This window comes from Convolutriloba macropyga, chromosome 7 (assembly GCF_964194025.1).
Source record: "Convolutriloba macropyga chromosome 7, txConMacr16.3, whole genome shotgun sequence".
NCBI lineage: Eukaryota > Metazoa > Xenacoelomorpha > Acoela > Convolutidae > Convolutriloba > Convolutriloba macropyga.
The window spans coordinates 48547652-48619740 of record NC_134474.1 but is presented as its reverse complement, the minus strand read 5'-3'; the positions used below and the strand labels follow the sequence as shown (position 1 = coordinate 48619740).

The following is a 72089-nucleotide window of genomic DNA, read 5'->3' as shown; positions in this document are numbered from 1 at the left end:
TCCACAAAGGAACGCAATGATTAAAAGAACAAAAAAGGAACATAGAAGAATGTCTCTCCATAAACATAGGCCAATATCAACTAGTGGACTAAATTTCTACCTTTAGGGATGATGGCACATCGATCATCAATTCATAGTGTAACAAATTACAGCCCAACGTATGTGATACTAGGTTTTCCAATGTCACTACCTATAGACTGCATCAATAGCAGACCACAGACCGCAATATATGCAACACCAAGCGACATGTTTTCACAATGAAACAGAAACTACAGGAAACGCATCTGTTGATGCTAGAATATATGGATGACAAACAAGAACGCCAGAAGACCTATTATGACCGCAGTAAGTATGAACCGAACTCTAAAGTTGGCGAAAAAGTGTTAGTTTTCAACCCAACGTTTAAAAAAGGAGAAACAAGAAAAATTACTTCTTTCTATAGAGGACCATACATAATTGTTGAATTTATAAACGATTTGAATTTCAAGGTAGAAGATAAAAAAGACGAGGAAAGCTATTAAGATCCATTATGACCGACTGAAGAAATATAAAACACGAGAAAAGCCATTCACGCCTGAGCTCCAGGCGAAACGAAAAACAACCATTAACAAGCACAAAAATCCCGATTTGAACAGTTCAGGCAAGGGAGATATAAATGAAATAGAGTCTTTAACAGACACTGAAAGCAATCTAAACACAGAAAATCAATCCGAAGCTGAGGATGCTATTGATTCACTAAAATGTTACAAATGACACGTCTGAGAATGAAGCTAAAGAACCAGAGCAAGAAACCTCTAAAGGGCATGAGAAGGCACAAATTGTTGCAGAGGGAGGAGGTGCTATTTCATCAAAACCTACAGAGTACACTGAAAAAAATCAGCAGAAACAAAAATTCCAAAACCAGAAAAAAAGCAACAGGAATCTAGTAGTAAAACAAAAAGTAATGAAGAAAAGATTAATAGTGATCCCAAGGCACCAAAAATGGCTAAAAGGTCTAGCAACCGATTACAATCTGTGCCTGAGAAATTAACGAATTACTTTACTGAGCAAGATGAAGAGTACTTTAGTAGCCAGGAAACTTATGATGTTTTTGTTTCAGGAAAATCCAGAAAGAAATAATGGAACGGAAAAGAAAGACGAGTTCGTCCGGAGCATCGTGTGATGGAGTATCACTATGTTTGTATCTGACATTGCTAGCCATTTTTGCTTCTCCATCACCTTGTATCAGGTTATACGGTTGTGATTCTGACAATATCGTATCAGCAAAGATTTATTCTCTAGATTTATTCGATTCAGGATCAGCCTGAGATAAAACTAAAATTTTGCATGTATGAAGCGGTATATACGTTGTCGGCTTTTTAAAAAAAGCAACGTATATGACGATGTCCTTTTTCTCACAGAAAATTCGAGACTACTAAAATCAATATACCCTTTAAATGAGGGAGTTTATAGGAATATTTGGCAGAACAAAAACTTTGCCATACCAGGTTTTGGAGATAGGACATTTAAAGTCAACAGGTCGTTAACTGAAAAACTTTTACGACAGACCAGTGAAACCACTAGAGCATAGTCAAAGCTTCATGACAAAGAATGAGCGCAAAGGCGCAATGTATGCAGAGCCTGTAGAGTGTACTTCACCTACAGGACAAAATTTTAATGGCAATGTGGTAATTATTGCAAACATTTACATCGGAACAATTTGGGGAAAGTTGCTACAAAAAAATTTATTAAATTTTAAGGGTTGCCTAGGTTGCTCGAAAACTGTTTTTATCAAAACCACATATTTTGAAGACGACTTAGTAAACTATTTTTTGAAAATCAAGGTGAGCAAACATGTCAAACGATCAAACACTTTAATAAAGAGGACCCTGCAAAATTTTTTGGTAACAACAAGACCACTTTTATCAGCGGAAAAATTTTACACAAAAACAAATATGACGATTTTGTATTAGAAATCTTAGAGGAAAAAGCAATTAGTTTGTATGGACAGCAGGTGAAAACAATCGGAGTTCTAGGTGTTTTTTACTCCTAAGAAAGTTCAGAACTGAAAACTGATAAACTTAAATTATCCCTGGAAATGTTTCTTTCAAGCGTTGTTGACACCTTAAATTTCGAACTTCTGAAAGAGAGAGAATTTTTTTTTAGGAAAATTAGAACGCTCCAATGCGAGATTCAACGACTAAAAGTTCAAACTATGATTGAAATATCAAAAAACATTGTTTGTCCATAAGTAACGCTCTTCGGGAAAGGAACTCACATCGAAAGAGCAGGATCTGTGTTATATGTTCATAAATGTGCAAAGATGCTAGCAACAATAACTAAAACTCCTTTTTGCACAGAAGAAGTTCCTGTGTTAGTAGAGGGTCAGAATTTTTCTTCTATTAGATATATGGACCCTATTACAAAAATTTTGTATCATAATTATACAATCGCTGCATGCAACCCGCTGTACCCAAATGTTGTGAAATTAGAAGACGGCAGTTTTCAACAATATGGAGAAACGCTGAAGAAATTCAATCGTGAGATATATTAGTGGTCGATGACTAGTAACTTAAATGTAAGTGATGAAAACAGGCATCGCAGCTTTTTCTCCATATCAGACGTAAAACAGAGTCAAATTGCTCAAACAATTCGCCATAATAGTAAAGGAATTATCAGTCGGGAAGCATTCCGAGATTCGGATGGAAAATAGAGTCATGAAAATTTTATTCACTGGAACGATCAGTTCCTACAACAATTTTGTCTAGCAAATGAATAACAATTTTTCGGAATTTAAAAACCGAAAGATTATGCATTTGATTAAAAGCGAAGGACATTGCTGTGTCAGTCTTAACAGTCTACCTCATTTTTCAATTCGTAAAAAGTTTCATAAATTGTTCATATATTTAGGATTGGTTATTAATGGAGCGTCTTGGCGACAACTATTGCAAAATCTTGACCCCATAACGGGAACACTTATGTATAATCAATTACTCAAATTAATAAAAGAATGCCGGCTGAGAGAAAAGGAAAATGGTTGAAGAAAAAGAGTCCTTAAAAGAGTCAGTTATTTAAAAAAATAGCTTGTCATTTGTTCAAGACCAAAAAAAGAAGAAAGGGCAACATCTCGAGCTCAAGACCAAAAAATGTTTTCAGTGCAAGACCAAAAAAAGGGCAACGTCTCGAGTTCGAGACCAAACAAAGAAAAAATCTTGAGTTCAAGATTATAAATATCGAGAAACTTTAGAACCAAAATAGACTTTTTATCCAATATAGCGAGTAATGAGACTCCAAAGATTGTTGAGTATGTATACTACATGCCAGAATTGTGGAAAGTTATTCCCGAGATTTCCCCGGGAGTGTATCGAGTGGAAACTTGTCTGTCGAGGACTCGGAAAGTATCTACGCTAGAACATCTGGCACCAGCCAAATTACGGTCGCGTGCTCTGCCGACTGAAGTGTAACTGCAAAACCAGTGCTCACAGTTAGAGAAATTGAAGAGTACTAACATTTCACTTCAAGAAGACCTCGTCGAGCTTCGACAGGAACTGTATACTATCGCAACGAGACCAAAGAGGCAAGAAGAGAAGTTTTGGGTAAATGGAGCTGGGAGTGTGAAGCGTTACAAGATAACTTAAATTCAGCCGCAGCCAGAAATGCTGAACAGGAGCAATCCATTGAGGTATTGAGGCAAGCGTGGGCCGATTTGAAAGTCAAGGCTGCTAAGAAGGGCGAAGCCATCGAAAATATGGAGAAATTGAATGACGAATTGAGGTCAGAGCTTGAGCAGCTGGAACACTACAATCAGTATTTGGCCAAAAAATGCCGAAAAAAAAGATTCTCTCGGTGATCGACAAAAGAGTAGTCTTAGGAACGAAAAAGCCAAAACCAAGGCTACGCAAAAATATTTATTCGAGATTCGGAGCAAAAGCATTATGAACCGGCCTGAAACGCTATACCAGTTTTTGTTGGTAAAAAATTTTGCTTCAAAAGATCAGATCAAGAAACACTACCACAAAATGAGCCTGTTGACGCACCCTGATGCTGGTGGAGACGAAGATTTTTTCAAGACCATCAACCGGGCATATCAAATTTGGACCAATGATGCGGCGCGGGAAGCGTACAATGTATTTGTACTTGACGAGGCAGAAAAAACTACGAACAACCAAAACTGATAATTATACTGTCCATATGAATCTACAAATTTTTTGTTTAGTAAGAAGTTCACTAAACAAGATCTGTGAATGAAAATTTTGAGTGAGTGGTGCACTCTATTTCTGTTAAGAGGGGGTAGTGTGAGTGTCACACGTATTTAAAAAATGTACTGAAAACCTTGGTTTCAAGGTTAAAGATTTAGTTTAAAATTCGATTTATTACCTGATTTATGGCTGACACAAGGTTGATAGTTGTCAGAAAAAAAATAGACTTGTGACTAGACAAAGCTCCGGCTACGAAGGAAATCAACAAAACTGACATATATTTGTTGACTTAGTTAATTTACCACGATGATAGAACCGATATTGGGTACCCGCCAAAGCCAGGTATAAATTCATTCGTTGAACACCAAACTTCTATCAGAGCTAATCACTCTATTAAATCTAGTCTGATTAAACCAACTTTTCTTCACCATTATCTAGTTCACAATTTAACTTATAACTTTGCATTTTAACCAAGTACCACGCTCAATTAGCAAAGGACATAGAGTATTGCGCACGCGCGGCTACTATACTCGCAGATATTGGGATAGAAGGAAAGGGACTTCAACTAATCGCAGACCAATTCGAAGACCGGGGTAACAATGTGTCAAAATTAAGAATTGCAAATCACAACTCAGAACTGGTGTACCTCAAGCGTCTATCTTAGGTTCGCAACTTTTCCTTGTTTATATCATTGATATAGCAAACAACATTGACCACAGCCCAACTTTCCAACTTTTGGTTAAGCAGATGATTACAAATTCCTCCCAACAAACTCAACACAATTGCGAGTAGATTTAAATGATTTACACAGATGGTGTGTTGAAAATCGTACAAAATTGCATGATAACAAATAGCAAATAATCAGCACTAAGAAGAGCGCACAACTTAGCCCAAAATTGTTACATCTTGTGATCTAATTTTTTTTGCAATAAGTAAATTTAAATTATAACCATACGGTTAAATATACCCGAAACAAAAATTATTTGAAACCATTCAAACAAAATAATATATTAAACATCAACAATTTTCTTAAAGAATCTCATTATAAAATTTTCTTTCGATTGTTTTCTTCCTAAAAATAAAAATAACTTTTAAAAGCTCTTACGTTACTATTCAAAGGAATTTTTTCATGTTGTGAGAGCAAGAAATCATTTAACGTTTTCTTAAAAACGTTTCCATTTTTTGCCAACTGAAGCCAATGTGGTAACTTATTCCATTTTTGTGCGCATTGACAAACAATCGAATTCATTCCAAAGCTGGTTTTGGCATTTTGTCTAATTTGTACCCTTTAGCACACCTTTATACCCCAGTAAATCTGTCGGTTAAGGCGTTTTAGGTTTTTTGCAGATAAGTTTTGAAAAAAGATTGCCGAGAATGATAAGTTTGAAAGCACAAGTGATTTTAAAGAAATAAGCGCGCATTCAGGGGAACTTGATGTCTTATAAGGTAAATTGCTCTTATAGCATGAGCCATCTTTTTCAAGGTTTTATTCAGCTGCTCCTCGAAACTACGACTCCTGTCAATTTGAATACCAAGATATCTGCAAGTTTTTTGTGTTGTGAGAACTTCGTTTTTGCAAAAAATAGATCAGAAATCAGAATTATCGCGCGAAAAAAAAGATTAATTCGGTTTTGTTTGTATTCAAAGTTAGTTTGTTCATCTCTACATATTCTTCTGTTTTTTGTAAAATTTCCGTGACTTTTCCACGTAAGCTACCTTTCTGTCCTCAACAGACAATACTTGCGTCATCTGCGAATTGAATTACCTTTTCCGTCGGCTTATATTAGATGAGAAATCGTTCACCTATAAAAGAAAAATGAGTGGTCCTAAAACAGTTCCTTGTGGCATACCGTGATTCAAAATTTCACAATCAGAAAATACGCCATTAAGTTTTACCTCTAGTCTGCGGTTGGCAAGAAATGAAAACAGTAATTCTTTCGCTTCTTGGGAAAAACCATACATTTCGATTTTTTAAAGAAATTGTTATGCGAAATGGAAATAAACGCTTTTGCAAGGTCTAGAAAAATAGCTACAGTTTCTTTACTTTGATCTAAATTAGCCGAAACTGTTTCAACCAGTTCTAGAACTGCATCTGTTGCAGACTTTTTTTTCTGAAATCCGAATTGGTCTTTGTTTATAATTTTATGCTTATCAATGAACTCCAACATCTGAGTCAGAAGGAGGCGCTCAAAAGTTTTTGCAAAACTTGGAGTTCCAGAAATTGGTCGATAATTTGTGCTATCTAATTTTTCGCCTTTTTTGAAAATTGGTGTTACATAGGCTAGTTTCATTTTAGTTGGGAAAACTTTTTCCTTAATGCACTCATTTAAGGCGAATCTATGAGCCTTTTGTACGCCTATAGCTAATTTGCAAGATTTTCATGAGTCGAATGGAGATTTCACCAGGTCCTGCTGCTTTGTTATCGTCCAGCGAGTCAATTACTGAATAAAGTTCTTTCCTAGTCACAGTTCTGAATGTGAATTCAGGTATATTAATTTTATCAGGGTATTTACAAGCAATATCCGAACCTTTGAAAACACCTAGATTAGCAAATTCTCTATTTAGACAATTGACAATATTTTTTGGGTCTCTTGAAATTTCACCACTGTCTAATCTGATTTCATCAACCTTGACAATTCTTTCACTTGGACTGGTCTTTTGTTTATTGAAATTCCATTGTTCCTGACTTGTTGGTAGTTTTTGGAAGAAACTGATGCAAAAATTGTTGTGCGCTTCCCTTAGTCTCCTATTAACTAAGTTTCTTAAGCGCTTATATTCTCTGTACGTCTTGCTGTCAGGAATTTTTTTCCATTTATTGAACAAAAATTGTTTTTGGGCAATCAAATGTTTCAATTCTTGTGTTAACCAGGGCATAGAATTCTTATAAGTTTCTCCACCTTTTCTAACACTCTTAATTGGTGCGTGCTTCTCAGCAATATTCTCAGTAATATCGATGAATGAATCAAACATATCATCGCCTATCTCACATTGGCACATTCTAAATCATTCGGCGAGGACAACATCTCTCATAAATTTAGAGCATGAGAAAAGTCGAAAATTTTTCATCGTTATTATTTGGATATGATTCGAAGATAACAAGAAAATGGTCGGAGTTTAAAGGGGTTGTTGTGACATTGTAGGCAATTATATGATCTTTTGAAACAAAACAGTGATCAATAAGTGTAAATGTTTTATCAGTACCTCTGGTTGCATCCCTTAGGTTAACAGTTTCTAATCATGAATTTGACGCAAAAACGTCTGGTTTATTTTTTTCTGTCTTGTTCAGATAATTCAAGTTGTAATCTCCCAGCAAAATAACGTTATCTGTAACGCTATATGCCCCCGATAATTCGGTACTTAATTGATCAAGAAAACACTCACCAAGACGTTTTTTTGGAAGAAACGTTAACAAGTAATTTTCAGTCAGAGGGTCAGTTATTTCAACCCAAATAGATCAAAAAAACTCTCATCAACCGTTTCAAGGCTTGTTTTAAGGTAGGCGGTAAATTTTTTCGGGACAAAAATACCTACTCCTCCGCCCTTCGAAGCCCCTGTTTTGTCTGATCTACATTTCCCAAAGAAAGTATGCGATGCTGTCAAAAAGTTATTTTCTATATTACAATCAGTGTCCAACCAGGTTTCAATTACAGCGACAAACGTATTATTCGAAGCTGTTTGCAAAAAATTTGCAAACTCTTCAAACTTGTTGTTCAAGCTTTGACAATTAATAGAGAAAAATAAAGGCAAATGGCTTGTTCCTCTGTTTTTTAAATAACTTGAATACTCAATCCAATTTTCCAGATGAGGCCCTGGGTTCAATTCAATGTCTCCTGACAGCATGAGACGTACAAGTGAACAAAAAACTGACTGTTTTAGGAAGAAAACAAAAAAGTATGAATCAACTGATTTAAAAAAATAACAAACATTAGGTTTAATGGAATAATACTTTTCAAATGTTCGCTTATGAATTTCAGTATGATTTCATCTGCCCATAAGTATACTGAAAAATAAAAATATCAAGAAAAGTCGCATTGTGCTATATTTCAACAAACCATCAGCCAAATTTATAATGAGTTGGAGGTAAAAATGCTTGTTTTGGATGGAAACCAAAAAAAAAATGTTGTTATCATAGTGATCAAGATTTTTTCCAAAGTGTCGGTTGATAATTCTTTTTATTTCAGTTTCTGACACAGTAAGCCCAAGATCCACGTAGAAGTTCCAAATATTTCTGACAAGTTTAGGTATACCATGACTGACTGATGGGTGTAATCCATCATTGCTGATATCTTTTGTTTCCTCCTTATTATTCAAAAAAACAACGTCAATATCAAAAACGCCACTCAACTCCGTTGCAACATTTTCTAACGCTTCATTATATTTGTCTATGTTTTTGTTATTTTTGCTGCAACCAAAAAAGACATCTTCAACTGGTGGAATTTTGCAAAGTGCAACTTTGAGTGGTGACAGTTTTTTTTTACAATTTCCGACGGAGTTTCCATTAAAATACTAGCTGTTTCAAAACCTTTATTTCCGAATCAATATTGTTATGTCCAGCATTAACGATAGATACTTTATTAACATCGCGCATCGTATAAGTTTTAATGAATAGTATAGCAGCCGCCCGTGCGCAATATGTATTATCTTTTGTAATTGAGCGTGGTACTTGTTTAAAATACAAGGATTGAAGTTCAATTAATAAGTAGATAAAAGCAGAAGAGAATGATTTCAAATAAATGAAGATCTAATTGAGTGATTAACTCTGAAGGTAGGTTTATTGTTCAATGAGTGAGTTTTATCCTCAGTTTTGTCCGTACCCGATATCGGTTCTATCACCGTGGTAAATTAACCAATTAAATACTGATATGTCACAATTGTTGGTATTGCTCAAAGCCCGAGCTTTGTCTATTTCAATCTATCGACACCTATCAAGATTGTGTCAGTCATTAACCAAGTAATAAATTAAAATTTAAACTAAGTCTTTGACCTTGAAACCCAAGGTTTTTAGTACACCTTTTTTTACATACGTGTGACACTCACACTGCCCCCTCTCAATAAGATTAGAGAGAGGGGGGCAGTGTGAACCCCCTCTCTCTATTCCCACTCACTCACATAAAATCAAACAAATTTTACAGCTCTTGTGTCATGAGCGTTTTAAAATACAAAAGTTTGTACTTTTCATATAAAAAGTTTAGGTATCAGTTTTCGTCATTCATGACTTTGTCTGCCTCGTCCAGCCCGAAATTTTTGTACGCTTCTTGCGCCCCATCGTTCATCAGGTTTATCAGTATTTGGTATGCTCGATTAGTGGATTTGAAAAACTCCTCATCTCCACCAGCATCAGGGTGCGTCAACAAGCTCATTTTAAGGTAGTGTTTTTTGATCTAATCTTTTGAAGCAGAACTTTTTACCAACAAAATCTCGTACAATTCGCAGGCCGATTCAATACATTTTTATTCCGAATCTCGAATAAACACTTTTCTGTGGCCTTCGTTTTGGCTTTCTCGATCTTCAAAGAATGCTTTTGTCTATCAATTATAGTGTCTTTCCTTCGGCACTCACTAGCCAAGTACTGGTTATAGTTTTCCAACTGCTGAAGTTCTGACCTCAATTGGTCATTCTCTTTCTCCATTTACTCCATGACTTCGCTCTTTTTATCAGTATTGACTTTTAGATCGGCCAACTCCTGCTTAAGTAAGTCGATTGACTGCTCTTGTTCGGCGCTTCTAGCTGCCGCCGCCTTTAGGTTATCTCTTAGCGCCTCACACTCGGCGCCCAGTTTTCCCAATGCTTCTCTTGTTGCCTCTTTGGCTATGTCGCAATGTTTGTCTAGTTTTTGTTGAAGCTGGACAAGATCCTTTTGGAGTAAAGGTTTTGTACTCTTCAATTTCTCTAACTGCACGCACTGGTTTTGCAGTTCCACTTCAGTCTGCAGAGCTCGGGACCAAATATTGGCGGGTACCAGAAGTTCTAGTGTAGACACCTTCCGAGTCCGTGACAGACAAGATTCCACTCGGTACACTCACGGGGAAATCTCCGAAATAACTTTGCACAACTCTGGCATACAGTACACATATTCACCAATTTGCGGGTTCTCACTGCCTGCTATGTTTAATAGAAAGCATTTTTAATTCTAAAGTTTCTCAATATTTTCAGTCTTGATCTCAAGAATTTTCCCTTATTTTTATTGGTCTTGACCTCAAGACAACTCATTTTCATTTTTTCTTTTTTTTTGGCCTTGAACTCAAGACAAATCATTTTATTTTTTTTTTGGTCTTGAACTGAAGAGAAGTCATTTTCATTTTTTTTCCTGAACTCAAGACAAGTCATTTTCATTCATTTTTTTGGTCCTGAACTCAAGACAACTCATTTTCTTTTTTCTCTTTTTTTTACACAACCGACTCTTTCAAGGATTCTGTGTCTTCAATCCTTTTCTTTTGTTCTCGGCGCTCATTAATTAATTTGAGTAGTTGATCATACATACGTGTTCCCGTTACAGGGTCGAGATTCCGCAACAGTTGTTGCCAGGAGGCTCCATTAATGACTAATCCTAAATAGATGAATAGTTTAGGAAAATTTTTCAGAACTTGGAATATGAGGTAGACTGTTAAGACTGACACAGCAATGTCCTTAGCTTTTAACCAAACGTATAAGCTTTCAGTTTTTAAGTTACAAAAAATTGTTAATTCATTTGTTAGAAAAAAATATTTTTGGAACTGAGCGTTCCAATGAATAAAGTTTTCATGACTGTGTTTTCCATCCGAATCTCGGAATGCTTCCCGACTGATAATTCCTTTACTATTATGGCAAATTGTTCGAACAATTTGACTCTGTTTTACGTCTGATATGGAGAAAAGGCTGCGATGCAGGTTTTCATCACTTACATTTAAGTTATTATTCATCGACCACTGATATATCTCACGATTGATTTTCTTCAGCGTTTCCCCATATTGTTGAAAACTGCCGTCTTCTAATTTTACAACCTTTGGGTACAGCGGGCTGCATGCAGCGATTGTATAATTATGATACAAAATTTTTGTAATAGGGTCCATATGTCTAATAGAAGAAACATTCTGACCCTCTACTAACACAGGAACTTCTTCTGTGCAAAAAGGAAGTTTAGTTATTGTTGCTACCATCTTTGCACATTTATGAACATATAACACAGATTCTGCTCTTTCGATGTGAGGTCCTTTCTCGAAGAGCGTTACCGATGGACTAACAATGTTTCTGATATTTCAAACATAGTTTGAATTTTTAGTCGTTGAATCTCGCATTGGAGCGTTCTAATTTTCATAAAAAAGTTTCTCTTTCCTTGAGAAGTTCGAAATTTAAGGTGTCAACAACGCTTGAAAGAAACATTTCCATGGTTATTTTAAGATTACACGTTTTCAGTTCTGAACTTTCTTAGGAGTAAAAAACACCTGGAACTCCGATTGTTTTCACCTGCTGTCCATACAAATTAATTGCTTTTTCCTCTAAGATTTCTAATACAAAATCATATTTGTCATACAAAATCATACAAAGTCATATTTGTTTTTGTGTAAGATTTTTCCGCTGATAAAAGTGGTCTTGTTGTTACCAAAAAATTTTGCAGGGTCCTCTTTATTAAAGTGTTTGATCGTTTGACATGTTTGCTCACCTTAATTTTCAAAAAAATAGTTTACTATGTCGTCTTCAAAATATGTGGTTTTGATAAAAACAGTTTTCGAGAAACCTAGAGGATCCTTAAAGCTTAAGAGATTTCTTTGTATCAGCTTTCCCCAAATTGTTCCAATGTAAAGTTTTGCATTGATCATCATCATTCCAATAAATTTTACTCCTGTAGGTGAAACCCACTCTACAGGCTCAGCATACATAGCACCTTCACGATTTTTTTTCATGAAGCTCTGGCTATGCTCCTCGGCATAATTAGATTCACTTGCTGGTGGTAAAATCTTTTCCGTTACTGAATTGTTGACTTTAAAGGTTTTATCTCCAAATCCTGGTAAAGCAAAGTTTTTGTTTTGCCAAATGCTCCTACAGGTTCCCTCGTTTAATGGATATATGGATTTTAGGAATCTTGTGTTGGAGTCTCGGGCTGAACCTCAGCATATATCAAACTACCTTCTTCTATTGTTTTCGATACTCGAATTGTGTTATCACAGTTTGTACTGTGATCCAGAGAATATATTTTTGTTGATACGATATTGTCAAAATCATAGCCGTATAATTTAATACAAAATGAAGGAGAAGCAAAAATGGCCAGCAATGCCAGATGCATTTAGCTTCATTCTCAGACGTTTCATTTGTAACATTTAATGAATCGTTATCATCCTCAGCTTCGGATTGATTTTCTGTGTTTAGATTGCTTTCATTTTCTGTTGATGATTCTATTTCAATTATATCGCCATCGTCTGAGCTGTTGAAATTGCTGTTCTCATGCTCCTTAATGGTTGTTTTTCGTTTAGCCTGATGCTCAGGCGTGAATGGTTTTTCTCGTGTTTTATGTTTCTTCAGTCGGTCATAATACCTTGTTCGCTTTCCTCATCTTTTTATCTTCTACCTTGAAATTCAAATCGTTTATAATTTCAACAATTATGTATGGTCTTCTATAGAAAGAAGTAAACTTTCTTGGTTCTCCTTTTTTAACCGTTGGGTTGAAAACTAACACTTCTTCGCCAACTTTATAGCTCGGCCCATATTACTGCGATCATAATACGACTTCTGGCGTTCTTGTTTGACATCCATATACCCTCGCATCAACTGGTGCGTTTCCTGTTGTTTCTGTTTCATTGTGAAAACATAGTCACTTGGTGTTGCATATAATGTGGTCTGTGATGTGCTCTCGATGCAGTCTATAGGTAGCGGCAGTGGAAAACCCAGTACCACAAATGTTGGGCTGTATCTTGTTACACTATGATTTGATGATCGATATGACATCATCGCTAAAAGTAGAAAATTAGTCCACTCGTGTTGGTATTGTCCTATATGGAGAGGCATTCTTCTATTGTTCGATTTGTTCGTTCAATCATCGCGTTCCCTTGTGGGTTGTAGGATGTGGTTGATGTCCTCTGAATTCCTAGTTCACTGCAAAGACTACGAAACAATTTAGACATAAAGTTTGACCCTTGGTCACTGTGTAGGTTGACTGGACAGCCAAATCTTACTATCCAATGTTCAACAAACGCTTTGGCCACAGTTTCTGCCTCTTGATTGGGTAACGCTACGGCTTCGTACCACTTACTGAATTGATCACCGATAAGCAAAATGTACTTGTTTCCCTGAGACTCGGGAAGTAGAACCTTGATATCAAGAGATACTTGCCAAAATGGATCACTAGGTTTCTATTTTGTGAGTGAATGCCGATGTTTCTGCTTAGTGTCTTTCCTTTTTAGGCAAACGTCACAGTTTTCTATCCAGTTTCTTACGTTGATTCTCATGCACGGCCAATAAAACCTTTCGCAAGCTCTTTTGTACGTTTTCTCTATATCAAAGTGTCCTGCGCTAGGTGAATCATTCAACAGCTGAAGAACGTTGGACACTCTACACCAGGGTACCAGCATTTGGTAAACAGTTTCAAAGTAAGGTTCTGTTTTGTGTTTTTTTATCTCCAAAAACTGGTAAAGCAAACTTTTTGTTTTGCCAAATGCTCCTACAGGTTCCCTCGTTTAATGGATATATGGATTTTAGGAGTCTTGTGTTGTAGTCTCGGGCTGAACCTCAGCATATATCAAACTACCTTCTTCTATTGTTTTCGATACTCGAATTGTGTTATCACAGTTTGTACTGTGATCCAGAGAATATATTTTTGTTGATACGATATTGTCAAAATCATAGCCGTATAATTTAATACAAAATGAAGGAGAAGCAAAAATGGCCAGCAATGCCAGATACAAACATATTGATATTCCATCACACGATGCTCCAGACGAACTCGTCTTTCTTTTCGATTCCATTTTGGCAGAAATTGAAATTGGAATGGCAGAAATTGAAATTGATACATTAGACTAATTTACGTGTATGATATGTAGGAATGGCAGAACCAAAAATCGGTGATTATTGCTATTATCTACCCGAGTTGTTCGAAGTGAGGTCAAAAGTCAGGCAACAAGTGTATCGGATTGTTGGTGTAACCTCAAACAAAAGGTACGTGGTGCCACTGACGCAGCTGCAACCACCCAATATAGTGGATAGAGCCGCAATTAGCGTTGATGAGTTAAATGAGATGCAACACAGAATCGAGGAACAACAAAAGAAGATTGACAACAGCGAAATGCTGGGAACAGCCGGGGCTCGGCTCGAAGAGGAGCTCCGGCAGTTAAAACTTGAAAGTCAAAGATTAGGTGATCAATTGCTGGAGACCCAACGGCAACTTGAATACGCTGGGAATCAGCGGGAGTCCTGCAGAAGGCAGGTGGAAACATTGAAGAAAGAGTTGGAGGAGGTTACAAATGTAGCCGAATTAAAAACAAGGGAATGTATCGCTCTGGTGGACGAGCGGGAGTGCATAGCTCGGGAGTTGGAGAATGCCGAGATAGACAATAGAAAGCTGAGGGGTAGAGTAAAAACAGAGCAAACCTCAAAGAAGGTCATACAGAGGACGCTGGAGGCGATCAATGCGCAGAGCCCGTTCAGTCGACCTCCAAACTTTTATGAACTTCTATTCCTGCCACAGGGGGCCACAACCAGTACTATCCAGAAACATTTCAAAACGTTAGCAATGCTTTGTCATCCGGACAAGGGTGGTCGTGAGGACATGTTCAAAATCATTCTTCAAGCAAAGAAAGTTATGGAAGACGAGGAGGCCCGTAATATCTATGACAAGTACGGCATTGAAAAAGCACAAGAATATATGAACTCGAAAATGGACATTTGAAACTCTTGCTGTGTGAGTGAGTGGAACACTCACATTTTTCTAAGAGGGAGGCAGTATAGTGAACCATAATGTATGACATGCTCATAAATTACATATTAAGCGCATAATTCGAAATTTTCATAAACAAAAAGGAGAACAAAAAGAGATGGTTACTAATAGTAAACCGGATTTTAACAATATAGAGAAAGCATCATAAATAATGATGGGAATCATCATAGAATTTAATCTTGACGGGACACGTCAAGGAATGTTTGTTCATGACGGGATTCGTCAAAGCAGGTAAACCTGTTATCTGTTAGTTTAACTAACAAGGACCCATGCGTAAGAAAATAACTATGAGAAAATCCCACGGAGATTAACGAAAATGGGTAAAAATAACCTAAGATTAATTAACCATTGATAGGACTGAAACCAAAGAACATATTCAAACCTAAACCTTACACAATCGAGCTGCCTCTCTTTAATTGCTTTACATCTCTCATCTTCACAAATCTTCTAATATTTACAAGCAATTGATCTAATTTTGTATTAAACTGATTGAACTTTTACATTTGCTCCATTAAATTCAAGTCTGAAACTTGGAAAATTTTCCTCAGTAACTCCGAGGTTTAAAGTGCTTAGGAATAACATCCAACCCAAACCGTAACCGTTGACAGTGCACGAATATTACATCTCTTTCTGGATTTTCCTGAAACAAAAACATCATCAGTTTCCTGGCTGCTAAAGTACTCCTCATCTTGCTCAGTAAAGTAATTTTTTTATCTCTCAGGCACCAATTTTAATCGACTGCTAGACCTTGTAGCCATTTTTGGTGCCTTGGTATTACTATTAACCTTTTCTTCAGTACTTTTTGTTTTACTACTAGATTTCTGTTGCTTTTTTTCTGGTTTTGGAATTTTTGTTTCTGCTGTTTTTTATCAGTGTACTCTGTAGCTTTTGATGAAGTTCATCTGCTCCCTCGGAACATTTTGTGCTTTCTCTTGCCCTTTAGAGGTTTCTTGCTCTGATTCTTTAGCTTCATTCTCAGACGTTTCATTTGTAACATTTAATGAATCGTTATCATCCTCAGCTTCGGATTGATTTTCTGTGTTTAGATTGCTTTCATTTTCTGTTGATGATTCTATTTCAATTATATCGCCATCGTCTGAGTTGTTCAAATTGCTATTCTCATGCTCCCTAATGGTTGTTTTTCGTTTGGCCTGATGCTCAGGCATGAATGGTTTTTCTCGTGTTTTATGTTTCTTCAGTCGGTCATAATACCTTGTTAGCTTTCCTCATCTTTTTATCTTCTACCTTGAAATTCAAATCGTTTATATTTTCAACAATTATGTATGGTCTTCTATAGAAAGAAGTAAACTTTCTTGGTTCTCCTTTTATAACCGTTGGGTTGAAAACTAACACTTCTTCGCCAACTTTATAGCTCGGCCCATATTACTGCGATCATAATACGACTTCTGGCGTTCTTGTTTGACATCCATATACCCTCGCATCAACTGGTGCGTTTCCTGTAGTTTCTGTTTCATCGTGAAAACATAGTCACTTGGTGTTGCATATATTGTGGTCTGTGGTGTGCTCTCGATGCAGTCTATAGGTAGCGGCAGTGGAAAACCCATTACCACAAATGCTGGGCTGTATCTTGTTACACTATGATTTGATGATCGATATGACATCATCGCTAAAGGTAGAAAATTAGTCCACTCGTGTTGGTATTGTCCTATATGGAGAGGCATTCTTCTATTGTCCGATTTGTTCGTTCAATCATCGCGTTCCCTTGTGGGTAGTAGGATGTGGTTGATGTCCTCTGAATTCCTAGTTCACTGCAAAGACTACGAAACAATCTAGACATAAAGTTTGACCCTTGGTCACTGTGTAGGTTGACTGGACAGCCAAATCTTACTATCCAATGTTCAACAAACGCTTTGGCCACAGTTTCTGCCTCTTGATTGGGTAACGCTACGGCTTCGTACCACTTACTGAATTGATCACCGATAAGCAAAATGTACTTGTTTCCCTGAGACTCGGGAAGTAGAACCTTGATATCAAGAGATACTTGCCAAAATGGATCACTAGGTTTCTATTTTGTGAGTGAATGCCGATGTTTCTGCTTAGTGTCTTTCCTTTTTAGGCAAACGTCACAGTTTTCTATCCAGTTTCTTACGTTGATTCTCATGCACGGCCAATAAAACCTTTCGCAAGCTCTTTTGTACGTTTTCTCTATATCAAAGTGTCCTGCGCTAGGTGAATCATTCAACAGCTCAAGAACGTTGGACACTCTACACCAGGGTACCAGCATTTGGTAAACAGTTTCAAAGTAAGGTTCTGTTTGGTGTTTTCGATACAAAATCCCTTCTATGAGAAAAAAGATTTTTTTTACTGAACCCAGTATTTCCATAACTCCTTTGAAGCTCTGTTTCTCATTTGCCGTGGTTCGGGTCTTTTTTGTTTATGACCCATGAATATACTTCTTTGAGTATATTGTCACTTTGCTGCGAATCTCGCAGTTTTACTCACTGTAGTTTATGTAACTGCCAAGCTCGACTACTATAGTCGGTATCGTCTTGCTCTACGTCTAGCGCAATAGCGTTAACGAAAGCTGTTTGTTCCTCGTCTTCTGTGTTTATGCGCGAAAGACAGTCAGCGTGTGGGATTTTCTTTCCTGAGGTTCTTTAAAACTATAGATCCACACGAGAGCCCTGTGGTCCGTTATAATTAAAAAATGCTGACCAACTAAAGTTTTTAAAATAATGGGTAAAATGAACTATTGCGAATAATTCCCGCTTAGTTGCTGAGTAGTTTCGTTGACTTCTCCTCAAAGTTTTGCTAGCATATGCAATAACTCTATCCTCAGTTCCTTGTTTTTGTGTAAGAATTGCTCCGACGCCCGTCAACAATGCATCGGTAATTAATGTATTTTGATCCCTATCGTTTGGATATCCTAAAACTAGGGCTTCCAAAAGGTTTTTCTTGAACTCTGCTACCGCACTTGTGCACTCTGTACTCCATTCAATTTTATTTGATTTATTTAGTAACCTGTAAAGAGTTCTGCTGTTTTTCCGAAACCCGGAATGAATTTTCGATAATAGCCCACAAGGCCCAGAAAAGCCCTAATTTTGTCGAAGCTCGACAAGATCCTTTTGGAGTAAAGAGTTTGTACTCTTCAATTTGTACTTAAAATCCCATCTCTGTGGCCACTATAGCAGCCGCCCGTGCGCAATATGTATTGTAGTATTGCTAATTGGATAATTGCCGCCGCAATTACCGATACTACAGAGAGTATAATTATTTAACCGTCGACTTTGTGAACACTTTAGACTTAGTCTAAACTGACGGAATATTAAGAGAGAGCTATGCTGCGTAAATTGCGTTGAGTGAATGAATACATTATTCATAGCCAAATACTGCTGTGTATTATTTAATACACTATGGAGCAGGCCATACCGGCTGATTCACTGCCGCTATTAATACGCGTACTAAGTGAAGGATACTGAAGCTATCCAGGCCGTTCTTCAGCAGCAAGCCTGAAACGAATATATGACTAAAGACGAGTAATAGTCGGCTCCACGAATGACCTAGGAATTGATTCGGAGCTAGTCATAAGTCTTGTGATTTTTTAGTCGTGTTGAATCATGTATAAACACGCACGAGCCTAGAGCTTGCTGCTGAAGGAAATCAGTACTCCAACTCAACCAGCGCAACTTAAGCCGCTTGAATTTCACCAAAAAATTTTCTCTCTCTCTTCCTCTGTCTGCTCTAAGAGCGAAATATCTACTCCTCAACCAAGAGGGAAATATCAGCAGCGATTGTAAGTCTGCCAATTTTATAGCAAAAATAGAGTTAGAGTAATGTTCACATCCAGCAGTAAGATGGATTCAATTTATTGATTAAGATTAGATATCCCACCATATTTTCGAGTAAGATTTACCCCCTAATTGTGCTCTATCCTTTCTGTCTATTCACTAATTAATCTTTGTATCTAATCAATTTTATTTTCTAGCAAATAACACATAGATTTGGAAATTAGCAAAGAACATTGTGAGCATATACTGAGACTTATTCTAGCACGTAATTAAGGTCGCTACAATAGAATAGGTTTAGCTCTAGTGTGGTAATTAAGATCAAGCGAATAAAATACCTACCACAATCAGAGTTAAAAACTGGTGCGACGAGGAATAAAGAACGTCGGTTGCTCACACATTTAGGGACCTGGTGGACTTTTTGTGGCTAGTTTTCCGAACCAAAAACCCAGAGGTCACACAGGTTCTATGGTAGGGCCACATACCGCGCTATCCCAGTACCTGTGTGAGATGTTCTAAGATTCTGAACGTCTCAATTACGACCGACTAAAAGAGACGGGTTCTCCCCACAAAAGAACAGTCCACTGATTTAGTAACTTTGAGCACCGGTTCTTTGCTTCTCAGACCCAAATTTTGACACTGTAGGTTGGTTTGTTAAGCGCACACGTGAGTACATAATTGTGTATCATAAAAAGACGTCTTTTGTATCCCCCCCCGCACAAAATTAGACAAGACCGGTCACATTAATGTTACTTTTAGACTAAATAATTGTGTTCAATTTAACCAAATCTTTAATACTGTTAGCATAACGAACTGTACTATCCCCCCTAGTCCTATATACGAGATCATACATCCATATTCATTAATCTAGCTCTCATTTATTGTCCGTAACTTAACCTTAGCGTGTCTTATACATCTTAACTTTTGATTTATCATCTAAATTGTCGAACTTATCATCCTCCAAACCCATAGTATTGCAAAAACAAATTGACCCACATGCAAATAAGCCTAGTTTAACGTTGTTTTGCTTCATTATACATGCATAGTGTACCTTTTAATGTGTCTAAAAGTTAATAAATCACTCTGATAGCTACAAATAACGTTGTATTGTTAACCAAACGCTCCAGCAATCACCATAACGCCTCGCTTTAACCCCTAAATTTTTAAAAATTTATGTTTTCGAGTTAAACAAAGTTGGTTTTATCAGGTTTTTAGCCCAATTTTTCCTATTTTTTGCCAAAATTAACAGGAATTAGTGAGAATTCATCCAAAAATCAGCCAATTATACACGATTTTTCACTAGAATTGTCCGGAATAAAGTGAAAACTTTTAAATTTCATCAGATTTTTGAAGAATTTAGCCCTGTTTGGTGTAGAAATTGTGTGTTTTTGCCTAAATTCGACACAGTTTTGAGTAAATAATTGAATTTTGGTGCCAAATTTAACTAAAATTCACCTAAAAAAGCCCAGATTATTCTCCAAAATTGTAAATTTAAGCCCACAAAGTCCTAAAATTCCCAAAGTTAGGCGAAAATCTTTCAATTTTTATCTAAAAATTGCCCAAAATTAGGCCCAAACAGCCCAAAATTTCCCATATTTGCCCATTTTTGACCAAAACATTTGAATTTTTACCCAAAATTCATGCAAATTTATCGGTTTTAATCCCAAAATTAACTAGAAATTGACTATATTTCGTAAGTTTTAAACACAATTTTTGCTTTTAAACACAAAATTGAAATAATTACAACCGGAAACTATTAGATTTGACCCAAATTATTGACATATTAGCCCAAATTTGTCAAAAAATTGTCAAATTCAGCCAAAATTTTCCCAATTTTGCCCTGTTTCATTAAGAAAACACCCGTTTTTGGTAAAAGATTGTCAAAATTTGCCAAAATTTTTCAAAATTTCGCCTATATTGATCCGGTAATTCATCAAAATTGACACAAATTTAACACTTTTTGCCCAAAATTGACCCAAAATTCACCCAGGTAATCCAAAAATTGCCCGGAACTTGTAAAAAATTACCCAAATTGAAACACAAAAAGAGAAAAATATCTCATTTTGAATACAAATTAGCGGAACAAATCCCAAAATTGGTCTCAAAATTCCAAATAATTTCATGAAATTTGCCGATAATCCTGAAGTATGAGTAAATATTCGAACACAGAGACAAGAAATAGCTTTTGAAGACTATTAACGCCAGTTTTAAGTTAATATACTAATAGAAATATAGCGTTTTGTCCAAAATTAACCACCAAAACGGCAAACTTAACGGAAATAACACGATCTTTTCGTGCAACCTTTCTAAGTAAACGTTCCCTTTACTGGTATTTTGTGATATTTAAGTTTCTCCTTCGTTTTTCTGAGCCATATATTCGATTGTACTTGTTGGGTTACGTATAATTTTGCGTACAAATTCACTTCAACAAATTTAAATTTTAAGTTTTTGCAAAAAGTTTATGGAATACCTAATAGGAGACAAACAAATAAGTATTAAGGATAACTCAGCAGACTGTCGAGTGCTCAAATACGTCACCGACGTTGAACAATCATACGTGACAATAGTCTACCGTATCAAAAGAACAAAAACTGTCGGACAAGTAACCATATTTAAAACTGAAAATACCTCCTTAGATTATTTGTTCAACAAACTTAATAAACTTGGCTCAATCATCGATTTACAATGTATGTACGCTCGACCAAAAGCTTCCAATAAATGAGTGAAAGCAGCCAAAATCTGAAACTAGTTCCCTTGCCAGATAATAAGCTCTATAAGTTTGAAAACATTTGCATGTTTTCACCCACATTGCCCAACTTTATTAAAGAAATAATCCAAAAAGAAATAGCTTATTGTGTTCTAATAAGGAAGTCTGATAGCAATAATCAAATCATTTCCTATCGAGTCAGAGTATACAGACCAATACTAACCACAGCCTTCTCTGAAAGCAATCAAAAACCAAAATTTAGTCACGAAGGAAAATATTTCTGGATAGAATATCGGCTAACAGAAGATGATTGCTATCAACGAATGAACAAATGCCCATAATTATTTAATATCAAATTTTTTTGTATAAAATAAAGTGAAAAACAAAACAAAAACTTTTTTTCTTTTTATTGTCTTATAACCTAGCTTATGGATATTAGTACAAAGCACCTAAATGTAACCATTTTGTACGACGATAAAGTTGCAAAAGTTAAAAAGTACACATTGAATAACGATAAACAATCTCTGATTATTTATTACAAGTTTGTTAACGATCCGCGCCTACACTGTTTTATAACATATGCAAGTTCTAATCCTGATTTTTACAAAACTTTGAAAGCTTTAAACACGCCCAATAGTTATATTGAACTCTAGTTCACTAAAACTTAACTTAATTTTGTAACTAATACTGTCTAAAATTACATCTTTTTTAGAGCAAAAGTTGAATTCAAAGAATATTGACGCTAACTTCTTGAATATTATTATCAAACTTGGTCATAATACAGGCAAAGTTACTAGTTATAAATTAGATAAGAAAAAGCAATATATGTACATTTTCATTAATTTTGATAACATTCCAGGACTAGCTTGTTACATAACACATGCGGAAAACAACCCAAAGTTTAACCAAATTTTAGACGCACTTCGTACCCCAAATAGTGTTTTTGAGATAGGACCATTTGTTTAAGCAAATTGTCCGAATATTTTCTAAATTCTATAAAAAATTGTTTGACCTTTTCATAGCTTCAAATTCTTTTGATTAGACTTTTATATTGCTTCTTTCGTTTATAGTATCTCTTTCATATAAAAACTTAGTAATAATTCAACAAAAACCCTAAAACAAAAATGGCTAACATCGTAGCATACCCAGACATATCTCTGGAAAAATTTACAGGCTTAGACTCAAGTGAGGACGTAGCAGATTTTCTAAGTCTAATAGAGAGAAAAATAGAGTTTTCTTTAGGAATTAGACCAGGACAAGGAGATGCACAAAATGCATATGACGCACGTAGAAAAGCATTATTTGGCTCAGTCTTAAGAGGACCAGCAGCCCAATGGTTCGATTCTTTGCCCGCAGCGGAACCATGGGATGATGTTAGGACAGGTTTCCTAAATAGATTCACAGACGAGAAAGACAAGTATAGAAAACGAATTGAGGTAGAAAACATTCGTAGACAACCAGATGAGTTAATCAAAAGTTACGTACACAGACTAACAAAAGCAGTGGAAAAAGGATGGCCAGACCCATTCACAGATGCTCAAAGGCAAACTAAGTGTATGGAATTTTTTGTAAGAGGACTAACTCCTCCAGCACTTAAACAAAAAGCGCATCAATATTTGATAGAAACACCTAACGCAACATGGGAACAACTTAGAAATCAAGTTAGCACTAAAGACTTAAGTTTTGCAGTAAGTAGTGATTTCACAGGCACAGCATCTAGCAGCATAGACAACAAAATGGAGATAGATGGTATAAAAGACCAGCTCCAGGAATTAGCAAGTTTAATGAAAAACAACAGAATTAGCGCAGCCTACAACCCAAACGAGCCTAGAAATAAACAAAATCACACACGATTTTGTAAATTTTGCAGAAAGTCAGGTCACACAATAGCATATTGCTATGCAAATAGAGACTTTAAAGAACAAAACAGACAGCAACCACAGCAAAGAGATAAGTTCAGAGATAACTATCAAAGCTATAGAGGACGTCGTCCAAGAGAAGATAGTTATGATAGAAATCAGAACAGCTACAGACAGGACACTAGACCACGTAACAGTTACTACAACCAAGATAACCGCAGACAATACTCTCCTCATCCTAGATCTGAAAACAATAACTTCAGAAATCGCTCACAAAGCTTTGAGAATCGAGATCGACGCTATAATAGCAGATCCAACGATCGTAGACCCCAGGACTATAGGAACTATTCCAGGGAACGACAATATGATCGAAACGATTCCCGAAAAAGGTATCGTGAGTCAAGCAGTCCAAGACAGGATTATAGAAGAAGTAACACTTCTAATCAGAATTCTAGAGATAACAGTAGAGACCGTAACTCAAACAGAGTTCAATTCAGAGAAATTAAAGTTAATGGATTCTTTGTGGACAATCAACAAGATGAAATTAATTTAAACTAGACGAGTCTCCGTACAAAAATAAAAAGACAAATATTTTTATTAACTTGTACATTCACGCCGTCGGAGACAGTAATAAACATAACGGTTTCGAATCGCAGTTTCTAGTTGACACAGGAGCAACGTGTTCCTTAATAAACTTTGATTTTCTACAAGAACTTAAGTCACTGATTGATGTTAAACTAATTGAGTCAAAACAGAAAACAATTGCAGTCAACGGTGAACGATTAAAATTGTTAGGCTACATTTATGTCCCCATTTCATTTGACATTGAAGGCAAATATTACACAGATCTCAAAACATGGGTTTCAGAGAAAAACGGTTGCAAATTAAACATCCTAGGAATGGACTTTTTGAATTTTGCAACAAAATCAATCGAGTTCACAACTCCAAAGATGAACTTAAAAATTTATCCAAACGTCTCAATCACGCTCTCAAAATATCAAACAAAAAGTTATCCTTTTGTAAGTAAATTTGAAAAAGTTGTACTTAACAGAACTTTCGAACTAGCACCGAAATCTAGCAGAGTACTAACAATTACACCATCAAACCAATTTTTCAAACAAGGAACATCATTTATAATTGACAATCGACTCCAGGACAAAGGTATTTACACATACAACGTCTATTGTGTAAGAAAAGAAAAAGAGTTGCCAATAATGCTAAATAACCCTGGTGATCGTAAAGTAACAATAGATAAAGGTTCAACAGGATACACTTTGGAAGAAATTTGTAAAAAAACACAAAAGTACACACTGATTGATAACGTCGCGTTCTTAGATGTCTTAACAGAAACTGAAACAGATTTCAATCACATCTTTCATGTGACTGAAAAAGTTGAAAGCCCAATTCAGACTTTAGAAAATCCGAAATTAGACAAAACAGATATTAGACAAAAGTTGAAAAAAGCTCAGAAAAAGGTTCAAGAAAAAGAATTTGCAGACCACAATGAATTAGAAACAGATTTTAGTCAAGATCTAAAAGACTTAAAACCAAAAGCAACAATAGAAGGAGAAATTCGACCACAACAAATACCACCAGAAAAACTGGAAATGTTTAGTAAATCAGACCGTGAGTTTCTCAAAAAATTTGACTTCAGTCAATCTGACATCAATGATGCACAATTACTAGATCTCATGAAACTTCTTGCCAGAGACAAGGACGTCTACTCTCAGCACAAGTATGACGTTGGCAAAATAAAGCAAAAATTTCACGTAAAACTTCTACCAAATTCAACCTTGACTAAGCAGAGACCATCACGAGTGCCATTCCACCATCAGGAAAAACTTGAAATTTTGCTAGATCAGCTCTGTAAAGCAGGAATAATTCGAGAAATGGGAGACGACACCGAAATGGGATCGTCATTTATTAATCCCGTTATCATCCTTCCAAAGGGAAACATAGTGAAACTAGTAATAGACGCTAGGTATCTAAACTCAATAACAGACCTAAGTAAGTATTCATGGCCTCTAGAGCCAATAGGTTCTTTATTGACTAGACTAAACGGAAACTACTTCACTACAAGTGATTTATGTTCTGCTTATAATCAAGTCCCTCTAACGGAGGAAACACAACAATTGACGAGTTTCGTAATAGGTTCAAAACAATACACGTTTCAACGTGGTTTTTACGGACTTTGCGGACTACCAGACTTTTTCAGTAGGATAATGACAATCCACTTTGCACCTTTAATAAAATCTAGACAAGCCGTAACTTATATTGATGACACAATCATGCAAGCTCAGACAGCTGAAGAGATGTACTCAATAATAAAAAAGTACCACCTCTTGCTACGCAAAGCAGGACTGAAAGCTCAGCCTGAGAAAACGAAATTCTTTTTGCGCGAAGTACAATTCTTAGGACATGTAGTAGGAAAAGACGGAATTCAACCAGTAAAAAAAAGGGTTGAAGATCTGAAAGCCTTAAAGACACCTGAGAATAAGCGAGATGTAATGCGAGTCCTAGGTTGTTTAGGATTTTACAGCATGTACATAAAAAATCTGCATGTAGACAGTAAGCCATTTTACGATCTCATAAAAACTGAAACCACATTTCAATGGACAGATGAACACGAAAAGGTGTTCAGAGAAATTAAGGATCGTATAAGTGAAGATACAGTCTTAGCAATTCCTGACACCAGATACCCCTTCCATGTTCATGTAGATGCATCATCAATTGGTGTTGGTTCAATTTTAGTCCAAGAATTTCCTACCGGAAAACGGATAGTTTCGTTTAATTCTCGAATTTACACAAAAGATGAGCAAAAAATGAGTACAACAGCCAGAGAATTTTGCGGTGTAATTTCTGCTCTACAAACATATGAGCATTACATAATAGGTTCCCCACATCCAGTGTACCTCTACACAGACCACAAGCCCCTACTGTATCTTTGGGGACGCAGAGGAAAATTATCTCATCGATTTTTCCGCTATCAACTTGTCATTTCACAATTCCAAAACTTGAAAATAATCTGGACAGAAGGCAAAAACCTAGCCTTTCCAGACATTCTTAGTAGAAACGTCTCGATAAAAGAGTTAGACAAGTATCAACTGAAGCACAAAAAAATCCCGAAAGACATTAAATTTTATGATGAGTCAGGCAACGAAGAAAAATACTTCGTGTTGCATGACAATGAAAAAGGACAGAAAAACGATTGCTACCCCATTCTAAAGCAAACTTTTCAAGGTGTTCAAAAATTGAATTTTGAAAATGAACAATTTTTTCAGACAAACTATAAACCCAGTGATCGAATTTGTTCAACTTCGGACATATCAGAATCCTTCTTGAAAGGAAATGCAATAAATCACTATCGTGGAAAATTCCCACTAAAAGAGCCAATCCTAAGCGAACAAGACGACAGTGAAAACTACTACTTTGACTTGTCTTTAGAATTTGATGATAATTTAGAAAAAGAAAAAGAGCAATTTGAAAAAATTTCTACAACAGAAGACGACCCTTTGCTAAATTCTGTTGAATTGTCAGATTTAGAAATAGATGACATGAGTCTTGAGCAAGAGATTGAAGCAAGCAAAGCAAACTTTGATAGAATAGCAAGTGTTCGACTAGCAAAACCAATTTGTGAAAATAACAAAATTTCAGATGGAAAAGAACTCATTGAGAAATTATCTAGTTTTGCTAAAGATATTGACTTCAACATAACAGCAATAAGCCAGGAACAATTCAAAGACCCAGTTATACAGACTGTAAGACAACTTTTTGAATCAGGAAACAAAGATGAAAAAAATGTAAAATTCCGACAATCAAAAGCCATGAAAACGTACTTGAATAATTTCGAAAATCTTTGCCTAATTGGAAACATTTTATGTATTAAACAACCAACTGAAGATCCAAATATTCAAAACATCAAAATATGCGCACCATTATCCCTCTTCTTAAAAATTTTTGAATTAGCTCACCAAGATTCGCTTTCTGGACACTCTGGAAAAGATAAAACATTGTCAAGCATAAAACGCTTTTTCTATTGGCCAGGTTTATATAAATGGGTTTCTCACTTAATAGCGAATTGTTTAGACTGTCAAAAAAATAAACAAAAACGCAAAGACTTAAACGAAGCACCACTTGAAAAATGGACAGAAACTGTACCTTTCCCCTTCCACACGGTACATATAGATCACAAAGGTCCAATAAATCCACCATCGAACGGAAATAAACATTGCTTAGTAGTAATTGATTCCTTTTCTCGTTACATCTAAGTTTACCCAGTTCCATCAACATCAGCAAGTGAAACAATATCGGCACTTGAGAAATTTTTCCTTACTTTTGGTATACCACAAAAACTTGTGTATGATAAAGGATCAGCCTTTATGAACGAGGAGTTCACAAGTTGGACTCATGAACTTGGAATTACGCATGCTCCTAGAACAGCATACTCTCCCTGGACCAACGGAAAAGTTGAGATCCAAAACAAACATCTTGGCACACATTTCCGAATCTTTTTTGAACAAGCTAATCGTAATTGGAGTGACTTAGCACCAAAGTTCGCGTTTGCTCATAACACAACAGCAAACCTTAGTACAGGATTAACACCCTACGAAATCGTTTTTGGCCAAAAGCCCCAAATTCCCCTTTCTCTGAAATTAGGATTATTAAGGTCTTCCGATTTAACTTGTAATTCAGAATTTTGCAAAGATTTACCACTCCACAAGCATTCAGAACAAAGTAGCAACAACGATCAAATAGATAAACTACTAAAACCAAAACTAAGTAGTTCATTGCTTGCTCGTGAAAATCAATTCAAACAAATTTACAAAACTGCATACAACAGAAGCCTAGAAGTTAACTCCAAAGCACATCAAAACAGAAACAAACATAAACTAGGTAAGCCTTTAGACGTAGGACAACTAGTGTTAATGGAAAACCACTCATTCGAGGACGGAAAATCCAAAAAGTTACATGAACTAAGATCAGGACCGTATGAAGTAACAAAAAAATTGACAAATGTAAATTACGAAATAGAACTTGTTTCAAACAAAACTGTCAAAAAAGTTGCCCATAGAAACCATCTAATTGAGTACTTCCCAATCGAAAACGCAATTTCAGAATTAGTTGTTGACTATGGTTTAAGGAATGAAAACTTCCAACCATTCTACAAAAATTTAATGAATAAACAGGTTGAAAAACTTAATAAGCCAGTGGATTTTCCTTTCAACAACCCTATACTGAAACTGAATTTTTCCCAGTAGACAATTTTTACAAGTAATTCGGATAACATACAAAATAAAAATAATCATGAAAAAACATTTGAAGATAACAATACCACAATAACAAAACCTGATTCGGGATTTCAAGAAGGTTTTTCAACTACGTTTGTAGATAACACACAAACACCTGATAACCGTAGTCGTAGTAGAAATAGAAGTTCTACCCCATATCCCGAAACACGTATTCGTTTTGCAGATCCACCTGACATTAGAGTCAGCCCTGTTAGAACCCAAACCCGTGTACAATCACCCGAAGCAAACCCAACTCCCTCGGATGATCAACGTTCATCTCGAATCGATCGTCGAATTTCGGGCCGATTGAAAAAACTTACTACTCGCTATCAAGCGGGATTTACTTAAATCTTACCTTATATATTTACTTTAAAGGTTCAAATCATCGGAAAATTAACTTCCGAGACCTTTTCTCTTACTTCTTCCAGCCTTATTCTTAGCTTTCTGACACTAAAAAAACCAAAAACTCAGTCAATCACTAATAAAATAAAGTTATTATGAAAAACAATAACTTCCTTTATAAATATTTAACTGCTTTGTTTGTATTTACTGTTGTATCTTTTTGTAGACCCTCAGTTAGAAATGAGTTGGATGACATCTCCCCTACGTTAAAAGTTGTTCATTATGACTGTTCAAAAATGAAAGAAAGCAAAATGTATGCTTTAAATCAAGTAGCCCAATGCAACATTAAACCGGAAAATATTAAAGTTGCACCTGCAACGGTGACACTGTATCAAAGATCATACAGAACAAAAGTAGAGGCAGTGATGTGTCGAGTAAAATCGCAAGCTTTAAGATGGCACTGTGGATTTTTATTGCACTCTTCTTTAGCATATGACCAAATTTCTCTTACAACTGACGTCATAGTAACGCCAGAAGAATGCAGACGTGCAAACAAAACAGGAAAAATTGCAATAACAGAGTACGATAGAACTTATAAGTTAGACATGTCAAAGGAAGTTTTAAAACACCAATACACACACGGTGGTCTAAATGAGGACGACCACTTAGAAGATAACACAGATTGCTCTGCGTCAGGAGAAGTAAAACTTTATTCCTTTGAAACACAAATGCAAAGAGTTGAACTCGAAGTTGATCAGGAAACAAAATCAGTTTTTACCCCATTAGGATTAAAACTTCCATGCGAACTAAAGGAAGGAGGTTGTGAAACAACATCACTAGACCCCTTCGCTTACTCATGGGATGTGCCAGAAAATTGCATTGTTACAAAACTTTTCACTCAAGTCGCAAAAATGATAAAGTTCACAAACGAACCAGATCCACCACAATACTACATCATAAGTACGCACGACATGCAAAATGATGTTTATCGTTTGCAAAACAACATGAAAATAGACCACACGCGAGACATAAAACTGAGGATAAATAACGAACGAACTTATATTTGTGGAAAGCCTACACCTTTGTTTATTACAAACTTTGATGATTTATTTGTTTCCTTCACAGGCGGATTTGATATGAATACGGGAAAAACCGTAATTTCGAAAAATAGTGTTAATTATTACAAAATGCAAGTCGGCACCGACAACAAAATAAGGGTGAACGGTTTTTACGAGACACCTAAAAACGAGCTAGTTGGTAGCCAACATTTTGGAAATCATAAAAAATTCTTGAAAACGTTGGAAAAGACACTATCGATTATGATGCTCATATGCGTATGAAAATTAATTTCATGATGTATAAGGTCTATCGTGATTTGGAACAGTCTGACTTCCTTATTTTACAAAATATGTGCGAGCTCAGACGCACTCAAATCCAAATGATCAATGCATTGTCTTACGAAAACAATAGATTGGCCGGATACATGTTAACCGGAAATCGTTCAATGTTTTTAGAAATTGAAGGTGTTATAGGTTTTCTATATCCGTGTCCAAAGAAAATTTCACCGCTTAAAGTACTTGATCGCTGCTACGACCGTATTCCAATCTTTTATGACGGAAAAACTATGTTTGTTAATCCTATTACGCGCCAAACATTTCCATTTGCAAATGAAATAGACTGTACAGATACTTTCAAAAATTTGTTTCAGCTTGATTTAGATAATAATATTTCTTGGTATCAGTTGATGCCGGCGCCAGTTCCTTTTAAACCGCCCGCTAGTTTTGCTCCACAACAAATTGGTTATATTCAAAAAATCCCTGATTATGATTCTCGTCGTGCAGGTATTTACACTGTAAACCAGTTGAAAGATTTTCGGAGAACAATTTTGCATAAATCAGCTTCTAATTCAGTTTTGAAAAAGATATCTCGAACAGTGCTTCAAAATGCACACGTAGACAGTAGTCAACGCGATATCTATCGCGCCGCAGGTCTCAATAATCGACTATACTTAGATTCAATGTTGTCACCATCATTTTTCCTTGATCACTTTAAGAGTACTTTTGGAGAAATTGGCTATTACATAGAAAGAGCCGGAATTTTATTTGCATGTTTCATGTTGATCAAGTTCTTGATCGATGTCGTAATTTTTATTTTAAGAGCATTCGAGATACAAAAACTGTCGAAAAACACTATTGGTTTTTGGAAAACACTACTAGGAGCCTCGTACAATTTGTTTCTACTTTCCATTGTCACATCAATTTATCAAAACTCCTAAAGATGATGAAAACTCTGATAACAATACAAACAATGAACCAAACAGAAGTCGATACCTCAAGCATACACCAGATAATAACATCTATCACGACAACAGTCAAATTGAATTGTCACCACTGACTGCCCCTGAAGTGGCATCACCTCTTATGCCAGAAATACCACATCTTTACCCTAAAGTTCCTACTGAGCAAGAAGTAAATGCAATTGCTCCCCCATAATTCAGTCATCCAATTTGTCTTTTTATACTTAATTTATCACACTTAATCAACTCTTATTAGTCTAACTTAACTGTTTCAGCATTATGATTTGAGATGCAAAACTTTAAAGATCTTTTTGTATCCGAGTACCATAAAGGTTTATTTATTAAGTTTCACGAATTTTATGGACATATATATTACTCTTTTACACCTGCTTATGAAAATTTAGTGCATTTAAAAGTTAGCGCACCAAAATTTTCTGACTTAGTAGACATATTAATTTATTCAGACCACGAAAAATTTTTTACTCTTAAGGAATTTTTACTTGATTGTTAATATGGTCTACTCGATTTAGGAAGCAACATCCACTTTCTTCTATAAAATGAGGCACCCCGATCCTCAGTAGTCCCTTCGGGAACTGATTAATTTATTGTCTATTTTATACGTTTTAACAAATTTTGCCTTATTTCTTAAACGTTTCAGAGATTCAAACGTATTCACAAGTACATTGCAAACACTTCGGAATCTATCAGCACGAAATTATCGTTTTGGAATGTACTTTTACTATCAAGGCAGTTTAGTAAGACCTTATCAGATTAATCGATCTTTTACTATCCATTTTCCCTATCAAGTAACCCCCACTCTAGAAGTTTTGTTTGATTTTGTAGACTCTTGGGACGAAGGTTCGATAACAATACCAGCTTTTTCCCCCTATTGGAACTTTTTTTTGATGCTTTCAGAGCAAAATTTAGATCAGATCCCCATTGATATCTCCAACTGGTAATGATTAATATACAGAATAGATCCCTTACCCTTAAATTAAATAACATAAAATATATTATCCTTGGATTATCCACCACCCATAACTCCTTCATAATTTACATTCGACAACCCCACAGTATTTTAAATCACTATATAAATTTAAAAATTAGTCACCCCCAGATACTCGAAATAGCCCTATTCTTATCTTTTTATTCAAACGCAGAATTAACATTTAAGTACCCTCTTTGCTTATTTTAAATCATGTTTTTCCTTTTAAACCAAGAATTAGTTGAAATTTGTAGTTTCGTGAAAACCTTCGAAACTGAACACTCCCTTCAAGCATTTATTTTAGTAAACCTGAAGAACGTCACAACCCAGCAAAAATCAACCCTCTCAGTCTACCCCACTTCAGTTTACTGGAACTATTTCCTTTACCTACTCGAAAACGAATCCAAATGTGCTAGGAATATCTCAACAGAAACCAATAAATTAATTTAATTATGATCTTTCACCTAAACCAGCATTTAGTCAGAATAACTGACATTAAACGTTCCTTTATAGAGACTGACAACTATACCTCCCCTTCCTTAATAATTTATTATGTTAATATTGATACCCAACAAAGCTTAACGAAAATCCTAACCCCTCTTTCACCCCATTGGAATTTCTTTTTGAAAATCGAAAAATCGCTCTTATTGAAATTAGATCAATTAAATCCCCCAAACAACTTCAATAACGAAACTATTTATCCATCTCGAGATTTTTGAAATGGGAAATTGTTTATCCTTTCGAATAGTTTTCCCCTCCAGAACTCATCACGCCCCCCCATTGTCGAATATCGTGATGAATGTCCCATTTGTTTAAGAATTACTTCATGCTGGAAAAAATTGCACCCTTCCGACGGAGACCAACCTCCTCACCTAGTTTGCACTGATTGCAGAACTAACTTACTAAAACACTCCTCCCAACCAAACTGCCCCCTTTGCCTCCGCCACATTTATACGATATCCCTTATTTTTTATTATCGATGTTTTTGCTGCAACCAAATAAAGAAATGTGTCACCTCCTCCACTCACCCGCACATAAAATGTCACCAGAACCTTGGACATTTTGTGTGTAATCCCTGTGCCCAAGAGAAACAAAATTGCCCCATTTGTTTGAAGAAGATCAACCCACACGACGTTTGGTCGGAAAATTCCTAAACAATGCACCCCATTCATTTCCCAATTCTTATTCTTCTCTCCTTCGTCATCACCCTCTCTGTTGGCCTCCTCATAGAAGTCCTCCTCCTCCTCCTCATCTAGCGACCCTTCATCACTAGCAGGTATATACTGCAACACAAAGAAAAACCCAGCTGCGCGGGTCGTCGCACGGAGGGAAGCCACGAGGTCCGAAACCCAATTTAGTCAGTTAAATCTGACACAATCTGATTCAAAGCTTTAAACAAATAATTTTTTGGTTAATAGGATAATCCGATTTTCAAAACGGAGATTGTTTTCCACATTTCAATTCCTTCAATTTTTTCTTTTCCTTCTTTCCACCCCGGTGGGAACTTCGCAAAAATTGATTCTGCACGTAATGTGTGATTGTATTCCTGTACTCTAAGAGTATGATTTTGTTGGTACGTTAGAAAGTACGATTGTTTTCTTTTCAGCACAGCTAAATTTCGTTTTAACCTTTCTTTGTAAATGTATTTTTATTTATGTTTGACAAGATGTCGAAAAGATCCTATCAAATCACAACCCCCACACTGCCAGTGGAGCAGTATGACCCCATCACAAACTGGATGAGTGATCTTCCACCTCTAGCAAAGAAGCCTAGAGCAATCCATCCGCGTCAACGTGGTCATTTCAACAAACAACAACAACAACATAAACAACAACATCAACACCAACATCAACAACAATATCGACAACAGCATGAGCCCCATCAACATCACCAAACCACAGTTGGACATAAAAGCAACTCTCATCAAGCACCTCTTCAGCCTATTCACAGTTCCATAGACGACGGACTGCCCAAGGGAAGAGATTTTCCTTTGAAGGAAGAGAGGCTGGAGCACCAACGGATGAGAGAGATGCATCCGTTAGACAATAATCCGAAATTCGTTAAGTCGTTGGATTATTCCCTCACAATGGACTGTAACCAATGGTGTCTGTCAGAGGAAACAGTGATTAAAAATAAAGTTACCGGCCAGACGATCACTGTTCCCACCGACACCCTACCGGTGATCCCTGACTTTTCGTTGGTACCAGCAATGAACCTGTGGAGACTTCGCTCCAGAAATGCCAACGAAAGGTCTTATGAAGTAGCTCACAAGACGCTAGGCTGTAGGATTCACGTCCCTTTTTCAAACTTTACAGCCTTCCCAGAAAACACCGCAAATATGGCCGAAACAATTTCCACTAAAGATTTAGTGGTTGAGAACTCCACATTCCGGAGACAACTGTGGGAGTCGGAGAATGCACTGGCAGACCTTCAGAGCCAACTGAGCACTCTCCAAATTTCCGCAAAAACAACCAACAACGAGAAAGAATTAATGAGAAAAAAGTTGGTTGTTTGCTCGAAAACCTTGGAAATTAGAGATACCCAGCTGAAGACTCTAATCAAGAAGTCAAATGAGCTCATTGAAGCCAACCAAAGCCTTGCAAAAGAATTGAAAGCGCTAAAATTTATAAAGAACAATTAACATTGATTTCTGATTTTGTAAACTTCCTTTCACATTAATATTTGAAGACTCATTTTCGTCTTTGCTGTACTTGTAACCAACCAACTCTTTCACTATTACTTTGTTTATGTGTCTCATGAAATTTTCCATTTAAAGGCTACTAATTTTGTCGCACAGTATCATTGCTGTCCATTGATCTTAATAGTCTTAACTTTTGTAAACTTCTCCAACGAGCATATATTCTAGTATTTCTACTCTTAATCACCAACCGGTTCTTAAATCTTATTAGTCTCATAACTGGTGTATTTGCTATCCAGTCTCTATTTGTAAACTAATATGTAAACTGCAAATTTGTTTAAAATTTTATACCTAGTAACCCTCATCAGTATCTCAAAGTTGTAAACTTTTAACGTGTTTTTATTTTAATATGTTGCTTTCTACTTTGCAACTTCCTGTAAAAACTATTATTGTTCCTTAATACTCTTAATGTAAACTTTGTACGATAGAGCACAATTTTTCTCTTCTTTAAACCGGGGTGAGCTGTAGTATTGCTAATTGGATAATTGCCGCCGCAATTACCGATACTACAGAGAGTATAATTATTTAACCGTCGACTTTGTGAACACTTTAGACTTAGTCTAAACTGACGGAATATTAAGAGAGAGCTATGCTGCGTAAATTGAGTTGAGTGAATGAATACATTATTCATAGCCAAATACTGCTGTGTATTATTTATTTATTTATTTGTTTCAGTTTCTGACACAGTAAGCCCAAGATCCACGTAGAAGTTCCAAATATTTCTGACAAGTTTAGGTATACCATGACTGACTGATGGGTGTAATCCATCATTGCTGATATCTTTTGTTTCCTCCTTATTATTCAAAAAAACAACGTCAATATCAAAAACGCCACTCAACTCCGTTGCAACATTTTCTAACGCTTCATTATATTTGTCTATGTTTTTGTTATTTTTGCTGCAACCAAAAAAGACATCTTCAACTGGTGGAATTTTGCAAAGTGCAACTTTGAGTGGTGACAGTTTTTTTTTACAATTTCCGACGGAGTTTCCATTAAAATACTAGCTGTTTCAAAACCTTTATTTCCGAATCAATATTGTTATGTCCAGCATTAACGATAGATACTTTATTAACATCGCGCATCGTATAAGTTTTAATGAATAGTATAGCAGCCGCCCGTGCGCAATATGTATTATCTTTTGTAATTGAGCGTGGTACTTGTTTAAAATACAAGGATTGAAGTTCAATTAATAAGTAGATAAAAGCAGAAGAGAATGATTTCAAATAAATGAAGATCTAATTGAGTGATTAACTCTGAAGGTAGGTTTATTGTTCAATGAATGAGTTTTATCCTCAGTTTTGTCCGTACCCGATATCGGTTCTATCACCGTGGTAAATTAACCAAGTAAATACTGATATGTCACAATTGTTAGTATTGCTCGAAGCCCGAGCTTTGTCTATTTCAATCTGTCGACACCTATCAAGATTGTGTCAGTCATTAATCAAGTAATAAATTAAAATTTAAACTAAATCTTTGACCTTGAAACCCAAGGTTTTTAGTACAACTTTTTTTTACATACGTGTGACACTCACATTAGGACCGTACGAGACAAAGCAAAAGTGGCGAGATAAAAATACTGAAAACTCGTCTTCGTCGGAGTGACGAAAACTTTTGGGCACGCAGCTCCCAACTATTCAATAGCAAACATTCAAATCTTTTTGACGCAGAGCAAAGGAAATCAAGGGCTAGTGATCTCTTCTGGTGCTACTTTCTACTGAGATGTGACGAAACCAACAGAGTTGAGAATATTATGTCAATGCAAAAACTGTTACCCTTCAGCAAAACTTGCAGATATAACTCATATGTATACTTATTATTTGGGTTCTAACACCACTGCACTGAATTACTAAATTCTAATCTACTACTACTGCTATATGCTGAATCAGAGCCATATGAAGTATTGGGGAAAATTAACAGTGAAAACTTCAAGGTTGGATCAAACAGTGAAAACTTCAAGGATGGGTCAAAAGGAAAGAGCCCGGTTTTGCAAATTGTGTTCATTTGATTTGTTTCAGTGAAAAATGTCTTACCTATTGCCTCCATTAATCAATGCATCTCTTAATAACGTAGTGTATCCGATAACGTACACCAAAACTTTAATTCAACTTGGCTATGAGCCATTGCAGCCTTCGAGAGGAAGAAAATTTGGGTTCATGGGCAAACAAGTTGTCATGTACCCAAATGGAATAACCTACATGAAGCATATCGTAAAAGTTGATGGAATCTTGGGTCTGAGTCGAGGATTGGGAAGCAGACTTGTATGCGACTTTGTCTTTAGAGCAGTCCAGGACAGGGGAAATGCTAGCCTCATGAAATTATGGTAATTTATTTACGCTCTGGTTCTAGCGTGTAATCACATGGAGATAGTTTCATTGCTTTGCTTAGATATAGTTCTGAAAGCAACAACAAAGTGATTCGTAGTTATTGAGCTTATGGATGACAACGGAGGAAAATTGTTTGCTCTGTAACAATAACGTCAGGAATACTGCTGTAAATAACAAAAAATATCAATTTCAATTATTTCAAAAAAAAAATATTGCCTAATTGTTGTCATAAACTTATGAAATAGAACTTAATATGAGTTGTCCGATCGCTTTGTTCTGAAAGCAACAACAAAGTGATTCGTAGTTATTGAGTTTATGGATGAAATTGAAAACGGAGGAAAAATGTTTGCTCTTTAACAATAAAGCCAGGAATACTGCTCTAAACAACAAAAAATATCAAATTCAAAAACAAAAAAAAATCAATTCTAAATTTTTTTAAAAAAATGCCCAATTGTTGTCATAAACATATTAAATAGAACACAATATAAGTTGTCCGACAAAATTATTGTTGAACATGATTCGTGGGACAGCCGTGGTGGCCCCTCTTGTATTCTAATATGAGATATATCTTCAAATCATGGAGATAGTTTCATTGCTTTGCATAGATATAGTTCTGAAAGCAACAACGAAGTGATCCGTAGTTATTGAGCTTATGGATGAAATTGAAAACGGAGGAAAAATGTATGCTCTTTAACAATAACGTCAGGAATACTGCTGTAAATAACAAAAAATTTCAATTTCAATTACAAAAAAATCAATTTCAAATATTTCAAAAAAAAGTTTGCCTAATTGTTGTCATAAACTTATTGAATAGAACACAATATGAGTTGTCCGACAAAATTATTGTTGAACATGATTCGTGGGACAGCCGTGGTGGCCCCACTTGTTTTCTAATATGAGATATCATATCTTCAAATCATGGAGATAGTTTCATCGCTTTGCATAGATATCATAGATTACATAGATCGCTTTGTTCTGAAAGCAACAACAAAGTGATTCGTAGTTATTGAGCTTATGGATGAAATTCACAACGGAGGAAAATTGTTTGCTCTGTAACAATAACGTCAGGAATACTGCTGTAAATAACAAAAAATATCAATTTCAATTATTTCAAAAAAAATATTGCCTAATTGTTGTCATAAACTTATGAAATAGAACTTAATATGAGTTGTCCGACAAAATTATTGTTGAACATGATTCGTGGGACAGCCGTGGTGGCCCCTCTTGTTTTCTAATATGAGATATCATATCTTCAAATCATGGAGATAGTTTCATCGCTTTGCATAGATATTATAGATTGCATAGATCGCTTTGTTCTGAAAGCAACAACAAAGTGATTCGTAGTTATTGAGCTTATGGATGAAATTCACAACGGAGGAAAAATGTTTGCTCTTTAACAATAACGTCAGGAATACTGCTGTAAATAACAAAAAATATCAATTTCAATTATTTCAAAAAAAATATTGCCTAATTGTTGTCATAAACTTATGAAATAGAACTTAATATGAGTTGTCCGACAAAATTATTGTTGAACATGATTCGTGGGACAGCCGTGGTGGCCCCTCTTGTTTTCTAATATGAGATATCATATCTTCAAATCATGGAGATAGTTTCATCGCTTTGCATAGATATTATAGATTGCATAGATCGCTTTGTTCTGAAAGCAACAACAAAGTGATTCGTAGTTATTGAGCTTATGGATGAAATTCACAACGGAGGAAAAATGTTTGCTCTTTAACAATAACGTCAGGAATACTGCTGTAAATAACAAAAAAAATTCAATTTCAATAACAAAATAATCAATTTCAAACATTTCAAAAAAAAAAAATTTGCCTAATTGTTGTCATAAACTTATTAAATAGAACACAATATGAGTTGTCCGACAAAATTATTGTTGAACATGATTCGTGGGACAGCCGTGGTGGCCCCTCTTGTTTTCTAATATGAGATATCATATCTTCAAATCATGGAGATAGTTTCATCGCTTTGCATAGATATCATAGATTGCATAGATCGCTTTGTTCTGAAAGCAACAACAAAGTGATTCGTAGTTATTGAGCTTATGGATGAAATTCACAACGGAGGAAAAATGTTTGCTCTTTAACAATAACGTCAGGAATACTGCTGTAAATAACAAAAAATTCAATTTCAATAACAAAATAATCAATTTCAAATATTTCAAAAAAAAAATTTGCCTAATTGTTGTCATAAACTTATTAAATAGAACACAATATAAGTTGTCCGACAAAATTATTGTTGAACATGATTCTTGGGACAGCCGTGGTTGCCCCTCTTGTTTTCTAATATGAGATATCATATCTTCAAATCATGGAGATAGTTTCATCGCTTTGCATAGATATCATAGATTGCATAGATCGCTTTGTTCTGAAAGCAACAACAAAGTGATTCGTAGTTATTGAGCTTATGGATGAAATTCACAACGGAGGAAAAATGTTTGCTCTTTAACAATAACGTCAGGAATACTGCTGTAAATAACAAAAAAATTCAATTTCAATAACAAAATAATCAATTTCAAATATTTCAAAAAAAAAAATTTGCTTAATTGTTGTCATAAACTTATTAAATAGAACAGAATATGAGTTGTCCGACAAAATTATTGTTGAACATGATTCATGGGACAGCCGCGGTGGCCCCTCTTGTATTCTAATATGAGATATCATATCTTCAAATCATGGAGATAGTTTCATCGCTTTGCATAGATATCATAGATTGCATAGATCGCTTTGTTCTGAAAGCAACAACAAAGTGATTCGTAGTTATTGAGCTTATGGATGAAATTCACAACGGAGGAAAATTGTTTGCTCTGTAACAATAACGTCAGGAATACTGCTGTAAATAACAAAAAATATCAATTTCAATTATTTCAAAAAAAAATATTGCCTAATTGTTGTCATAAACTTATGAAATAGAACTTAATATGAGTTGTCCGACAAAATTATTGTTGAACATGATTCGTGGGACAGCCGTGGTGGCCCATCTTGTTTTCTAATATGAGATATCATATCTTCAAATCATGGAGATTTTTTCATCGCTTTGCATAGATTGCATAGATCGCTTTGTTCTGAAAGCAACAAGAAAGTGATTCGTAGTTATTGAGTTTATGGATGAAATTGAAAACGGAGGAAAAATGTTCGCTCTTTAACAATAAAGCCAGGAATACTGCTCTAAACAACAAAAAATATCAAATTCAAAAACAAAAAAAAATCAATTCTAAATGTTTAAAAAAAATGCCCAATTGTTGTCATAAACATATTAAATAGAACACAATATAAGTTGTCCGACAAAATTATTGTTGAACATGATTCGTGGGACAGCCGTGGTGGCCCCTCTTGTATTCTAATATGAGATATCATATCTTCAAATCATTGAGATAGTTTCATCGCTTTGCATAGATATAGTTCTGAAAGCAACAACAAAGTGATCCGTAGTTATTGAGCTTATGGATGAAATTGAAAACGGAGGGAAAGTGTTTGCTCTTCAACATTAACGTCAGGAATACTGCTGTAAATAACAAAAAATTTGAATTTCAATAACAAAAAAATCAATTTCAAAAATTTCAAAAAAAAGTATGCCTAATTGTTGTCATAAACTTTTTAAATGGAACACAATATGAGTTGTCCGACAAAATTTTTGTTGAACATGATTCGTGGGACAGCCGTTGTGGCCCCTCTTGTATTCCAATATGAGATATCATATCTTCAAATCGTCAATGAACAATTGCTTATTTACTGCCGATTCCCAGGCGAGATATCTAGAATTTCAAAACATCAATATTCTGTCGTTACCTGGAGCGCAAGCTCAACACACAAGAAAGTTTATACAACCCAAGAGTAAGTACAATCTGGTTGCAATATTCGTTGGAGGAAACGGTTTATACAAAGGGGGCATTTCCTAACCCGGAGACTACTCATGAAGAAGTTGCGCAAGGAATTGCAAATTCGGCAAACGACCTTTGTACAGTTACGGACAACGTTTTTATTCCGGCCATTACTCCACGTTTCCCAACTGAGAAGCAGAAAGAGAAGCGTTCACTTTCAGTCGAAGAACTATCTCGTCACACCAAAGCGAACAAACATCTGTACAACTTAACGATTTCCGCTCGTTGGGGATACAGAGATCTCACAGTATATCTATTGCGCAAGTCACATGAGCGACAGCGATAAAGTGCCTCTCAATGGAAAATCACTTTCAGGCATTAAGTCCATTCTGCGGCACAAAAGTCTATACAGACGATATTCAAAAACATTAGCTACAGAAAATCATCCTCGTGGATGCGAGTGCCATAGTTGGGCGAGGTGTGAGTGTGAATACTTCAGAGTGACTCCAATTGTAGTAGTTTTAAGTCTATCTTGACCTGTAATCTGCAATAGATTTCTTTTACAGAGTTAACAGCAGGCTATTGGTCTCTCTGAGACTTATTGGATCTTGCTATGAATCTCTTCTACAGAGTTCACCGCTTTTTCCAATCAAGTTTTTTTGCCCTAATAGGGCAATTTGAAAGGCAGATCACCAATTCTTATCATATTCTGAATGGATCTCTCTAGTCTATCAATTATTAAAAATGAAAACAGTTGACGAAAACACAAACCGGAAAATCTGTAACAGCTGCAATGAAGCAGTAAATAAACAATAGTTTACCATTATGTATCTTGTGGCGACCCTTTGACATGACAACAAATTTCACAAAGCTCTCCTAACAAAATATCACCCTTTTAAGTCAATTGAGCCAAAACGTCCTGCTCATTTGCGATGACTGTGTAATGACAAACAAACGTGACATTTTGATCAAAATGATAACATCTGAAATTACTCAAGGCTAAAATGAAAACAAAATTGAAAGTATAGAAAGAAGTCTGCTCTCACTGAAAACGCCTTTTGAATATCTTAAGTCCGATTTCAAAACAGCAGAGAAAGCCAAAACATCCATTTGTTATAAAGCCTAAGCCCGAAAGTTAACCCAGATATGTTCATCAAAATTACGATGGTATCAGGATTAGAATACCCGAACCAAGACGCTCGAGATAGAGCAGAAGCTGATTTAGTTGCTGTCCATGAAATCCTCAATCATATTCAGGCTAGGTGTCAAATCCAAGACCTTAGACGGCAAGGAAAATATGATAATAAAACGAGACCGGTAATTCTCAGAGTGAACAATCCCTGGGATCGGAGACGGATATTGTAATCGTTCTTCAAAACAAAGGACTTTAAAAAAGGTGTTCTTAAGCAAGGAGCTCAGTCCAGAAGAACAAGAAATCGAAAATGTTTTGTTGATTAGAAGAAGACAACTCCAAATCTTTATCATGCACCTGAACAGCGAATTCGAGACCTCAAGTTGTATCAGTGAGATGGTAAAAATTGGACTGAATTGGGTAATTATGAAAATGAAAATTGTCTAGAACCTAACAGTAATTTGAATTCAAAGCTTTTAACCTTCAACTTCGGCAGTTTGCTCGAAATGTCCAGGAGAACTTGTTTTGCTAACGCAATCGTAACAGCAGTTAACTATGACATATTTTGCCTTGACAAAACTTGGCTAACTGCGGATATACCCAGTGAAACAATTTTTCTTAGCATTTTTGAAAACTATAGAAAAGACAGAATCAAACTCATACAACTCAAAAGATGGTGGAACACCAATAGCTAGTAAAAAATCAATCAATAATCAAGTTGTTTTTGTCCCAACGACATAGAACAGGTTCCCCTAAAATTGTTGAACGCGGATAGTAATTCAATAGTTCTATCGTGCATCTATAATCCCCCCTCTGATAATCCATACCACCATTGCTCAAGAACTTTTAATGAATACTTACATCGGCTTCGTGAAATCAGTGAAATTATAATTACTGGAGAGCGGAACATGAATAAAACAAACTGGAACTCAATGACATCTGAAAGTAATGAAGAAGTTTTTCTTGAACGCTTATTCGATAACAATTTTGAGCAATTTTCAAGCACGAAAAGTCACTTGATGTGTTGTTGTCGAACTCACCCGAGAAATTACTTCACTCAGACTGTGATGAAAATTTTTCGACATTGTACGCAAATGATGGCAAGGCATTGAGTGATCATAAAGCCTGTACAACCGAAGTAGAACTAAGTAGAAAAAGCCTGTCAAATATTGTTTTCGAAAAGCAGATTGGAATGCAAAATATCTCACCATTCATTCCTCCCCTACTTCTACAGTAATGTGAATGCTTTTCTCCAGCAGTTGTTTGATTGCATATCGGAAAAGATTGATAATTATGTCCCAAAAGTAACACATAGAATTTCTCTACCACCCTGGATAAGTCCTCAAACATCTCATCTTATGAAGCAAAAGTACACATTTGAAAGCAAAAACATCAAATTACGAAACGCAAGTATTTTTGTCTAACTTAATAATATCAATACACAAATTGAGTCAGCTGTCAAAAAAAATCTAAAAATTTTTGACGTTTTTCGTGCAAGAATATTCAACGCGATACAGAAATATCTTAAACATACGTCGAACACCCACGCTTCCGTCTCTAATGCGATACAAAAAGAACGACCTGAAAACTGATAAAGAGAACTCCGGATAGTTTAATAGGTTTTTCTGTAGCGTTTTCTCAAAACTCCAAAGCGACGAATTCTATCCTAATTCTATGTGCGAGAAAACATTTTTGACAGAACCTCAAGTCAGCCACCTGTTATATCACATAGATGTAAGTTAAGCGATTGGCCCAGAGGGCCTCGGAAACTTGACTCTAAATTATCTATCACCGTCTCTAGCGAAATTCTCTCTTCAATTTTTCAAACTTTCATTAATAAATGGATATACCCATCTCAGTGGAGGATAAGCGAGGTTGTCCTTTTCTTCAAAGATGGAGATGTAAGTCAAATAAAATGTTGCCGTCCTATAATTATGTTAACCTGCCTATCCAAAGTATTTGAAGAGCTTGTTTTGGATCATATTAACGAAAAAGTTAAAGATTACTTTCACCAATCCCATTTCGGGTTTCGTAAAAAGAGATTGCTGCTATCGTGCTGTTACTAGCCTATATCCATCATATTTACAAGCTCCTTGACCAACAAGCTATATCTAACATATCGGTATTTTACCTAGACTTCGAAAGGCTTTTGACTGTGTGCCCCACAAACTACTAATAATAAAAAAATTACAGAAGAAAGGTTTTGGAGGTAAGATACTCAGCTTAATTGATTCGTATCTGAGCCAAAGACACTAATATATCAAAAACAATGAAAAAATTATGAAATATGTGTGGTCACTAGTGGTGTTCTTCAGGGCTCTATACTGGGTCCACTGTTTTACTTAAACGATCTCCCTGTAAATGAACAACTGTACTACGGCTATGCGGACGACTATAAAGCTATTTCTACGGGTCAGAGAGCAATGAGCAAAACCTGTTCAAACATTGCATTGTGGTGGTCTGTAAACTGCATGAGACTAAACGAAGGAAAATGCGCACTAGTAAACTTCAAGGAACCACTCAAGACTTAATTGAACGGTAATGCAGTAACACCAGCAGTTTCTCAAAAGGACCTGTGGTTAATAATAAACGCTAATCTGTCTTGGAACACAAATACTGACAAAAGAAGGAAGAAAGTTTTTGGCTCTCTATACTCAATCAGAGGTAGTTTATCGAATTTCTGTCCGGTTACGATAAAATTTAATGCTTATACCTGCCACGTGGTTCCGATAACTGTTTACGATTCCTCTGTGTCCCTTTATAATAACAAGAATATGCGAATAATTAAAAGAGTGAAGAGAAATGCTATGAAGTGGATACTAAATGCACATTTCAGCTACAAAGAACGACTCAGAAAATCGAAACTCTTGCCACCGTCTCTATATATTCCGATGCACGATATCCTATTGCTCATATCAATTTCTAGAGGCAACTATAATATCAATATCAGAGATTTCTTTCAACCAACTGCGACAAAATGAACGAAGTGGGTTGGTTGTCCCAAAGACCCGGCTTATGAAAACAAATTCAGACGTCTTATCAGAACCGTCTTTATCGTCTTTATAAAATCAAGAGCAGTTGGATAGTAAATGCATGAAATATCCAAGAAAGACCTCACTTTTTGTGCTGGAAATACCCTGAGAAATACAGCGAAACTGACTCGGGTACTTGCATAATAAACTGCTACTGCGGCTCATGCAACCCCAGTGGAGAGCTCAAACTGAAATTAACTAGACTCAACATTTAGTTGCAAACTAATGGGTATAATAATCCCTGAAGCCTGTACTACTACTACTGCTAATGATTACAATGTTTCAGCATAGGTGGCTTAATTGTCTGTCAAAAATTCAGATCCATACGCAGTCAGAAATCCATTAGAATAGCCAATCAGTGAAAATCAATTTCCATCAATTTGCATTTTCATTTCAGTGTTTTATTAGTTAAAATCACGCAGTACTTGGAATCAGGTTTTTTTTCCTTTTCGTCGAGATATTAGCTTGTTTTAAATTTTTATTGTTTGTAGCATCGTTTTGAAAAAAAGGACCTTGATAACCCAAGGATTTAGGTTTCACGCCCAGTTTTTTAAATTACGTGAACTGCTGTAAGAAGTCTAATGGGCTTTTGAAGCTTTCCTGAAAACTTCATGTTCCGTCTCTTGGTTGATCTGTTTGAGGTATCACATCAAGAGTCCCATCAAGGACTCACGGAGACAAATAGAGCTTGACAGAATTCGGTCATAAGTCGGACAATCTTCAAAAATGCGCAGCGAAATCTGCCAGGCGCATGGCGTCGGAATCTTGCATTCAGTTTAGACGCATGTGCCAGCTCATTCTTCATTAAACAACAACTAAGGTTTTTAAGCAATTAGTAGCTTCATAGTATTGAGACGGCTGTTGCAGGGGAAAGAACTAAGTGTGATAGGAGAAACAACTCAACTCTGTCTTAGACAGCGATTTTGAATTGAGCACTCAATACCTTCATTCCATGAGAAATTTTTATATTATTCATCACGAAAGCCGGTGCAAGATTAAGCGACAAAGAATTACTACAGCAGTTCAACTGGATGATAGTATTGGTGATGTCGAAGAAACCGATAAAATGTCAAAGGCCGATAAAATGTCAAACATTTCGCGAAACGAAAAAAAACTTGTTTAACAATGAGTCAATTAAAACCTGATTTCACTATGGGAGATGAGGGTGTCTGATTGGTTAATTGAGTTACCGCTATCCAAACACCATTTTGAGCTCGGCCAGCCTGATTTTCGTGATTGACATTATCTGTGTTATGGTTGATAGATTGAAAACAAGGTAATGCTTTTTTTTATTTGGGAACTAATTACGTGTAACCCACGCCCTCCACTGTCCTCTTGGCGCATGCGGAATATTCGGACACAAAGCACTCGTGATACTTATGCTAATATGTTTAATGAAATTTGTGCTCATATACTGGTCGAGTCTCCATCAGAGTTTTTTTAATTGCTCCGAAACAAAGTTTTGTAGCAATTAGGTTTGGCGGACATTTAACACAATTTCTCCGATTGTAATAAAATCATTCGACATTATGATTATACAACACTCGACTCGGATCAATAGGTATGCAACAAGGATAAACTTTCGGGAGCCTTTTTTTGTTTAGATAACGTTTTCGACCATTAACCCGTCCGACCATTAATCTGCTTGTTTCGTGAGCTCAACAAATCTTGCTGTAAAGTGATAAATTACTTGGTTATGAAAATTATTGTTTTCAGCATTAAATTAGTTGATAGAATCATCTGCCATCGAATGCCTTGGAAAGTAAATGCATGAAATATCCAAGAAAGACCTCACTTTTTGTACTGGAAATACCCTGAGAAATACAGCGAAACTGACTCGTGTACTTGCATAATAAACTGCTACTGCGGCTCATGCAACCCCAGTGGAAAGCTCAAACTGAAATTAACTAAACTCAACATTTGGTTGCAAACCAATGGGTATAATAATACCTGAAGCCTGTACTACTACTACTGCTAATGATTACAATGTTTCAGCATAGGTGGCTTAATTGTCTGTCAAAAATTCAGATCCATACGCAGTCAGAAATGCATTAGAATAGTCAATCTGTGAAAATCAATTTCCATCGATCTGCATTTTCATTTCAATGTTTTATTAGTTAAAATCACGCAGTACTTGTAATCAGGTTTTTTTCCTTTTCGTCGAGATATTAGCTTGTTTTAATTATGTATTGTTTGTAGCATCGTTTTGAAAAAAGGACCTTGATAACCCAAGGATTTAGGTTTCACGCCCAGTTTTTTAAATTACGTGAACTGCTGTAAGAAGTCTAACGAGCTTTTGAAGCACTCCTGAAAACTTCATTTTCCGTCTTTTGGGAGATCTGTTTGAGGTATCACATCAAGAGTCCCATCAGGGACTCACGGAGACAAATAGAGCTTGACAGAATTCGGTCATAAGTCGGACAATCTTCAAAAATGCGCAGCGAAATCTGCCAGGCGCATGGCGTCGGAATCTTGCATTCAGTTTAGACGCATGTGCCAGCTCATTCTTCATCAAACAAAAACTAAGGTTTTTAAGCAATTAGTAGCTTCATAGTATTGAGACGGCTGTTGCAGGGGAAAGAACTAAGTGTGATAGGAGAAACAACTCAACTCTGTCTTAGACAGCGATTTTGAATTCAGCACTCAATACCTTCATTCCATGAGAAATTTTTATATTATTCATCACGAAAGCCGGTGCAAGATTAAGCGACAAAGAAATACTACAGCAGTTCAACTGGATGATAGTATTGGTGATGTCGAAGAAACCGATAAAATGTCAAATGCCGATAAAATGTCAAACATTTCGCGAAACGAAAAAATACTTGTTTAACAATGAGTCAATTAAAACCTGATTTCACTATAGGAGATGAGGGTGTCTGATTGGTTGATTGAGTTACCGCTATCCAAACACCATTTTGAGCTCAGCCAGCCTGATTTTCGTGATTGACATTATCTATGTTATGGTTGGTAGATTGAAAACAAGGTAATGCTTTTTTTTATTTGGGAACTAATTACGTGTAACCCACGCCCTACACTGTCCTCTTGGCGCATGCAGAATATTCGGACAGAAAGCATTCGTGATACTTATGCTAATGTGCTTAATGAAAATTGTGCTCATATACTGGTCGAGTCTCCATCAGAGTTTTTTTAATTGCTCCGAAACAAAGTTTTGTAGCAATTAGGTTTGGCGGACATTTAACACAATTTCTCCGATTGTAATAAAATCATTCGACATTATGATTATACAACACTCGACTCGGATCAATAGGTATGCAACAAGGATAAACTTTTGGGAGCCTTTTTTTGTTTAGATAACGTTTTCGACCATTAACCCGTCCGACCATTAATCTGCTTGTTTCATGAGCTCAACAAATCTTGCTGTAAAGTGATAAATTACTTGGTTATGAAAATTATTGTTTTCATCATTAAATTAGTTGATAGAATCATCTGCCATCGCATGGCGTCGGAATCTTGCATTTAGTTTAGACGCATGTGCCAGCTCATTCTTCATTAAACAAAAACTAAGGTTTTTAAGCAATTAGTAGCTTCATTGTATTGAGACGGCTGTTGCAGGGGAAAGAACTAAGTGTGATAGGAGAAACGACTCAACTCTGTCTTAGACAGCGATTTTGAATTGAGCACTCAATACCTTCATTCCATGAGAAATTTTTATATTATTCATCACGAAAGCCGGTGCAAGATTAAGCGGCAAAGAAATACTACAGCAGTTCAACTGGATGATAGTATTGGTGATGTCGAAGAAACCGATAAAATGTCAAATGCCGATAAAATGTCAAACATTTCGCGAAACGAAAAAATACTTGTTTAACAATGAGTCAATTAAAACCTGATTTCACTATAGGAGATGAGGGTGTCTGATTGGTTGATTGAGTTACCGCTATCCAAACACCATTTTGAGCTCAGCCAGCCTGATTTTCGTGATTGACATTATCTATGTTATGGTTGGTAGATTGAAAACAAGGTAATGCTTTTTTTATTTGGGAACTAATTACGTGTAACCCACGCCCTACACTGTCCTCTCGGCGCATGCAGAATATTCGGACAGAAAGCATTCGTGATACTTATGCTAATGTGCTTAATGAAATTTGTGCTCATATACTGGTCGAGTCTCCATCAGAGTTTTTTTAATTGCTCCGAAACAAAGTTTTGTAGCAATTAGGTTTGGCGGACATTTAACACAATTTCTCCGATTGTAATAAAATCATTCGACTTTATGATTATACAACACTCGACTCGGATCAATAGGTATGCAACAAGGATAAACTTTCGGGAGCCTTTTTTTGTTTAGATAACGTTTTCGACCATTAACCCGTCCGACCATTAATCTTCTTGTTTCATGAGCTCAACAAATCTTGCTGTAAAGTGATAAATTACTTGGTTATGAAAATTATTGTTTTCATCATTAAATTAATTGATAGAATCATCTGCCAATGAATGCCTTGGAAAGTAATTGCATGAAATATCCAAGAAAGACCTCACTTTTTGTACTGGAAAAACCCTGAGAAATACAGCGAAACTGACTCGTGTACTTGCATAATAAACTGCTACTGCGGCTCATGCAACCCCAGTGGAAAGCTCAAACTGAAATTAACTAAACTCAACATTTGGTTGCAAACCAATGGGTATAATAATACCTGAAGCCTGTACTACTACTACTGCTAATGATTACAATGTTTCAGCATAGGTGGCTTAATTGTCTGTCAAAAATTCAGATCCATACGCAGTCAGAAATCCATTAGAATAGTCAATCTGTGAAAATCAATTTCCATCGATCTGCATTTTCATTTCAATGTTTTATTAGTTAAAATCTCGCAGTACTCGTAATCAGGTTTTTTTTCCTTTTCATCGAGATATTAGCTTGTTTTAATTATGTATTGTTTGTAGCATCGTTTTGAAAAAAGGACCTTGATAACCCAAGGATTTAGGTTTCACGCCCAGTTTTTTAAATTACGTGAACTGCTGTAAAAAGTCTAACGAGCTTTTGAAGCACTCCTGAAAACTTCATGTTCCGTCTCTTGGGAGATCTGTTTGAGGTATCACATCAAGAGTTACATCAGGGACGCACGGAGACAAATAGAGCTTGACAGAATTCGGTCATAAGTCCGACAATCTTCAAAAATGCGCAGCGAAATCTGCCAGGCGCATGGCGTCGGAATCTTGCATTCAGTTTAGACGCATGTGCCAGCTCATTCTTCATTAAACAAAAACTAAGGTTTTTAAGCAATTAGTAGCTTCATAGTATTGAGACGGCTGTTGCAGGGGAAAGAACTAAGTGTGATAGGAGAAACAACTCAACTCTGTCTTAGACGGCGATTTTGAATTGAGCACTCAATACCATCATTCCATGAGAAATTTTTATATTATTCATCACGAAAGCCGGTGCAAGATTAAGCGACAAAGAATTACTACAGCAGTTCAACTGGATGATAGTATTGGTGATGTCGAAGAAACCGATAAAATGTCAAATGCCGATAAAATGTCAACCATTTTGCGAAACGAAAAAATACTTGTTTAACAATGAGTCAATTAAAACCTGATTTCACTATAGGAGATGAGGGTGTCTGATTGGTTGATTGAGTTACCGCTATCCAAACATCATTTTGAGCTCAGCCAGCCTGATTTTCGTGATTGACATTATCTATGTTATGGTTGGTAGATTGAAAACAAGGTAATGCTTTTTTTTATTTGGGAACTAATTACGTGTAACCCACGCCCTACACTGTCCTCTTGGCGCATGCAGAGTATTCGGACAGAAAGCATTTGTGATACTTATGCTAATGTGCTTAATGAAATTTGTGCTCATATACTGGTCGAGTCTCCATCAGAGTTTTTTTAATTGCTCCGAAACAAAGTTTTGTAGCAATTAGGTTTGGCGGACATTTAACACAATTTCTCCGATTGTAATAAAATTATTCGACATTATGATTATACAACACTCGACTCGGATCAATAGGTATGCAACAAGGATAAACTTTCGGGAGCCTTTTTTCGTTTAGATAACGTTTTCGACCATTAACCCGTCCGACCATTATTCTGCTTGTTTCATGAGCTCAACAAATCTTGCTGTAAAGTGATAAATTACTTGGTTATGAAAATTATTGTTTTCATCATTGAATTAGTTGATAGAATCATCTGCCATCGAATGCCTTGGAAAGTAATTGCATGAAATATCCAAGAAAGACCTCACTTTTTGTACTGGAAATACCCTGAGAAATACAGCGAAACTGACTCGTGTGCTTGCATAATCAACTGCTGCTGCGGCTCATGCAACCCCAGTGGAAAGCTCAAACTGAATTTAACTAAACTCAACATTTGGTTGCAAACCAATGGGTATAATAATACCTGAAGCCTGTACTACTACTACTGCTAATGATTACAATGTTTCAGCATAGGTGGCTTAATTGTCTGTCAAAAATTCAGATCCATACGCAGTCAGAAATGCATTAGAATAGTCAATCTGTGAAAATCAATTTCCATCGATCTGCATTTTCATTTCAATGTTTTATTAGTTAAAATCACGCAGTACTTGTAATCAGGTTTTTTTCCTTTTCGTCGAGATATTAGCTTGTTTTAATTATGTATTGTTTGTAGCATCGTTTTGAAAAAAGGACCTTGATAACCCAAGGATTTAGGTTTCACGCCCAGTTTTTTAAATTACGTGAACTGCTGTAAGAAGTCTAACGAGCTTTTGAAGCACTCCTGAAAACTTCATTTTCCGTCTTTTGGGAGATCTGTTTGAGGTATCACATCAAGAGTCCCATCAGGGACTCACGGAGACAAATAGAGCTTGACAGAATTCGGTCATAAGTCGGACAATCTTCAAAAATGCGCAGCGAAATCTGCCAGGCGCATGGCGTCGGAATCTTGCATTCAGTTTAGACGCATGTGCCAGCTCATTCTTCATTAAACAACAACTAAGGTTTTTAAGCAATTAGTAGCTTCATAGTATTGAGACGGCTGTTGCAGGGGAAAGAACTAAGTGTGATAGGAGAAACAACTCAACTCTGTCTTAGACAGCGATTTTGAATTGAGCACTCAATACCTTCATTCCATGAGAAATTTTTATATTATTCATCACGAAAGCCGGTGCAAGATTAAGCGACAAAGAATTACTACAGCAGTTCAACTGGATGATAGTATTGGTGATGTCGAAGAAACCGATAAAATGTCAAAGGCCGATAAAATGTCAAACATTTCGCGAAACGAAAAAATACTTGTTTAACAATGAGTCAATTAAAACCTGATTTCACTATAGGAGATGAGGGTGTCTGATTGGTTAATTGAGTTACCGCTATCCAAACACCATTTTGAGCTCAGCCAGCCTGATTTTCGTGATTGACATTATCTATGTTATGGTTGGTAGATTGAAAACAAGGTAATGCTTTTTTTATTTGGGAACTAATTACGTGTAACCCACGCCCTACACTGTCCTCTTGGCGCATGCAGAATATTCGGACAGAAAGCATTCGTGATACTTATGCTAATGTGCTTAATGAAAATTGTGCTCATATACTGGTCGAGTCTCCATCAGAGTTTTCAATTGCTCCGAAACGAAGTTTTTTACCAATTAAGTTTGGCGGACATTTAGCACAATTTCTCCGATTGTAATAGAAAATCATTCGAAAACATGATTATTCAACTTTCGACTCGGATCAATAGGTATGCAACAAGGATAAACTTTCAGGAGCCTTTTTTTGTTTAGATAACGTATTCGACCATTAACCCGTAAAATCTGCTTGTTTCAACAAAACTTTCTGAAAAGTGACAAATTACTTGGTTATGAAAATTATTATTTTCATCATTAAATTGGTTGATAGAATGATCTGCCATCAGTTCATTGCACTATACGATCCGCTTAATTAAGACATCAAATAATCTTTTTCGAAATTGAGCCGCAATCTGTTGTATAATTAATTTTGGTCGCATATCTGAGCCGAATTTTTTACTTTTCCCAGTGTTAAACAAAGTATTGCATACTGACTGAGATGTGTTTCAGTGGTAAAAGTAGCAGTGAAGAAGAGGATTCAAATGGCAAATCGAATGCAAAGAACGGAATGGAGACAATTCCAGATCTAGTTGAAGAATGCGCTATTGAGTCATGTTCGAAAATATTAGCCATTGTCGTTTCACAGCCATTTTACACAATATCCGTCAGAGCCATGGCCCAGTTCATTGGACGCGAAAACATATACGGCCTGCCATTTGTGTCGTCTTTTCGAGTTATTATGAGGGACGATGGAGTGTCTGGATTTTTTGCTGGTCTTGTTCCTCGTCTCATTTCCGAAATGCTGAGTTTGTGGCTGGGTAAAGTCCTGTACTACTTGATGTGCAAGTACGTGTTCGTTGAAGACAAACACCAGCTCAAAACTCTGCAGCCTTATGGTCGGTTGCTGGTTCCTACTATGACGTCACATTTTACGTACCCGTTTGCACTGACAAGCACAATAATGGCAGTTAATGGGTCCTCGTTGAGAGCTGGAGGATTCCCGTTTACTCCAGTGTACAATTCATGGCTAGCTTGCTTGAGAGAATTGATTGCAAATGGAGATACGTCACGAGGTTCTGCTCTATTCAACAGAGTTGCAAAATTATAACGCTCAATTCTAAGGATTGAAAAGCACTAAAAAGTATCACCAAAACGCAACTCATTTCGATTAAACTGTTTCGTTATTTAATTATGTACTACATCATGCTAATGTAAATATTTTGCTGATCAATCTGAACCTATCGAATAAAATATTGGTGCTGGCTAATTGGATTGTTTGAAATCTCATTTTGGTTCTCAAACAAAGGTTCTCAAACAAAGGATCTCAAACAAAGGTTTAAACGAATTAAATATTAATAATGTTACCCGCCGACTCATTGACACCGAAATGCAATTAAGAACTTTTAAGTATAATAACGGTATACATCTTAGTTCATTGAGCGCAGCCATAAATACAGAAGTGATGGCATTTACCCGAATTGTTTTCCCAATTTGCTCATAGTGGAAGCCCGGATGAACAGTCTTTTCCTCCAACGTTTTACACGTTTACTATCTCTCGTCAAATCGCTTACATATTTACAAATGTCTCAAAAACCATTGCTCGAAATAACATCTTTTTGCTAATTGAGAAAGTATTTTAATGATACGCCTATTACAGCATTGTATTTCTCAGAAAGAAGAACGATTTAAAAAATTTTGATCTGTTTTTTTGAAATCGAAAAAAAAACAATTTTATTTTGCCTGATTTACCTGTTTACTTTCCCGTATAATTCAACCTACAGATGAACTAGCCGGCGGGAAACTTTTCCAATGCATATTATAGATTTGAGATCTGAAACATTTGTTAAGAAAAAGTAGGTGGTTAAGTAGATTTTTTGGGGCTAGAATAATGCCACCGGGAGCAAAAAATTGAAGGTTCGTGGAGCAAAATTGCGATATGCTTTGATATAAACAATTCTTTCTTACCTGACGATTTTTGATGTTGAGTCGATTGATAATAGCGACAAAACTAAACTCATTGCTGATTCTAATTTTGTTCTGGCGCTATCACTATCTTATTGACCTATCAATCAAATCTCAAGATTTAGATTTGTCTCACCCACAGAAACTGGATGCTAACACCCAATGAGCTCAAAATTATGAGCTAAGTCTAATTAAAGCGATCACGATTCTCATGATGTACTTAGAGAGGACGTCCACCAGGACCGCACCCCAAAATCTTAACATATCATTTAAGATATTTTGTTCTAATCTAAAGTTTATTTGTATATTCACGTAGATAGTACAATAATTACGAGATCACGAGTGTACATTTAAATCATAGAAAGCGTACAGTTCAGAAGTCAAACAATGGTTTTTTCACGTCTCTGAACAGGTTAAGAACCCTATGCAGTAAAAGAAGTGTTTGACTTCAAAAAACCTCTAGAAGAAGCAACGGGTAACTTGTTTAATTGATGTGGAGGTAAGCCTGAGAGCAGTACGCTAAAAAATGTAGCACCTGTGAAAAGGTGGGACATTTAGCAAGCATGCGCAGACGTAAAACCCAGACTATTTCATGTAAGTTCTCGGGGCATGCATATTCCGAAAAGGAAATGGGAATGCAGTATGTACGGGAAAACGTGTTTAACAAGTTAAAGAGCACAAAATGCCAGCTGATACAGGTGCTGATAGTGCCATATATATCTGGACCAAGCTTGATAAACCTCAGATGTGAAATTTAAACGTCGTTGGGAAATTCGCTGGTATCACTAACTGTGATGTTGAACTGAAGGAAGTCTAGGCAACAAAAACGAGCAGTTGAGAAATCCGATAGAATGTTGGCTACTTGAGTGAGACGTACTACAGCAAGAAGAAATTTTCAGCACAGTGCGTGATGAAAAACTGGCCTATAAAGGTTACAAAGCGCATGTGAAACGCATACAGCAAAGGCCAGAAATTACCTCTAAAGGACACGATCAAAGAGAAACTTGAGTTAATGGAACGACAGCCGATCGTGTTGAGATCACAATTGCATCATTGATGGTATGGCAGAGGAGGAAAAATGGAGCACTAAGGATTTGTGGACCTGGAAGTTCATATTAATTGTTAATGGCGAAGTTCTGAACCGTGATTGCTCAATTTCAGACATGGAGACCATATTCCACAATATCCATGTAGTTTCTTACTTCGGCAAAATTGATTTATCAGAGGCTTCTATCAAATTGAGTTTGATGAGGATGCAAATGAAGTATACAAAATCAACACATCACAAGGACTGTTCAGGATGTGCAGGTTTCCTCAGAATCAAGAGTTCTTGTAGTCAAGTACTGCATCTAGTCAACTCTCAACGGAAGAAAGGGCGTGGTCTTCTTTCAAAACGATGTTCTGATATATGGAACATTGCCAGAAACTTATCCTTGCAGTCCAAAATTGACTTCCTGGCAGAAATCCTGAAATTAATGGAAACAAGTCCGAGGCGAAATCAATCTCAATCATTACTTTTCTGGGTTACTCTTCCTTTATGAAATGCAGATCACTCGATCCTAAACTTGTCTGAAAAAACAAAAATGAAAAACCACCGTCAAATATTAAAAAAATTTCGAGTGCTGTGTCGGCTTAGCAAATTTTTATGGACGATTGATATCAGATTTTGCTTCGAAGATGTTACCACTACAAAGTCCAAAAACTTTTCTTTTTATTGGAAAAAGAAAAGCAGACTGCCTTTTGAACATTAGAAAAACGATTAATATGCCAACTCACTTGTTCAGTCTTAAAGGAAAAAACCGTCACAACAGACGATCAAGAAAAAGCATTGGGTGTTGTCCTCTCAGAAGGATATCGTGTCATCAACGTTTCCAAGAAATTCTCCAAGCTGAAGGAAACTACTCTTTTGTAAAGGGAACGATGGCAATAGTCTTTTTGGTCAGAAGTTAAAAGATGTCTGCTTGCGAGTAGGTTCTCTTTAAACTGACCAATCCTCTCAAATATCTCTTCGCAGACGACGATGAAATCTCAAAATAGCATCAGCAGGAATCAGGAGTTGAGCGATATACATCCGAAGACCAAATTCCCATGCTGATCCCTTGCGCAGACTAGACTTTGACAACGACGATGAAAATGACTGAGTGTGTTTCGCGAACATCATAATCTATTATAGCTTTTTGGCTCGGCATCAGTCATGATGTTCTTCAATGTGTTCGTAAGTGTCAAGAGTGCCAAGAAAACGTGCAAAAACAGTTTGTTTCAACTTTCAGAGCAGAAATTTGCGAAAACCCCAATTAGACTGAGGTTATGCTAGGGATCAAGGTACTACCGTTGTGATCGTAGACGTGGTTAGTTTGGATAGAAATAACAGTTAACTTTTTGGTATGACAAATCTGGAACCATCAACGAGCCAACGGAATTGCTAAGACAGCAGTCCAAGCAATGAAAGCTGGTATTTCATTGATCCTTGCGACAGACAGACTTGATCCTTGCGGATGGTAAATCCTCCAGAAAAAATTGGAGAAGTTATCCCTGTAAACTATCTTTGAAAGGAGGGAGTTTGTGATATATCAAAAGTTTCGACCTGAACCAAAAGTTTCGAACTTCAATATAAACAAAATTTTCTGAACCTGACGAACTCTGATGTTGAGGCTATAAATATTAGCGACAAAATTGAACTCAGTAATGATTCTAATTGTGTTCGGAGCTATCACTATCTTTTTGAGCTATCAATCAGATGTCGGGTTGAATTATCTCTCACCCACCGAAACTCGATTGTAACACCCAATGACCTCAAATGAACTCAATCTAACTATTGGCGATTATGATTCTCATCATGCACTTAAACATAACGTCCATCATTAAGGGACCCAGAATCTCCAAATGTCAATCATGTAAAAATTATTTTGGCTAATCTAAGCTTTCTCTAAATTTTCGCATAGATAAATACTTTAAAACTAGCTCATATTTGTCGATCTTTGGCTGCAAATTAAATTCAGAATTCAACTTATTGATTTGCTTTTGTTAGAGACCACGACAATAATATTAGTATTCTCCGTATTTAAATTGAAATACTAAGCAAAACTATTTTTCGCCTCAAGAGTTGTATAAGTGGATCACATTTCATTGTTTGTTTAGTTGGTGTTTTCTCAGTTCCCAAAAGTACTCTAGTTTCAGAGGTTCATTTTCGTTCAATTAATTCTGTTTAATAAATTGTATTTTTCAGTAAAATATACAATGTTTCTGTATTCTTTCTGGTCTTTGCAGGCAAGTGTCCAGCGTACAAGAAAATGCTTTTTATGTAACGAGTGCTTTTATTGCTTTGTTGATGAATACGCTTATTGCAGGTACAGATATTAAAATTATGATTCCGAAAACGTTGGAAAACACTATCCTTTCCGTTTACTGGAGACAATCAATTCGTAATTCAAACAATTAGAAGAGAATCATTCTATGGTATAATTTTGTTTAAAGCAAGTACAATTCAGAGAATACAGTACTGGTGTCAAGATTGTGACGTTTGAGTACAGCGTGAAGTCTGATTTTGACTTTCAGTTCAAATAAATGTTTAATCTCCAGTGAACGAGTCGAAATGATAAAGTCATAGCTGCAAAGAGCGACATTGTAAAAGTCTAAAGGGAGGTTTCAAGAATGGCAATGAAATCAGATCGTAGCACAAAAAGTAAACGTAAGAAAGCTACTGATTATCTAAAGTTAGACAGTGGGAATGGTGCTGCAGGAGTGGAATCTCTTTGTGAAAGAATTGAAGGCATGAACGATTGTGTATACTGGCAGCAGTTGTTCACCTGGAGTGAAAGTTTCAACAGACGAAGATTTGAATTTCAAAAATGTACGTATATTGATGTGATTTAGAATCTTTTAGTATGTTCAAAGTTCACGCCATCGTTTGAAAACTTAGTTCAAAGTTTCAAAAGTGTGTATTCCTCAAAACAATTTAAACCGACAAAAGATGGTCAAAACGACGATAGAGACAATGTTAAACAGAGCAAACAAGTGTATTGATGCACAATTGCGTTTTTGGCGATTTTGCTCAATTCAGGCGATTTAGCTCGAATAGTTTTCCAAAATAAATTTTACGATGTGAAAAATGTGATATTAAGTTGCAACGCAAGCGAAAGATGCAAAGTTGCTCCTTTCATACTATATAGTCCACGTTCAACAAATTTCTAGCTTTGAGCGCGTCCGAAGTACTTTGCGAAACAAAACATATGTGCTTTTTAAACGTCGACATGCTCAAAATACTACTTTCGAAGTTCCTGAACTTGTAATTGGTCCAACTCTTAATAGCGGTGAAAACAATGCGTGTTTGTTGGTTTTGTTGTCAATGGTCAGAGAGAAGGTGACTATTTATCGTGTTAGAGCCTTTCTATGAGCATTTAATGGTCGTGACAGAAACTCAGATGGCTATTATTTCACGCCTTAACTGTGTACAACTCGAAGGCGAGTTTTGCCAGATCGTCTTTTTTATGGCGCGATCTATATAGTACAATTTTTTAGAAGATTATTTACGTATTTTGGAATTTTTTCGAGTAAGGTATTTGTCCGCGCCTGAGCAGGATGTGGAGAGAAAATGTGTGATGTTTTGAGGCTCTATTTATGGCTCTATTGAACTGGAAAAAATTTTGTGTGAAAGAAAGTTTTCTTCGCCGATGATTTCTTCGCGTCTCATATTTTGCGTAGTCGTTTAATTAATTAGAAGTTTATAGCAATTATATTAGTCCTGTCGGTCTTTTTCAATGCGATTTTTCGCTCGACCGATTTTTTACTGACCCATTTGACTTTTGGTCCTAAAAAACGGGATAAACAGGTAGCGCCCAGCGGTCATTAAGTTCTCTTAGAGCCTTTCAGCTCACTTATCTCCAAGTATGCGATTCACAGAAACTGTTTTGGAAATTTATACTTATGGTGTGAAGGGCGGTTCTTAGATGTTAACCCCCTCATAACAACCCCCCCCCCCCCCCACACACACACACACACGCACACACACATCAGCCCCCTCTTCCTCACTTCACCCCCACCCTACACATCGTTCACGCCATAAGGGCCCCGCGCAGCCAAAAACCGCCCTCCCACCGTTGTCCCCCACCTCACTGTTGCCCTACCCCCATCAACCCTCGGTGCACCCCTCCCCTCGCTGCGTTCACCACACGCCCCTTCAGTTCAGTTAAGCTAAAGTTAGCTTCACTATACCCTGGCTAGCTACTGACGAAGCCAACCGGCCGTTGGAGCGCAATTCGCCCGACGTTAGGCGGTTATGTTAGTTTTGGTGACCAAGACGCTTTTATATAAGTGTTTGGCCGATATTTCTTTTGTCTTTTAGACGATATTAATTGGCTTAAATATTGATGGCCGATTTTTTAATATTACTAATTGGTTTTTTATATTCCTACAATTTTGTCTTGAACATCTGAACAGCAGTTTTAAAAAAAAAATTTCTCATTTTGATCATTTCATTAATTCTCGTTTTTAATGTTTAGCGTCGTTCTGTATTGACGTTATATGTTATATTCGTTTGTATTCCCGGCAGATAGATTTTTGTGATTTTTACCTGCTTATTTTCTATAAGTTTGAGAAAATTGTGAATCTCTGTTTTGTCGGTTTGTATTTTTTTTTCGTTTTCATCTGGGTTCATGTAGACATATGCGACATAGTTCACATGGGGAAAAATTTATAAGGTTTTTGGTAAAATTTAGAAATGAATGCGCAGGATTTCTGTGTACACTGGTCTTAGGATTATTTGCGTAACTATGTAGTGTTTATCTTTTTTTCTGGTTGAACTTTATTAGTGTTCTTTGTAAGCTTTTTTGATGGATCGCTCCGGCGAGTTTTGGTTTTTGGTGGTTGCAGCCAGTAAAAAAAATCATGAAAGCTTTGTATCTTCGCCATTTTTTGATAGCTTTTTTTGGTACAAATAGATTTGCCTTGATTTTACTTGGTGCGAGACTGTCAGTGCGCTATGGCTTAAACTGTTTGATTTACAGACTTGTATTTGTTAGGGAAGTATGTCGTTTCCATACTAGCTTTAGGCATCATCTTTTGAAAACAATTGAATGTTTTTTCGGCTCTATACGTATATTTTCCTAAATCTTATGGTAAGAAATATTTTGATTAATTGTATCTGTTTAATTGGTCAATAATCAGGCTTTTAATTCGAGAAAACAAGTGCAATCGAAATTCTTTATACATGCAATGGCAATTCATTTTCTTTCAAATTCTTGTAATTGTTTTTTTTGTAGCCCATTTTTGTTCCGACCACTCATGACGGGGGAGCAGCTATATACTCAACTGCGCTTTTTTGTTCAGTCAATTTGGACCTATAGATTTATTCATCGTAGAGAGTTGCGAGTGGAAAGCACATCCAGCGTAGAATATGGAATTAAAAAGATTCTTTTGATTATCGTTTTCTAGAGCTAGTTATCAATGTTTAAATATTTGTGAGTATTAGACCGATTTGCGCTCTTTTTATTCACATTTTCCGAAGTTTACTGAAATTTGTTAAAATTTTTAACAATAGTAATGTTGATTTTGTTTTTAAAGACAAAAATGTATTGTTGACTATTTCGATTTATTTTTTGGCTAAAGTTTTGGCTAAATATTTCAAAGTTCAGCCTTTTTCATCAAGAATTGGCCGAAATAAGCTTCTTTAGTTCACTTTGATTGAATTTGCCGGCAGTACACACCCAAAAACAACTCACAAAATCTTTGTAAATTACAAAGGGAGCTATTTCAACTTCCACTTCCATTGAGTGTAGTCTGGAATTGAAGTTTTGTCGTTTTTTGCTAACTTTATGATCAAAAACGCAGCATTTATTTTTTATCTTTTAACTGACAAATTTTCTAGATCTATAACATTGCAAACATCCGAGAGTACTTAATCGACGAACAGCAAAAGCGAAGCTGGTTTTGGTTCAATTTTGGACTGTTACAATCCAAAAATAATTCGGATTGTAATCCGTCGGTCTTTTTTTTTTAAATTTTGATCTTTTTTATGTTAATTAAAGAACAGAACAATTCAAATCAAAGCTGCTGTTGATAGGTCCAAATGGCTTCCTAGGAAGTCACACATCAATGTATCTTCTTTTTTTACTCGAAAAGTTAGGGTTGATCTTTAAACAATTAATGGCCTATTGAACTTTGCCAATATTTTTTTCTTAATTTGGTCAACTTGTAGCTTATTGTCTACAAAGAAAGAATGCTTCTTCATAATTTGTTTTTGATTGAACTAAAATTTAATCTTTTTAACTGTTTTACTCGTTCGATTATGATTTTCTGGCTTTGATACTAGATTTCACATTTTTTTTGTTTTAGGCAGTAATCTCTTTTTCAGGTTTTTTTCTCGTTCTATCAAATCACATTATTGACAGTTCACATATTATATTTTTGGCGTTAAAACTGAGGCACAGTTGGACGTATAAAAGTTTTGAAAGGCATAGATTATGATTTTAACGGCTTCGACACCCCTTTCGCGAAGAATTTAGTTGTTTTTTACATTTGTCTTTAACTGTCGTTTTTACTTGATCTTTTTAGTCGTATGAAGTTTCCTGGATAATGAATGGTCTCACTGTCTTTTTGGAAGAATAAATGCGCCTGTATTCTCATTTGAGTTGATAGCTGATGGCTTTCATGACTTTGAAATCAATTATTTCAAAAATTAACACTTAATTTTGCTTTTATTTGTCAATTTGTTACCTAGTCTCGTTAAATACAGGTCACATATGACATAAGTTTTGTGGAGGGAAGGTGCAAGTGTATAAAATCTATTTTTTTAAGAATGCGTAATGAGTTTACTGACTTCGACACGGGTTTTTAAAATGTAAACTTTGATTTTTGTCTATTTGACGTTCTTCTTGTAGACATGAGACCTATTCTGAATAATAACAGTCCTCAAGCGCTCTCTTTGGACAATTAGACGAACCTATTTATTTTTTCATTATATAGCTAATGGCTTTCATGACTTTGAAATTAATTTTTTCGAAAAATACTAAGTAGTACTTAGTTTGGCGCTTTTTCTCTCTTTTTTTGTCTACTTGTTACCTATTCTTATTAAAGAAAGGTCCTATACCACATTATTGGCGTTCGAAGAAGGCTCAATTGAACATGTTTTGAGGGGCCAAATTTGGCTTTGCGGCTTTAATAGCGTTTTCTCGCAAGTTTTGAAATTTGATTTTCTTGTAACCGCATAAAAAATTGATGACAAGTCTTAATGCCCTCCTATAGAGGCGTCTGTGGTCATAAACTTGTTGAATGTTTTCAATTGCTATTTAATGGTTTTAATTACTTTGCAATTAATTGTTAAAAATATAAGGCAATTTTTTTACTGCTGTTTTTTTTGTCTAATTGTTACCGAGCTCTTTTATGGAGTGGTCCCTTATCTTTTCTAATGAAGTACAAGGTATTTTGTTTAATTTCAGTTTTATGTGACGCTATTTTGACCTCGTTAATAAGATTTGTTTTAAAAAAATGGACATAAAGTTTTGGATGTAATTAATGTTTGTTGTTAGTGGATTGATTTTGTTGTTCATCTTGACTTGCTTTCCCGATAATGGCTATCTCATCAATCTAATGCGACTTGTTTTACTCCATTGAGTTATTTGCGTTGAAGGCTATATTTTTGTTCATACACATTTCTTTGAAAAATATCATCTGGTAGAAATTTATGCCAACAATGTTGATGAGCGGGGTGGGAACTTTATGTGCAAACGCATATCGCCGAGCCTCTTTGTTCCTTTTAGCTACTTATCCGCTTTCACCACACCCTGCGTGAAAATATTTCAGTGCGCATTTAAGTAGTGGATAAAACAAGGGTTTCAACCACCAGTAAAATTTGTCCCTTTCTCCTAACGCTAATCGCGCATGTTGAATCGGGCCAAATTTTACTGTTTGTTGAATCCCTTGTTTTATCCACTACTATATATTAGCTCTAAATTCAATAAAAAAATCAATTAAAATCAAAAATAAAACAAAAAATCAAAGCAAAATTTACATTTCACTCTTTAAGAGCGATTCACTCTTATTCGGAGTGATCCCCCAGTAGAAAGTTCGCTCTTTTTCGCTCTTCAAGAGTGATTCCCTCTTTTTTGATATTTTTTAAATTTTTTTATACTTTTTATTTCAAATTATCTATACTCTTCAATAAATTTATATTTTCTTTTACTTTTTCTAAATTTATTCCATTATTAATAAGAAATCATACAAAATTATAGTATTTACATGAACAACTTTCCTCTGTTTGGACAATAACTAAAGGACTTACAGCTCTAGGACTTTGTCTTTTATCTAATAAGCCTATACTAAATCCTCTAGTTAATTCTACATCTGGATGTTGTTTTTTTTTGTGTGAGCCCGTATCCCATTATATCTCACAACAGAAGTACAATATGGACAATTAACTCTATTTGAAGTACAACTTCTACATGTATACTTACTCTCATCAAAATCAGTTAGTGGTTTTACATAATTACATTTATTACAACTTCTAATTAAGACTTCTGGGTTAAAGTTAAGGTTAGGGTTAAGGTTAAGGTTAGGGTTAGGGTTAAGGTTAGGGTTAAGGTTAGGATCTGAGTTAGAGTTAGAGTCATAAATAGAACCAGAACTAGAACCAGAACTAGAACCAGAACTAGAGCTAGAACTAGAACCAGAACTAGAGCTAGAACTAGAACTAGATTCATTTTTTAAAGAACAACCCCATGGAGAAAAATTATTAGCACAAATACCACTTAGTATTATATTACCACACATACATTTATCAGTTTTATCTTTATGACATGATTCATAATGATATTTTAAAGCAGCAATGTTTCCATATTTATAGTTACACTCTAAACATTTTAAAAGCATTTATAATAGGGTAAACTTTAATATTTACCTAATCATTTCGTGGGGTAATATTTAACCATGATTTCAATTAAATCTTTAGTATTATCTTTAGATGTGATACACTCTGCTAAATATTTATTTTCTAACGTATTGAGTGTATTAGTTTTACATCTCCTATCTAAAATCAATTCAAGGTCTAATTCTTTTTTATCTCTAACAAAATTTATAATCTCTTCTCTAAATTCTTCATTATTTCCATATAGTCTGGTTAAAAACTTTCCTCCCTTTCTATTCAAATTTCCCATCTCTTCATTGACGAAGTCACAGCTACACTGATTTATATATTTTTCTTGTATTGCTTTTCGTAGATCAGTGAACGAACTTTGTTCGTGGTTCTCCAACGAGCTTTGCTCGTGGTTCTCCAACGAACTTTGCTTGCCACGGACTTCGTCTGTTCGTAGATCAGTGAACGAACTTTGTTCGTGGTTTACCAAACTGCTTCGCAGATCATTATCCAACTCTTCTCCATATCCAACGTTAACTAATGTATATACTCTACTCAACATTGTGCTTGCTCCCATTGCTACACTCCCAGCATTTCTTGATATTATATCAGGATAAATATAACTAAATATAAATAAACCTGAGCTGATAATTCCACCAATAGTTGATAAACTTTTTATACCCTTTCCCATAATCATTTCTTTAGTTAAAACATCATTCTGTATTTTAATATTATTTAATTTAAGAAGTTTATTAAAATAGAATATATAGTTATCGTGATTAATAACATTTCTATCTGTTGCATTTATCATGAGTGGTTTCATATATGCTATAAGTTTATTTATCATAAATAAACTTTCTAAATTATCTTTTAAACTAAGAGCTTTTAAATCAAGCTTTTAAATTTTTCTAAATCATCTTTTAAACTAAGAGCTTTTAAATCAAGGAAACCAACTCTTGAATCATATATCATTGTTCTATTACTACTAATATTAATAAAAAGTATTTTCCTTTTTATTATATTTAATTATACCATAACGAAGTTCATCTGACATTCCATCTGTACAATTATAATAGTTACTATTTAATTCACTAATTATTTTATTGAAGTCATGTTCACATTTATATATCTAATTAAATTTTTAAATAGGTCAGGTCCATTATAAGTTGTTAAATAAATAGTATCACAACTCATTCTTGCTGTATTAATTATTTGAGCTGGTTTATGACACATTACAATCATTTGAATATTATAATGTCTACCTTCAGTAAAATAATAACCTATATCCTTATTTAACCTATCACCCATATCATCAAGTACTATTACACAATTTTGAAATTTATGCATATTATTTTTTATGATCATATTTATATCACATTTATTAAACCCAGTATAAAACTTATTAGACTCAGAATCTATCCAGTCTCTATCATCTTTACACACTATAACTATATTTTTAGCTTGGTCTTGGTTTTGGTTTTGGTCCTGGTTTTGGTCTTGGTTTTGGACTGAGTATAAATTTAAGTATTGTCTAATAAAATATGTTTTCCCTGTACCAGTTCCACCATAAACAATAGTTTGTAATGGTGACTTTTCATATTCAAATCTAACTAGATTCCTATTCATAAATCCGCCAAAGCTTTCTTCTAGTTTTGTATATTTACTTGGTATTGAATCATATAATAAATAACAAATTCCAATTATGATGAGATGATAAACTAGATAACACAAATGAACCTAACTTCAACATTATTGTCAATCTACATCCAACTGATGGTACACATTGGGTTTTAGTTGTAAGAAGAGAAGGTGGTCCTTTGTATTACTTTGATAGTTTTGGTGTAGAAACCCCACCATTATTTTTAGAAGAATATGTTGATCTAGGCTCTAATGAAAGAATACAACAATATGATGAATCTAATTGTGGGGCTTATTGTTTATACATGATCTGTCTTATTGATAGAGGATTTAGAATTAAAAGTGCTTTAAATATTCTAGTAGATCAATGTAAATATCCAGGAATGTATAATGAGTGTTTTTGTTTAGGTTGTAATGTTAATGTTAATGATAATGATAATGATAATGTTAATGATAATTATAATGAAATTGATAATGACAATGATACTGTTAATGGTCTACGAAGTAGCTTTGCTAATAATGTTAATGATAATGATAATGACATTGATAATGATAATGTTAATGAAAATGTTAATTATAATAACAATGTTATTGATAATTTTATATATCAGGGAACCTGCTTCGCAGATCTATTTGGTGAAAAACATCTGAAGGGTAAACCTAATAACAATAGTCCTACTAACAATATCTCTGTAAATATTAATGAAGATCCACAATCTTGGCTAAATGATGATGATATAATTACTGAAGCCACATTCCCAGATAACTCTAGGTGTATAATATCTGGTCCTAGTGAATGTGGTAAGACATTCTTATTAAAAAAACTAATTCTAGCTAGTAGATATTTTGATAAGGTATACATCATTGGACCTACTGGTGATCAATGATCAATACAATGGATTAGAAAGAATAAACCCAAAAGCAATTATAGAATTTATTAAAGATATAAAAGATTTACCCTCTCCCGATCAACTACCAAAAGACTTGAAGAAACTAATGATATTCGATGATGTTAGAGCCAAAGAACCAGTATTTAATGTATACTTTTGTAGAGGTAGACAAAATAATTGCAATATGATATATCTTACTCAAAACCTGTTCTCTCTGGATAGGCAGAGTGTTAGAGAGAACTGTAATCTATTTATTTTATTTGAACAGAGAGGTAAAGTCCTAGCGTCGATATATCAAGATTTCTTTAATAATGTTGAACTTAGTTATAATGATTTTGCTAATATATGTAATAAGGTATGGAAAGAGCCTTATAATTATATTGTCATTGATATAACTAAAAATAAAAATATGAATGGTAAACTAAGAATTAATTGGGATCGGAGAGTTTTATAATTAAGTTTGGTGAAGCATGGTCGAAGACCCATAAGTAAAAGTATGAGTATCAGGGAACTTGCTTCGCAGATAAGTCTAAGTTAAGTGTAATTGTAAGTCTAAGTCTATGGTTATCAGGAACTGCTTCTGACCATGACTAAGTCTATATCTATCAGGGAACCTGCTTCGCAGATAAATATATTCTAAATCAAATGCAAAGTAAAACTTAATACATCACCATTAAAGTCTATAGGTCTTCCATGCTCATCTTTAATTTGAAACTCTATATATTCTATTCTATCTTTAGTTACATATTGATATAAGACATTAGTTGGTATAATATTTATTAGATAGCCTGGTGGTTCTGTTAGAGTAAAAGTATATAGTATGTCTGTGTTATTCCCATTATCTTTAACACCAGATATCACATTACAATGAATATTAATAGTACTAAAACCCATAATATCAACAATTTTCTGAGATTTATATTTACCTTTTTTATAAACTATTTTTCTAAATCCTAGTAATGAGGCTATTGAATTTTCTATATCAAAGCTAATTGCACCTTGTTTTATTTCCATTAAACATTTCATCGTACTCTTATCAGGTTCTATTATAAAATTACCATCAGTTTCTTCTTTTATTAATTCTGCTATGTCAGTTAACTCATATGCTCCCGGTGTAATAGTTGAATATAGCAACGGGACTCCTTTGTAATTATAATTAAGGACAGATGTAATGTCTGGGCTTGAGGTAGAGATAGGGTTAGGGTTATGGGTAAAGTTAGGGTCAGAACTAAGAGCCTGAGGTAAAGCTTCTTCACCTTCTATAACAGTACTAGTGTATAAGAATTGATTGTTTCTCCTATTCACATTAAACACTGAATTATAAACGGATAATCTAATTAAACCTAATTTTGTTGTTTTAAGTATAGGTTCACTAAAATTAAATTTTTCTGTTGGCTTTATCATTCTAAAGTTAAGTGTATGTTCTTCTTTAGTTTTAGTGAAAGCATCATGTATCTTTTGCAGTTCCCATAAGATTAAATTTTCTGTCATTTTTTATCTAATAAAAATGGATTTTAATTTGGATAGAACTTATAGTTATAATAATGATATACACAAAAGTAAGATTATAAAATATAAACCTAATAATCTAGCAACAATGAATACAATCAATACTAACATTAATATCATTCTCAATAGAGAAGAGAATCACTTAAATTTGCGTGATTCCTGTCTAGAGATAGAGTTTGTTGTATCAGATGATGCTGGTGGTGTATTTGCTAATGATGCTAATATCAGATTAGTTAATTATGGTATGATGGCATTGTTTAGTTCAATTAAGCTTGAAACTAGTGGTGGTAGGACTATCGAATATATAGATCATTGTCATCCTAATCTATTGATGTATAAGTTATTAACTAGTACTGATGATGAATATGAGAGTGGTTTTGTTAGAAATCAGGGTAATAGAGATTGTCAACTTAAAGGTGACCATATTGCTGCCCAACGAGGTCATATGTATATGATGGTTAAGATGAGTGATCTATTCGGTTTCGTAAATGATTTAGAAAAGATTATATATGGTTTAGGATTTAAACTAATATTAAGAAGAAATATTAATGATAGAGCTCTATATAGAGTTAATGCTAATCCTGGTGCAGTTGCTAATGATAGTAATATAGAAATTAGAGATATATCATGGTGTGTACCTAGTATTGATCCTAGTAATGATAATAGAATTATTGTGCAAAAGGGTTTAAGCAAAAAGAATAATGTAGACTTTAGTTTTTATGAAAGAAAGACATTTTATAAGAATGTACCCAATGGTACTAACTTCTTGTTTGATCTAGGTATGGAAAGTGGGATGGAAAGACCACAATATATAATAGTTGGTTTTGAAAATAATAATGTTAATGAACAAACTCATGATGCAAGTACATTTGATGTAATGAATGTTACTGAATGTTTTTGTAAGATTGGTAGTGAGTTTTATCCCGAGGATAGAGTGAATATTAATTATAGTACCAATAATTATAATGAGGCTTTCAAAGAGATTGTTAGCTTTAATAAAGATTATAATGGGCTACCACATAATATAAAACCCTATATAAATCCTAGACATTCAAAAGTAGCTATAGATTATATGTATTCGATACTAGATATCAAAGTGATCATATAGGACCACAACCAATACAACTTAATTTTAAATTTAGTGCTGCAGTTGCAGATGTTACATGTCACGCATTAGTATTAACTAGAAAGGTTATTAGTGTGAATAGTGATGGTAATAAGATGGTTGATATAATCTCATAGACATAGTCTTGGTTATAATTAAGTCAGTCATAATTAAGTCATAGTTATAATTATTTTTATAGTCCTTGTCATTATTTCCTACTGGTCTTAACAAAACCCTTAGCATAAATAATATCTAATTTCTTTTTATTCTCTAGAGATAGACCCTTAGCTTCAAGCCTAATCTTAGCCTTGGGCCTAACCTTGGGCTTAGGCTTAGACTTAGGCTTAATAACAACAAAAGGATTATACTTTTTAACTTCCATTATTTTTTATATATAGAAATGAGTCTTTCAAATAAGTTCAAAACTAATTCATATTGTGTTGGAGGTAGACATTATAGTGGTACTAATAACAAAAGAGGTTTTATTACTTCAAAAGGTACTAAAATGTTAAAGGGTAATTGTGTTAAGTGTAAGAGAAATAAGTCAATGACTGTTAGTGATGCAAGAATAGAAGCAGAGGGATTGAAAGATTTCTTTAAAAGTGTTGGTAGGGCTACAGTTAGCTTTGGAAAGAAGGTTGCCAATAATCCAGTAAGAGCATTAGAAATAGCAAGTAAAATAGGAAGTACAGCTGCATCTAGAAACCCTAGAGTGCTTTATCAGCCACAACTGATTTAATTAAATTTGCAACTACTGGTGAAGGTATAAAGGTAGTACAAAAAGGAAGAGGGTTATACTTAGGTACTACGAAGAGATAATTATTTGATTAGTCATGATTAAATTTATGATTGTTTATATTTATGTTTATGATTGATTATATTATATTTATGATTATGATTATGATTATGATTATATTTGTATTATGTTTATGATTATTGAAAAAATATCAATACTAATATTATTATTACTAAATACATTCTTATATCTAAACGCTAACAATTTTAGTTTGAAAAAACACTCAGCTTGTTTTTCTTGTTCTTCTTATAATCCTCATATACCTTAACTAATTAATTATACTCATCATTATCTACTTTATTATCATTCATTGATTTAGTATATAGTCTATTAAACTTATCACTAAACTGTTTACTTAAAATATACATTTGTGAATACTTTATAATTTTATTTCTATTTTTAGTATTAATTGTTTTTGATAATGAACCACACACAGTTGCTGTAGCAAAAGCTGTTGGTATAGAATAAGGTAATCCTATACCTGTTAATGCAACTGATGTTGATGTTGCAGTTGTTGCTATAGATGATAATACTATTTCTGTTATCTCAGCTACGTTAATATAATTTTTATATCTACTTAACTTCTTATTATAGTTATTAGTTTCAGTTTCATAATAATTTCTAATATCTTTTATAATGTTAATTTTGTTGTTAAATTTATTATTAGCTTGAATCTTTTCGTTTATGTTTTGTTCATTAACGGTTGACAGGTTGGTTGGGATATAGTAATCTCTCACTCGGTGCTGTTGGGTTAGCCATAGTTTCGGTTATTTTAATTAGTAAAAATTCTTTCTATTTTATAGCAATTATATATTGTACTATTGTCCTTTTATTCTTTAAAAGGGCTTCATCTATAAAAGAATTAGTCTTTTTATTAACTTCTTTAAATTCTTTTAGCCCAGTAGTAAATATTTCATCTAGTTGTATGTTCTGATATTCTGATTAAACTTATTATTATCAAATTCTTGTTTTAATTGATTATATTTAGAGATAGAATCAGCAGCAACTTTATTACAAAACTTAACAGTATTTGTGACTTCATTTGCTGATTCAATAAACACATTAATTAGTTGATCATTAACTTGTGTTTCATTTAGTTGTAATGTTTTAGTTGTGAGTTTATCAAATTCACCTTTTCTTAGCTCAGTTATGTTTCTACTTAAAATGTCTATTTTATTAGGAGAGGATAATAAGTTATTGTCACAATAATCTTTATAAACAACATCTTTTTTATCTATTGGAGGATGTACATTTGTAATTTTATAGGTATCCTTCATATCAATATTATCATTATCTTCTAGGAATAACCCACGAGCCTTACTTAGTGTTAAGTTGTTTGTTGATGTTGATTTATGTTAGCTTGATTGAATCTATTTCTTGTCATCTTTGTATTTGTTTACAGAAATTACAGAATTATACCTAATGATTCCAAAACCTTATTATTAGATTCAAAGTCAAACTCGGATTTTAATAATTCCTGTTCGTAATATTTACCTTCTATTATCTCTCC

At 35.1% G+C, this 72089-nt stretch overlaps 2 protein-coding genes across 2 annotated transcripts in view; both read left to right on the top strand.

Moving 5' to 3' along the window:
• Positions 1–36996: 36996 nt before the first annotated feature.
• Positions 36997–54122, top strand: LOC142342929 (mitochondrial carrier homolog 2-like). The gene is made up of 2 exons (XM_075394608.1): positions 36997–37322; positions 53346–54122. Exons 1-2 carry the CDS (start codon positions 37024–37026, stop codon positions 53941–53943), a joined length of 897 nt encoding a protein of 298 aa, XP_075250723.1. The 5' UTR covers positions 36997–37023; the 3' UTR covers positions 53944–54122.
• A 4209-nt stretch (positions 54123–58331) lies between these two features.
• The window catches only part of LOC142342928 (uncharacterized), a 25499-nt gene continuing 11741 nt past the window's right edge, over positions 58332–72089 (top strand). The window contains exon 1 of the mRNA XM_075394606.1: positions 58332–58647. Coding sequence (XP_075250721.1) covers positions 58449–58647 — 199 coding nt within the window. The 5' untranslated portion in view covers positions 58332–58448. The remainder of the gene's footprint in view (positions 58648–72089) is intronic.

Coding starts and splice junctions, on each gene's coding strand:
- LOC142342929 (XM_075394608.1), top strand. CDS start 37,024: ATGTCTTACCTATTGCCTCCATTAATCAATGCATCTCTTAATAACGTA. Junction 37,323..53,345: donor GCTAGCCTCATGAAATTATG/GTAATTTATTTA, acceptor GATGTGTTTCAG/TGGTAAAAGTAGCAGTGAAG.